The sequence below is a fragment of the Salvia splendens genome, chromosome 15 (genome assembly GCF_004379255.2).
Source record: "Salvia splendens isolate huo1 chromosome 15, SspV2, whole genome shotgun sequence".
NCBI lineage: Eukaryota > Viridiplantae > Streptophyta > Magnoliopsida > Lamiales > Lamiaceae > Salvia > Salvia splendens.
In genome coordinates, this window is record NC_056046.1 from 27,132,460 (window position 1) to 27,204,548 (window position 72,089).

Here is a 72,089-nt window from a genome sequence, read left to right on the forward strand (position 1 = left end):
AATGGCCCAAAACTTATAAGCCCAAGTTTAATCTTCTCCAACAATTTTTCAATTTCACAGAATCAACAGCGACGACGGCGGATTCCTTGGAGACTGGACGGTTGGAGTGTGGGGCTTAATCTGGGGCGGAATTCGGTTGGAAAACGGAGGTATAAGGCGGGGTCGGGGTCCGGTACCGGCCAAGCCCTTGGCTGGCACGGGGGCTTGGCCCTACGTAGTTCCGTCGCCGAGAGAAAATGTAGGATAGAGGATAAAGTTGAAAGAGATAGTGTTGGTTTTTTGATACTCCCTCCGTTTTTTAAAAATAGGGATGTTTGAAACGGCAAAGGTTTTAATGCACAATTTGTAAAGTAAGAGAGAGTGGAAAAAAATTGATAAAGTAAGCGAGAGAGAAAAAAGTAATAGAATTAATGTTAGTGGTACAGTGGTAAATAAATTGATGTATATGAGTGTAAAGATTTCCTAAAATAAAATGTTTGAAAGTTGCTATTTTTAAAGAACGGATTACAATGGAAAGAATTGCTATTTTTAAAAAACGGAGAGAGTATAAAAGAAAATGTAAGCCTCGTTTATATTGGGATAGAAGGAGTATATAATCTACCTTGAGAATTAAAGAAATAATAGTATTATATATTTATCTCAAAATAAAAATCCCAATCTCACGTTAAAAAAACCTAGCCTCTTGTTGGGAGACTTCACTTGAAATTTCGTAAGAAATCGGTGCTATTCCGTGTGATAGGATGATAGGTCAACCACATTAATTAATTTCATGCCTTTGCGAGTGAAGCACCGAACAGGTTCATCATTTATATCCATCCCAACTCAAATCAGCCCGACCTGCTAGCATCAGTCAGTCAGCACCATTCACCTCACAATACGCCAAATTTCTATTCGTTTATTGAATGGTCGCAAACTGGAGTGCAAAAGGAATCCACCATCGATGTTGAGCTGCAAAAAGAGATGACAACAAAAAGTATTTCTTATAGACTGAACTACATGTTTAGTCGTTAGGTCTTTGGTTCTCACACCACGCACCCCTAACAAAAAGTATCGTCGTTCACCCCTAACATTTGCTCCCTCCGTCCACATTTGACATGACACAGGATTTAAGAAATGAGTAGAAAGTGGGTGGAAAAATGTTAGTGGAAATTGTGTCCTATTTAATATATTACTACCTCATTTATAATGATGTGAGTGGGATAAAATTATTGAAATGTTGGGTCCATTAACAAAAGTAGTACAAAGCAAATAAGGCATTTGTTGGATAAATGAGACATTTATTGGTGGATGGAGGGAGTAACTACTCACGAGTTAGGTCTTTTTGGGTCTAAACACCCCCCCCCCCTTGGCATTTTTGGCAATCACTATTTTCATTGTTTCAGTTTTTGTTCAATTTTTCTTTTGCTTAGATACCTAAATGATTTTTCTTACTCGATTGTCGATCCATGTATTACTAATATACCCTTTACTCCAATTTAAATTTATTGTGAAAGTTATACAATTTATTTTAATTAATAATACTTCTGAGAATAATTAAGTTTGTCAAATAATAAGTCTCTATGCCTGAAGTTAGAACGGAAAATTTTATAAAATATATATATATATAGGGTCTTGTTAGGTTGAGATTTTTTTAGCTTAATTGAGAATTGAGATGCATTTTCAGCCACTCATTTTGAAATGTCAACTGCAAGTAGATTATGTCAACTAAGGGGTATTATCGTCATTTCATTTCAATAGCCAGAATATCAAATGTCAACAACTCGTATTAAAATGTCAACAACTAAAAAAAATTTAATTTTTTTAATTTTTTTAATTTTTTTAATTTTTTTTAATTTTTTTTAATCTTTTTTAAATTTTTTTTAAATTTTCGCGCGATGTCAACTACTGAGACATTATGTCAACTACGATGTGTAGTCTGCACATCAAATGTCAATAGCTCTGCACATCAAATGTCAACAGCTTATAATTGACATTATATATGTGTAGTTGACATGAATTGTATATGTAGTTGACATTATATGTGTGTAGTTGACATGAATTGTATATGTAGTTGACATTACATGTGTGTAGTTGACATGAATTGTATATGTAGTTGACAAAAAAAAAATAAATAAATAAAATAAATTAAAAAATAAAAAATTGAAAAAAAAATAATTTTTTAAAAAAAAAATAAAAAAAATATTTATTAAATAAAATATATGATGAAATTACAAATATGCCCTTTCACAATTAATTAATGTAAAAATATTTTCCATGTGGCAAATTCTGGACCACTCATTTAATAAAAATGAGTGGCTTATAATGCATCTCAATTCTCAATTAGGGTAAAAAATCTCAATTGATCACAACCCTATATATATATATATATATATATTCTATTTTTTATTTTATTAATTTTAGAATTCAGAATATAGTCTTATTCATTTAAAATTTAAGATTAGTATTTCAGAATATGTTATAAAATAAAAATGGTATTTGCATACTTGTATTTCTTTATTATTAAGTGTTGTAAAACGACTGATTAATAATTAAATATTGTAATTAGAATTATGAGATAATTAAGTTTAATAAACCTGTAGAGATAATTGAAAACTGAAAACAATGTACTAAAGTACCCTTCAAGATCTGGAGGCGTTTTGGTCCGAAAAATGGCCAAAAAAATCTCATTCGTGTTAAAGTTAAATGCTAGGGGTGTATGATGATATTTTTATCTATTGTTTGTTTAATTTATTTTTGTATAATCTAAATTTTAATTTTTATTTTTAATTTATTTTATGTATTCTTTAAGATAGATTACAAAACTTTGGGATATGGTTTTTTGATAATTTCAACTAGTTTCATAATTATATCATACCAATTGTAATACTAATTAAAATTAGAAAAGTTCTATAAGCAAAAATAAAAATATTGTCCTATACCTAGAATTGAACTATATATTTAGTCATAAATTTTTATCATGACAAAGTATAAATACATTAGTTTACACGACAAATATGTGTTCACCTAGTTCTTACGACGCTTCGTCAAATTGTAGATCATGTGGACAAGTATGAGGCCTTGATAGGTGAGCTTATGGCAGGACTGTGAGTTAATGGCCATCTGAAAAGACCATCTTTCAGATGTTCTCCTTCATTCTCTTTATCTTTTTGTTTATCGTTGTGGATTGCTCGGGTTGGATTGTCAAACTTATCCGGCTGGCCACTTTTGCGCCTTATACCTGCAAATGCTGGTGAATGGATCCAGTGGAAGCTCAGACTGCTCAACTTGACTTAGTCTGACTTGAGTGAAATGAATGGAGGAACTAAAACTGTTTTTAAAACCTTAACCCACAATACTATTAACTAGTATAGGGAAGTAAGGATCGATCCCACAAAAATGATGTGTTTTATATTTGTTGTTGGACACGAAATGGGAATGGTTGCGGCTACGCTTTCCAGGGGTGGGTTAAGTTAACTACTTGACTTGAGAGACTAAACTAACTAAACTGATCCACTTGCTAAGCTTAACTAAATCAATCAACTCAACCAAAACTTTCCCGAAATGGACAAACAGAATAAAATGGACAACTGTCAGTCGCCTGCAAAGCGTACTGTAAAGTAAAACTTTTCTAACAACTTCATCGTTTTCACAAAATCAACATGAAAAGCAGAGTAAAAGCAAATCTGAACAATTACGAACAACGAAACACCACAACAACTTAAATCTACTCCTAAGATCTAGACTACGACTACGTAAACAAGAAGCTAAACCATGATCATGCAGAAATAGAAACACATCTATGAGATCTAAACACCCTAAGGTAACTCATCCATAATTTCTTCGCTATTAGACAGAGACATAACTCGAAAACTCAGATCTGACTAAATCAAAAGATAACCAAACACTTTGAGCTAAGACATGCATCATAAAACGGAAATCAAAAGTAAATCAGAGCATTTATGCATGGTAAACAAATATTCCAACAAAGATCCAAATCATAACACTAGATTTACTAAATTAAAAACATCAAAAGTCGATAACATCAAAAGTAAACTGAAAATAAGCAAACAAAAATAAGAAATTGTTTCATCGCTTCTTCTCGAAGCGGAATAACAGACCAAAACGATTAAAATGCAAAAAACCAACACCAAACCACAACTAACTAAACTAAAGCAAGAACCAAGTGTGCATTCTACGGAATTCGGGAGCGTGGAGTGTTGGGAGCTCCCATTTCAGCTCTGGAGCGTCAAGGGTTAGAAGCTGCCTTCTCTATTTCCATTTATAGGAAGGCGTGAGGTCTTGATCCTTAGGGCATTTTTCTCTGAAAAAGTCTCCTTTACCCTTTGCCCTTGGGGATTTTTCTTGTGTGACATGTCAGTCTTCTAGTTGGGAGCTCCTGCTGCATGCTATTTGGTTCAACTTGATCCGTTTGCGCAACAAATTTGACTCCTCCTTTGGATTCATTCGTCTGCCTAGTTGATCAACTCGTTTTCTGAAAATGGCAGACTTTCATACACACCTTGCTCAAAATTAGACGTTAGTTCACAGAATTTGATGTAGTTTTATGATAGAACACATGCGTGAAACGACCCTCATCAAACTGATCACACCTAACACATACTTGTCCTCAAGTATGAAAGAAAAGAAAAGGAGAAGAGGCAAGTTTCAAAGCATGGTTCTTATTTAAAACAACATAAAACAAACGCAAATATGTAAAAAACCTAGAAAGGAAAACACATAAGTAAACTAAACACATTGACAAGTAAAGAGAAAAGATAGGAAAGACAGAACGGGTTTATGTTGTTTGGCAATCATCGCCACAAGCTTAAGGTCAATTCAATCGTCTACAGTCTCAGATTCCTTTCCCTATTCTCTTCTACCTAATCATGCTTGTCCGTTTATCAAGATAGCTTCTATCTTCCCAACTGTTGGATTAACTCAGTCACTCAATCCCCACCAGAATTAAAATGCAAAAAACCAACACCAAACCACAACTAACTAAACTAAAGCAAGAACCAAGTGTGCATTCTACGGAATTCGGGAGCGTGGAGTGTTGGGAGCTCCCATTTCAGCTCTGGAGCGTCAAGGGTTAGAAGCTGCCTTCTCTATTTCCATTTATAGGAAGGCGTGAGGTCTTGATCCTTAGGGCATTTTTCTCTGATAAAGTCTCCTTTACCCTTTGCCCTTGGGGATTTTTCTTGTGTGACATGTCAGTCTTCTAGTTGGGAGCTCCTGCTGCATGCTATTTGGTTCAACTTGATCCGTTTGAGCAACAAATTTGACTCCTCCTTTGGATTCATTCGTCTGCCTAGTTGATCAACTCGTTTTCTGAAAATGGCAGACTTTCATACACACCTTGCTCAAAATTAGACGTTAGTTCACAGAATTTGATGTAGTTTTATGATAGAACACATGCGTGAAACGACCCTCATCAAACTGATCACACCTAACACATACTTGTCCTCAAGTATGAAAGAAAAGAAAAGGAGAAGAGGCAAGTTTCAAAGCATGGTTCTTATTTAAAACAACATAAAACAAACGCAAATATGTAAAAAACCTAGAAAGGAAAACACATAAGTAAACTAAACACATTGACAAGTAAAGAGAAAAGATAGGAAAGACAGAACGGGTTTATGTTGTTTGGCAATCATCGCCACAAGCTTAAGGTCAATTCAATCGTCTACAGTCTCAGATTCCTTTCCCTATTCTCTTCTACCTAATCATGCTTGTCCGTTTATCAAGATAGCTTCTATCTTCCCAACTGTTGGATTAACTCAGTCACTCAATCCCCACCAGAATTAAAATGCAAAAAACCAACACCAAACCACAACTAACTAAACTAAAGCAAGAACCAAGTGTGCATTCTACGGAATTCGGGAGCGTGGAGTGTTGGGAGCTCCCATTTCAGCTCTGGAGCGTCAAGGGTTAGAAGCTGCCTTCTCTATTTCCATTTATAGGAAGGCGTGAGGTCTTGATCCTTAGGGCATTTTTCTCTGATAAAGTCTCCTTTACCCTTTGCCCTTGGGGATTTTTCTTGTGTGACATGTCAGTCTTCTAGTTGGGAGCTCCTGCTGCATGCTATTTGGTTCAACTTGATCCGTTTGAGCAACAAATTTGACTCCTCCTTTGGATTCATTCGTCTGCCTAGTTGATCAACTCGTTTTCTGAAAATGGCAGACTTTCATACACACCTTGCTCAAAATTAGACGTTAGTTCACAGAATTTGATGTAGTTTTATGATAGAACACATGCGTGAAACGACCCTCATCAAACTGATCACACCTAACACATACCTGTCCTCAAGTATGAAAGAAAAGAAAAGGAGAAGAGGCAAGTTTCAAAGCATGGTTCTTATTTAAAACAACATAAAACAAACGCAAATATGTAAAAAACCTAGAAAGGAAAACACATAAGTAAACTAAACACATTGACAAGTAAAGAGAAAAGATAGGAAAGACAGAACGGGTTTATGTTGTTTGGCAATCATCCCCACAAGCTTAAGGTCAATTCAATCGTCTACAGTCTCAGATTCCTTTCCCTCTTCTCTTCTACCTAATCATGCTTGTCCGTTTATCAAGATAGCTTCTATCTTCCCAACTGTTGGATTAACTCAGTCACTCAATCCCCACCAGAATTAAAATGCAAAAAACCAACACCAAACCACAACTAACTAAACTAAAGCAAGAACCAAGTGTGCATTCTACGGAATTCGGGAGCGTGGAGTGTTGGGAGCTCCCATTTCAGCTCTGGAGCGTCAAGGGTTAGAAGCTGCCTTCTCTATTTCCATTTATAGGAAGGCGTGAGGTCTTGATCCTTAGGGCATTTTTCTCTGAAAAAGTCTCCTTTACCCTTTGCCCTTGAGGATTTTTCTTGTGTGACATGTCAGTCTTCTAGTTGGGAGCTCCTGCTGCATGCTATTTGGTTCAACTTGATCCGTTTGTGCAACAAATTTGACTCCTCCTTTGGATTCATTCGTCTGCCTAGTTGATCAACTCGTTTTCTGAAAATGGCAGACTTTCATACACACCTTGCTCAAAATTAGACGTTAGTTCACAGAATTTGATGTAGTTTTATGATAGAACACATGCGTGAAACGACCCTCATCAAACTGATCACACCTAACACATACCTGTCCTCAAGTATGAAAGAAAAGAAAAGGAGAAGAGGCAAGTTTCAAAGCATGGTTCTTATTTAAAACAACATAAAACAAATGCAAATATGTAAAAAACCTAGAAAGGAAAACACATAAGTAAACTAAACACATTGACAAGTAAAGAGAAAAGATAGGAAAGACAGAACGGGTTTATGTTGTTTGGCAATCATCCTCACAAGCTTAAGGTCAATTCAATCGTCTACAGTCTCAGATTCCTTTCCCTCTTCTCTTCTACCTAATCATGCTTGTCCGTTTGTCAAGATAGCTTCTATCTTCCCAACTGTTGGATTAACTCAGTCACTCAATCCCCACCAGAATTGTTAGGACCATTTTCTCATTCATTTTGTCATACCATTGATGCTCGAGTTTTATTGACAGAAGCTAACTCCTTAAGGTCTTTATTTAGGTTGTAATAGGGTAAGGGTTGTAATGTATAAAGGTGGGGGTCATATGGGTTCTAAGTTCATAATGTATGTAGAATTATGAAGAACATGTGAACTTAGGGACAAAACTAGAACAACCTCCCTTTGTACAGTTTGAGTCTTTTTCAACCATGGAACTACCCTTGGCCATTTTAGCCTTATTTTTCTAACTTTTCTCGGGGCCAGGTTACATCATTTCATGCCCTACTATTTTCTATTTTTGTCTCTTTTTGTGGGTCAGGTTATACATTCTTCCTGCCCATTTTCTAACTCTTTTTTTTTTCTGGGTCAGGTTACAATGTTTCCTGTCCGTTTCTTTCTAACTTTCTGTTTTGTACTCCCCTGTTTCACAACCTATTTCCTATCCCGAATGGTGAATTACCCCAGTTTATCCCCTTATTCACATGACATGAAAGCTGAAGGTTTCAAAAAGAAGGGATAATTGCAATTCAAGCTCAAGGTGTGTTACTAGGGGGTGTCCTTACAATGAGACAGGTTCATCTGGTTCGAAAGAATTAGGCTCAAATGGTCATTCCTATTGCCTTTAGTCCTCACTAGGTTATGTCATTTCCCTCTAAGCATCAATGACAGCCTCTCTATTTTTTTAGTTTAGTATAAAGTGTTCTACTTTGGCTTCTAACTCACATTTTAGAAGGCTTCACAGATGGGTAAGATTAAAGCTACTTCTATCTTTCTCACATCCTCCAAACAGATTTTGGTTTATTAAAGGAGTGAATCTCACAAATCAACATGCATCCTTTCTTCAATCGCTTTTGCTAAGGGAAACTTGCCTTTATTTTCTTAAACCAGTCCTTGTCTAAAAACACATAAAGCAAAACAACTAACAGAAGATTCCCAACTAACTCAAGCTTACACATGTTGACATTAACTACACCAACTGTTCTCCCCTCCCAATTCATTATAGCTTGTCCTCAAGTGACTTGATAAAGTGGAAAAAAGGGTTGTTACTGTCAAAACAGAGAAACAAACTTCTCACACTTAGACCAAGCAGTGGGCTAAGTGGGAGAAGACCAAAACATATCAAACTTGAAACACGAACAATTAAAATAGAAAAAATAGAGAAACTTCTCACACTTAGACCAAGAAATGGGCTAAGTGTGAGAAGAACAGACAGAAAACCAAAACTACACAAAACATACTTTTAACAAAAACTTCTCACACTTAGACCATGCAATGGGCTAAGTGTGGAAAAAACACAGAACATACACAAACATATTAGCTAGGAAAACAAATAAACTTCCCACACATAGACCAGGCGCTGGGCTAAGTGGGAGAAGAACACATAAATCATAAACCACATATATATACAGGCAAAAAGGAGCATGCTCAAGCTGAAAAGAATTAAATATGAACCAGAAACTTAAAATTTACTTGGTTCTGCTAGTTTAGTTCATTTTCTGGCTCCCTTGGGAGCCTGCTCTTCTCCAGCTTGGTCCTCTTGGCCTCAGATAAGATTGGTATATATAGACGGTGGTTGGCTGGTGGTGGTGGTTAGCTTTCTCTTCCTTGAGGTTCCCGCAAGATCGGTATTTGGAGCATTCTGTGGAGGTTCATTTTGGCCTGCTGCTGAGACCGTCGGTGAGGGTTGGTTGGAGGATAGAGTCTCCCTGTCCATCCAGGAGATTACTCTGTCCACCAGGTTGACCATCTTGGTCATTTGCGCTCTTTGAGCTTTCAGCATCGCGTTTTGTTCCGTGACATCCGTGTCTTGGGAGAGGTATATTTAGAGAGAGGAAGGTGAAACGACTTCCGTGACATCAGCGACTGCTCGCCTTCCTGTGCTAAAATTCAAATTTCGAGAATTTATGATATTCCTTTTTATTTTTTTTTTTTAGATTTCTCCTTGTTAAAAGACAAAAATTGCATAGTAACTTTCTTTTTCACTTATTTGCTAAAACCATGCTTAAAATAAAGTGGAAAAATGAAAGGATTTGTGAAACACTAGTAGAAAATCTTCAAGGCTGAATTCCTTCCAGACGTCCAAAACTCTAAAAATATTTTTTTTGTTATTTTCTAAAATATAAATTACTTTGAGATTTTCTTGAAATAAAGGAAGAGACAAAAATAAAAACTTTTATTTAAAGTCGTGGGCAATTCTCGAAGTCCATCAGAGTAAATGAATTTCCGAGAATTGTCCAACAAACACTTATTTACTTGATCAGGCTAAGCATGCATTGTGAGATTTCTCTGGCTACACATACTGCCGATTTATTTAGCATTTTATCTTTTAGGTGGAAGAATGAGAAGAAGTTAAAGAACAGGATACTCCCTTCAAACTTTGCAATTCCCAAGAGGTGGTGGATGGGTTGAGTTGCAATTTGATCAATTCTCTCCTGAATTTGACTTGCTTCGATCCCTACCAAAACTTGAGGAGTGTTACTTTCTGCCCAGTTATTCATCTTTGCACCTCTGCACTTATGGGTTAGAAGCTTCCTTTTCTCCTCACAGTCATCTATCATCTGGTTTCCGTTTCCACTCTTGCAATCAACTGGATCAAGTGGTTTCGTGTTCTTTTCCAACTTGATCAGTTCAGAAGTAGGCAAACCTATATGAGAATGATCATCGACTGGAGATCCTGAATTAACTTTTCCTCTTTCCATCCACCGATTTTTCTGAGGGTATACCATCATCATGGTATCCCGCTTTTTCTTGTGATTCTTGTAAGTCCCTTGGATCTTCTTCTTCTCCTTGGGACGCAATTTAGGGTCAGGAGATTTCTCCAACTCGAGCGGTTCAGGCCATGGTTGTAGCTGCACCTAGTAGGTATATCTTGCAGCTTTTCTTTTGGGTCTCTCTTCCTTCAGCTTTGGCTCACCTTCTTCATAGTAACACCCATCAGGCTTGTCGATCACTGGAGGTGGTCTCTCTGCCGGTGCATTTTCTCCTTCCACTGCAGGTGTCAATCCTTCCACCTTCTCATCAAGTGCATGCACCGTTCTTGTCTGGAGGTAGAATAGTTTATTGCCGAATTCCACACCACGCTTGACGGCCCCGTCTTCTTTCTCTTGAGGTTCATCCTTTGCTTCCTCTTGAATTTCCTGTGACATTTCGTTATCACAGGGTGTGTCTATCGGTTCTTCTTCAGCTTGGGACCCCTCCTTTGCTGGTTCAGCCTCAACATCTCCTATCTCTCCCTGCTTTTCCAGTGGTGCCTCTGACTTATTCTCCGCATTTGATGGTTCCTTTTCCTCGGGCTCACTCACATCTCCTTCATCTATCCGATTCTCATTCACTCCAGGCCTTGTTCTATCCTTTTGCATTTCCTTCAGGATGTCAGCTAATAGGGATGTTTGCTTGATCATTTCATCCATGCTGGATTTCTGCTCATCATATGTGTGTTGTATCCCCATCGCTAGTTCATCATTTGACCTCATGTAGCTCCTCATGTTCTGCTGTGAAGCGTTCCACCCCTCACTCTTCTCCTCTGCAAAATTTGCATAATGATTTTTGTCCAAGGGTGGTTCAGAATCCTGTTGAGGCTGAGGTTGATGTTGATCCAGACAAGCTTGATTTTAATAATAATGAGGATCTTGAGTTGGCCAATCCTCATTTGACCATGTCGGGAAGTGATCCCCTTGCATCGGGAGGGTAGGTCTGATAAGGATGACTTGGGAATGAAGGGTAATGACTGGAATAGTCAGGTTGGTATGTCGGTGGGCTGAGCTCATGCCTTTGAAATTCAGGGTGAAGTTGGTAGTGTGGATATCCCATTTTTCAAGTGGGCATTTGGGTGGTAGTCGGATAGGGTTCTGTATGGTCTGGGAAAGGTGGATATTCTTCTGTCCAGCTCCATTGAGATGGAGCTCTTCCGTTCTCCCATTCTCCCCCGTGTAGGTATTCATATTGACGCACCTCTGCTTGCCTTCCATGATTCCAATTCCTATTCAAGCTCCAGGTCTCACCCGTATTCTGGCGACGACTCTCCTGATAATTCTGGATGTGGGTTTGGATTGGAAAGTCAAGAGCCTGGCCTAACTCAACCACTGACCAGAGTGTTTCCTCTAGCTTGTCAATTCGGCTCTTCAGCAAATTATCAAGGTCTTTTGTGGGAGTACTCATCACATTCCCTTGTGATGGGGTGACCGATGTATCATCGTACTCTCTTTTTGCGTTTAGAAGCCTTTCCATGACAATCGTAGCCTTACTCAGCCTTAGCTTGTAGAAACTTCCACCGCTTGATGAGTTCACTAGGTTTTTTCTCTTTGCATCCATTCCATCGCAGAACCTTGAGTAGACCTCCACTTCCAACATATTGTGGTTTGGGCACGCATCTAGAAGACCTCTGTACTTGTGCCTATATTTGCTCAAGCTCTCATCACACCCTTGGGTCGCCTCTCTGATTTCCCTTTGAAGTGCATTTGTTTTCGTTGCTGGAACTACGGGTGTCGAAACGGGTAGCGGGTAACGGGTAATCCCGAACCTGACCCGTTACCGGCAGGGTATCGGGTACCCTTTACCCGACGGAATCGGGAAACGGGGCGGGGTCGGGTATAATAATTTTGGGTTTTGCGGGTATCGGGTATCCCGAAACCCGACCGGGTAATTCCGATAGTCCCGAAAATACCCGATATATATATATTGATATTTTATAATTTTTAATTTTTTATTTTAATACTTGCTCTTCATGATGTAATTTTTTTAAGATTTTAATATTTTAAAAATCATAATGTAATTTTTTATTAGTAATATATTATAAAATGTATTTTTTAAGTTTATAACTTTTAACTAGGGTTAGGGTTAAGAATCTTAAGAGTTAAGATCACATATCTTTTTTCCGTCTTTTCTCTTACTCTTCAACTCCTTGGCTTGATCTCAATTCTCAACAAAATTAAATAATAATAAAAAGTTTCAAGTGAGACTATTACATTCATCAAGTAGTATTTTTAAAAAACATCGAAAATATACAAATAATATTTAAAAAAAAGATTTCAAAAAAACAATGTTTCGGGTCGGGTACCCGCGGTGTCGGGTGCGGATACCCGACTCGGGTATCGGGTAATACCCAACTAAATGCGGGACGGGTATCGGGACTAACTTTTCGGCCAAAATCGGGTGCAGGTACCCGCGGGTACCCTTTTTGACACCCCTAGCTGGAACAAGCTTGTTTAGGAACTCCCCTTTGAAATCTGACCATGTCTTGATGTTGTTGGGCTCCAATCCTCTAAACCAAGCATCTGTTTCGCCCTTCAAAGAGAGGGAAACGACACTTAGCTTGAAACCCTCCTCACTTGACCCCCTTGGCCTTTTCTGCACTCTGCAGATTTTCCTGAACTCATGGAGGAATTCAACTAGGCTGTCATTACTGGCTCCCAAAAATACAGGTAAGATAGTCAGCAAATCTGGTTTAACATATATAGCTTCGCGTTCTCCAGTGGTGGAGATGGCAGGTGGTGGTTCATTATCCAAGTGGGCACAGAGTGAACCTATCTCCAGATCTTCTTCCGGGCCATAAACCATGGAGGTCTCCTTCTTGTCTGGGGTGGCTATTTATTCAAGCGGACTCACGAGGGTGATGTCCTCACTTTCTTTGCTGTTGGCATCCGAGTTGATTAGTGGAGTGGGAGGTGATTCGTCTTGGACAATGTTTGGCTCCACTCCCCCTCTGTTTGTCTCCTGAACTCGGTGCCTTCGAACTGGGGAAAACAGAAAACAACAAAAAGTTTATTTATAAAATTTACACTAAGTTTCTTAAATAAAACCTGAGACGCTCCGCCATCTATGTGTTCTCTTGCTCCAGTTGTTCCCTTGGTTCACACCAGCAGGTTAAGCAGTCGATCCACATAGATAAGGTCATTGATTCTTCACTGTTGTCTCCTTGAGCTGTCTCTAAGCTGCAATCAAAAGAAAGAAATAGAAAAATATTAACAATATTCACACCAAAGTGTCTTACAACAAATGTATGATAAACGCCATCATCCCCGGCAACGGCGCCATTTGAAAAGACCATCTTTTAGATGTTCTCCTTCATTCTCTTTTATCTTTTTGTTTATCATTCTGGATTGCTCAGGTTGGATTGTCAAACTGATCCGGCTGGCCACTTGTGCGCCTTATACCTGCAAATGTTGGTGAATGGATCCAGTGGAAGCTCAGACTGCTCAACTTGACTCAGTCCGACTTAAGTGAGATGAATGGAGGAACTAAAAGTGTTTTCAAAACCTTAACCTACTATACTATTAACTAGTATAGGGAAGTAAGGATCGATTTGATTTGTTTTACATTTGTTGTTGGACACAAAATGAGAATGGATGCGGCCACGCTTTCCAGGCGTGAGGTCTTGATCCTTAGGGCATTTGTTCTCTGAAAAAGTCTCCTTTACCCTTTGCCCTTGGGGATTTTTCTTGTGTGACGCATCAGTCTTCTAGTTGGGTGCTCCTGCTGCATGCTATTTGATTCAACTTGATCCGTTTGCGCAACAAGTTTGACTCCTCCTCTTGTTCCATTCATCCGCCCAGTTAATCAACTCGTTTTCTGAAAATGGCGGACTTTCATACACACCTGGCTCAAAAGTATTCGTTAGTTCATAGAATTTGATGTAGTTTTATGATAGAACACATGCGTGAAACGAGCCTCATCACCCTCCTCCTTGGTAGGCCAATGTGTAACCCTGATTGAACACTCCTTATAATGTTGTCGAGCCAAGATGTGGAAGGCCCTTGGAGTTGGGGTTTCAACCTTTTGACTGTTTTTGCGATGATATGAAAGATTAATCGAAATTGATTAATACCATGCACCACACTTATATCTTTCCCGAGAAAGCTTGTGCAATTATGGAATTAGTAGTTACATTACATTCAATATTTGCAAGGGAAGCTATTAAATTTCAGCCGTTGGGGGCATGACGAGGCCCCCACCCTTTTTGGTAATATTTGTGTTGTTTTGTTAATAATTGGCTGCCCACTAATCCATATGGCTATATCCCATTAATATGGCACAATCCTCGTAAAGAATTCGGTATTCAGTTTTAGCAGCTAATTTACTCATTAATTATCTCCATACATTCACCCCTAACACGACGCTATTAATTAGAAATAATTAAACTTTATCACACGCAAAATCGTAACTCGTGCTTCATCTACCTATATCACTATTAACCTCGAGCATGATGACATCAAGTATCATAGTAGAGCATATATTATAATACTAGTACTCATTCAAATTTACAATATAGTACATCTCTGACTATTTCGAAATAATACCCTTTAAAAAGTACTTCCTCGATCTCATTGAAGATGATCCACTTTTCTTTTTAGTTTGTCTCAATTAAGATGACTCATTACTAAAAATAGAAACACGTTTATCTCTACTTTATTCCTTCTCACCACTTAACACAGTTGCATAACTCTGTGCCGCTCAAGTAATGGGTCATCTTCCTTGGGACGGAGGAGAGGGAGTATCATAGTAGAGTAGGTATAATATACCAATACTCATTTAAATTAACAATATAGTACATCTTTGACTATTTTGAAATAATATCATTTAGTTCTGCTTTAATTGAAGCATTTCTTTTTATTATATAAATTTTAAAAATTATATTTATTATATTATATGAAAAGATAATAAAATAAGATAAATAAAATAAAATAAAAGAGATAATAAAATGACACAATTATAGTGGAACGAGTGGAGTATTACTTTTGCCTCTTTTTAATCATTGTCAACACATTGTTTAAAATTTTATAGTATGAAAATTAGGTTTTGGGCATTAGTCCCTAAAATTAAAAATTTAGATTGAAATTTGATATTGTCTACAAACTTAACGCTTAGTCACAAAAATCATGAATTTATATAATACTACAAATTTGATAGTATTAAATAATCTGCTTTTGATCTAATTAAAAGTGAAATGATTGTAATAACAACTTAGAACAAATTGATATATCACATTATTATAATTTCTTCACGTGTACAACGACAAGTGAATATGTTACATAGTAATAGAGTCATTTTGATATATTTCATATTAATAGAGTCATTTCCTTTTTTAGTAAAAGTCAATATATTTTTCCCATGTATTTTACTCTCTCTTACTTTATTCTCTCTACCTTTTTTTCATTTCCTACTTTATTCTTCATTTACTTAACTCACGTAACACAATTTTTAAAAAATCACGTGCCAAAAAGAACGCTTCCACTACTGTAAAACGGAGGGAGTAATTACTAGTATATTTTTACTACAGCTTTAATTTGATCAAAACACAAAAATATGTGTTTACTAGATAGTTAAAACAACATACGTCATCCTTTATTTTAATCGTTAAGATTGTGTTTTGAGATTTTAAAGATTAGTGACAATTTCTTTTATATTGGCTAATTTTATATATGCAGAATTGGAGTAATGAAGAATAAATTTTAGCCTAAATTTGTTATGTTATCAATGATGAAAAATAAACATGCAATATTCAAACAAAATTTAGAAATAATATAAATAAATGTGGTGTTGTTACATTCCATCTTTTAAATCCTCCCGCGGTAATAAAACTCCAACAGCTGTAAGAATATATTTAGGCAGCTAATATCGAAGCAACTGTGCTCCACCAACAATCGCTCAAGTCAGGTCCACGGCGCATGTTAGCAGCTTGCCAAGATCCACCAGTCTCCGGAGATGCCCGTGCGCTTAAAGTCTATACCAATTACCAACGGTTGTCGATGAATTTCGACAATCATTAAATTAAATGCGAAAGGACACCCACTCTCATTCATTCATTTCTGTAAAGGTTAAGGTATCATCAACTTTAATTTTCTTTATTTTAGGTACAAATTCAGTAATTCACTTGAAATAATTAAAAAAAATGGACGGAAACTGAAGATTTCTTCTCTTCTCTTCTCTTCTCTTCTGTTGAGAGGTGTTGACTTTAATCAGACTGCTTCTATTTGCTAAGTTTTACAACTGAATTAACTTCTATTTGATTTTTTTTTTGGTGTTTATGAATTATGATGCTCTGCATATTTTGTTGAAATTATACTAGTTTTAGTATGTTTGTGCTATCTCTCTCTCTCTCTGTGTGTGTGTTTGGGGTTGGTTATTACTGCTATTTATTTAATTATTTTGGTTATCGCAATTTTCAATGCCTAGGGTTTGTATCTTAGATATTGTAAATCTGTTCGAAATAAATGAAAAATGTGACATAGATTTTGGTATATGTTTCTGCATTTGGGAGCTAAGATTCATGACAAACATAGGTTGCTTCTTTGGCGATTTTGCTTTTCAAATGGCATAGTTCAAGCTTGTAGTTTGTTTATTTATATGTGAAATGATACTAATTTCGTTTTTATGTGTTGTAGACTTGGTAGTTTCAATTGCTCGGTTAATTAAAATCTTGGAAGTTAATTTTGTACTATATTTAAGTCAAATGTCAAATATTAGATGTGGTAATTAATAGCCCTATTTCTGTTTGATGAACTGAAAAAACAGAGGTACAATGTGTATGTTTCTTCCCCAGATGCTTAAATTACATGGATATTGGTAACATTTCTTGCGTAATCGTTGCAGCCTCGAATGAACTATAGAATGGTTACGAATGGCATGGCGGATTTTACATCTGATATCGCTGATCCAGTCGTGCAAAAGTTCTTGCACAGAGGCCTCCCGAACACACCTGAAGATGACGGGGCATTTCAGAATGCCATGATGGTGTCGTCTGAAGTGGATGCGAGCTTAGCATACTCTTCGGAGAAGTTAGCAAACTTGGAGAATCTTCTACTGCGTGTCTTAGCTGCGGAAGTTGACATCGGTGATGTCAATTTCCAGGATGATAACATCTCTGCGGAATTCGTTGAAAAGGCTTTCACATTTGATCTGCTTTATGCCATACTGAATTTTGAACTGAGAGGGCTTGACCATGTAATGGCCGGTCTTCAAGATCTCACCGTTGACGCCCTTAATAAGATGTCTTCTAGCGAACATTCAGCGGAAGTGGCAGGAAAATTGCACGGTTCTGAGAATGTACTAAAACGATTCCAAGATCGTGTTCTGCGGATCAAGATTCAATTAGCTAAGTTGCAGTTGACATCGTTCGTTTTCAACAAAAGCGAATGTAAGTCTCACCAAATTTTGACTTGTTTATGTTGTGTTTTTTCGGTTTTGAGTAATGAATTGTTGTTTAACAGATAAGCATGACTGGGATTTGGGTGTCAAGGAAGAACTTCATCTTGCAACGGCCGAATGGAAGCCTCAAATGCGGATTGTTGAACAGAGGCGTGTTCTCAGAATGCTGGAAATCTCTCTTGCGAGAGAGGTGGAGCTCGAAAAGAAGCTGATGGAGGTCAGACAAAACGAAGAAGATTTCAAATCGAAGATATGCTTAAGAGAGCAAGTTGCTGTCGCGATGGAGGAGGCAGCAGAGGCCGCTTGGGGCAGCTTCTTGGAGGCGGATAACAGAGCTGAAGTGCTGATGGGAATTTCAAAAGAAATGATGTTGAAACTTCAATTTTTCGATCCAAATATTTCCAACACGAACAAGAGAGAAGAAGAACTGAAACTGAAGCTGCAAGACTGCGTTAAGCAGTTGAACGAAAAGGGGGCTTTGATTCTAAAGCTAAATTCTAGCAATGCACGGCATGCAGCTGATAATGCCGAAGTGACAGCTCTTAGAGAAAGAGTTCAAACGCTCGAGGGAAAGCTGAGGCAAACTGAATCCCGACTTGCAGAAGCTAACCTTTCGAGCGAAAGGATTCAGCAGGAACTCAAAATAAGGGACGATGAAATCGAGTCTGTTAAGGAAAACATATATGCTGCAGAAAGTAGGGCTGAAAGTGCAGAGGAAAAAGTTTCTCAATTAACGGACTCGAATCTGGAGTTGACAGAAGAGGTCGACTTTCTCAAAGGTAGCAATGGTAGCAACACGAAGAAGATTAGCTTACTCGAGAAGCAGTTAAGGGATTTAGATATCCAACTGCAGCATGCTAGGGCATCCTCAGAAGCAAGCCAAGAACAGCAGAACATGTTATATACTGCTATCTGGGATATGGAAACATTAATCGACGAGCTGAAACAAAAGGTCACAGAAGCTGAAAGTAAGACTATGATTTCTGAGGAGCAGCGTGTCATTCTGTCTGAAGTGAATTCGGACCTGAACAAAGAACTAGACTTTCGACGATCTAAATTGGGATTCATGGAGGCATCTTTGGACAAAGCTGCTCTTCAGAAAAGATCGATCGCTAAAGACATCAGCATCAAAAGTAGTGTAATCATGGATATGGTTATGCAGTTACCAGTAGAGAGGGAACGTATACAGAAACAGGTCCAGTTTTTCTTTGCTTGTTATTGTTTCTCCTTAACTTGTCTTTCTGTTTCTGATAGTGAATATGAATAAACGAAACACTGAATCGCGTAATCTAATGCAGTTAGCCTCCTTGATGAAGGAAAACAAATTGTTGAGAGGAACACTACGGAATCAAGCAAAGATCGCACCTCTTATCCTGCAATACGAAAAAAGTTATGATGATCAAGAATCGCTGTCTTCGGGGCTTGATTCGGGTAATGTAGAATCTGCAGAGAATTCTCGGGATAAGGCCACAGAGACTACATTAGAAAATTTTGAGGCAAGTTCTCTTTTTTTGCAGATTATAATCTTATTGAAATCAAAACATTACCTCATTGATTTATACTCCCTCCGACCTTAAAAGTTTGAACATTTAATTCGGCACGAGTTTTAATTGGTAAAGTAAGAGAGAGATAGAATGAAAAAGTAATTAAAGTATCGTTGGTAAAGAATGGGTCCTACCTCATTAGAGACAATAGAGTTTCCAAAATTAAAAAAAAATATATTTTTCAGGGATGGATTAAAAAGGGAAATAGTTCATACTTTTCTTTCGTGAAGGTGTTCCCATTTTGTTACTAGTGATTATAATGTGCCTTTTTAAATCCAGGTGGAAAAGGCAAACACGAGTTCTTCTTCCCTTGATGAGAGTGGGACGGGGTTGTCCAGTTTGGCTGACGAAAGCACAAGTTCAGTTCTCGACATGGAGGCTGAGAGCTTGGTTTCGAAACATAGATCTCGAAAAGTGTATCTAGTCATGGCAACTCTTGTTGTGTTGGTACCCAGTTTGGCGGCGCTTTTGTTCCATGAATGACTTGTTTCCATCGGACCCATTGACTGTTGATTCTTCGAGCTGTGAGATGATGCGCTCGGATGCTCGGGACTTTTTGTGATACTGCTAAACTTGGATCCCATCAGATGTAGGCATGATTGTATTATGAATATGGAAAGTGAGTGTGAATATGCAAACTAATTCTAGCCTCAATCAACTGCAATTCTTTCATTGTATTTCTTTTTAGGTAGGTTCAAACAGAGATCCTTTTATTTCTTATCGTAGTGCAACATGTGTGGGTTTGATGCATGAAACTTTTGGTTCAAAGTCATTTTTACTAACGAAGTGGGAGGTTTTATGTTAGTTATGAAGTGAGCAAGCTCAATATCTACTTTGCAAAAAGCACATCCTTGATATGCCCTGTGGTCAGAATTAGGGGTGAGTAGGTTCGGTATACATTACCGAAAGTATGCAAAAAAATCATAACTTTAACTTACCAAAATTTTCGGGGTACCGAACTTCGGTATACCTTATTTTCGGTATGGCGAATTTTCATACCAATATCGTACCTCATTTTCGGTATATTGTACCAAAATTCGGTATATCTTACACTTATGGTATACGTGACTTGCAACATCAATGAAAATAGAATATTTGGTTTAAACAATATTATATATATTTTATAATTCAAAAAATATATTAAATATATTTTATATATAATTATATTTTATATATAGTTATATTTATATTTTACTGTATATATCGAATTTCGGCATGGCGCGGTATATGAAAATTCATACTGTTACCTTACCTGAAATCTTTCGGTAAGGTATCACACCGTACCGAAAATCACGGTATACCAAAAATTTGATATTTTCAATATTTTTTTCGATATGATAAGTCCGGTATTTTGATTTTTTTTTCCCAGCCCTAGTTAGAATGACTCAAACCAAACACAGGTCCGTGTTTATGTGTATAAATTAGAAAGTAATGCTAAGTTTGATCGAATGTGATATAATAATGCGTCATGGACTTAACTTCTAAAATGTTACAGAATGTGATACAACAATGGGTGATGGGCTTAACTACATGGTATAACTGTGATTTCTTGGAGAGGGAACAGTGCATTAGCCTTGCATTTGCACTTGGACCGAGTGATTTCAATATCTATTTCTTTATCCTTTTTAGTCAGTTTCACCATTATTCTTAGCATATTCAAATTCACGGTTGTCATCGTTAACATGGGATTTGATTATAGACACAATATCAAAACTATATAATTTTTGTTAATGCGAGAGAGAATATTTTCTAGAAATGGAAGTATGACAACTTTAGTAGGATAAATTAAAAAAATAAAGTGAGACAATATTTTAGTTTATTAGTTCTTGACATGGTTTTGGATTGAAGTCACTTTTGAGTTTGGATCATGCTTAAGAATGATATATTTTTTATTCTATTTACGGATTGGGAGTATGCCTAAACCCACCGCCCAAAATGAGCTTTTTTTATTATTAAAAAAATTCAAGACACCACAAAAGAATAGGACACCTCTAATAACTTAAAACTGTTGTATACTAAAAGTTGATGATGAAACCCTTGCTTGATCTTTAGTTTAAAATCAGCGAGTCTTTTTACTTAACCACGCCATTGAATTAAGCGCTATTATTCGTAAACTGCAAAATGCAGTATTAGTGGGTTGCTTTCAGTTCACTAATTAAATACATAATTCGATGATAAATTATGATATAATGTTCGAAATTTGAATTCCAAAAAAAACTAAAAGAGTAAATTGGCCTCTTTATATATTATACGGGTTGCTTTTCAGTTCACTCATTATAATTGTGGAAGTATTTGGGAAAGAAAAGGATGGGCACGAGTAGAATAATTGGATAAAGCAAAATGATGATGACTAACAACTAAAATTGTCTAGTGAAAGGCGTAGATTACGTATTCTAATACCAAAAAAATCTTAATAGATTCTCATTGAAGTATATATTTGTTGAGGAGAATATAATGGCAATATAATTTTGGAATATAAGATTTCTCCAAGGTCAAAATGGTCCCATCAAAACGGCAAGATTTGGTCATGAGCTAAACATTTTTATTAGTACTAGTATTAATAACTTAAAATAAAATAATTTTCCAATTATTTGAATAAGGGAAGTACATCACTGGGCTACCTAGCTAGGTACGAACGAAGAAAATTGGTACATGGCCTTTCGTAGATCCACTAATGTTCAACTAATTAAATTTTACATCCTGATCACAATATAAATTAATGCTATATAAAAATATTCTATTTATGCACTTAGTTAGTATGGCTACTTGTACAAGAATGAGTTTGTTGGAGAAGACTAGTTTTCATAACTCAACTATCAAAATAAGTTATAACTCATTTGCTACCAAAAGAATATGATAATATAATTGAAGACCAAAAATGAATTTATTAGGACATGTCCATGTCTTTTACTTTGGTTATTAATAATGTTCCTTATTCATAATATGCTCCCTATTATTGCACGTTTCTATCATTCATTCATCAGACACTAATGCTATTTCTTCTATACTTATTTCAATATCTTTTAGATCCCATCATTAATAATTATTATTGCTCATCTAAGGTTCATTACCTAATGATGGTCCCAAAAGTGTGACATGTATTATTTTTTTTAAATAGTAATAAAATTATGAGATAGACCACATGTTATACTCGGATCCACAACCACATCAATACTGCAATATTTATGGTGAATTTATATTAGGAAATAAAAAAACGTGATCAAGCAATTATTTCAACAATAAGAGCATCGGCAGCGGTGCTCGCGCCGACGGACGACGTCCGTGCCGCTGGCGCGGCACCGCCCTACTCGCAGCTGCGCTCTTGCCGTTGGCACGGCGCTGCTCGATTCATCGAGCACGTCCGTGCCAGCGAGCAGCTGACGTGGCGTTTCCTGATTGGCCAACGGCAATGCCGTTAGCAATTTCATTTTTTCTGTTTTTTAAAAAAATTGAAAATAATACCAAAAATAAAAAATAAAAAATTTCAGATTCCCAAAAATATGGTCGTTTTATTACCGTTTTTTGAATTTTTTTTGATTTTTTTATAATTTTTATTCCCAAAATCATCTATAAATACACACATTCATCATCCATTTTTCACATCAAATCATCTCTCATTCATATTTTTTCATACAACTCATCTACATCTTCCTCTCACTCAAACCCTCTCTAAAAATGGATTTCTTCACCACTCTTCAATGATGTTTTGAATGGTGTAGCACCGGCGATCGACTTCACCGTCAATGGAAATGCATACCACATGGGTTACTATCTCGCCGATGGTATCTACCCAAGGTGATCGACTTTCGTGAAGACGTTCAGCAATCCGCAAGACCCGAGATGGGTTTTTTCGCGCAGCGTCAAGAGTCTGCTAGAAAAGACGTCGAAAGAGCTTTCGGGGTCCTTCAAGGCCGATTCAACATTGTGAAGGCCCCGTCTCGGATGTGGTACGTTAACAATATCGCCGACATCATGTACACGTGTATTATCTTGCACAACATGATTATAGCTGACGAAGGACCGAGGGCGCCCAACTTTTACGACGGTGATGAAGCTGGAAGCTCAACCGCGAGGTCTCCCCCACGCCGAGGTGTGCATACGACGGTGGGGGAGAGGATTGAAACAAGACACACAATGCGCGATACCCGAACCCACAATGAGCTACAAGAAGACCTAATCAAACACATTTGGGCAAAATTTGGCCACGAGTAGTGGGTTTTTTTAATTTATGAATTTAATTATATAATTTTAAATTTTTAGGATTTTAATTATGTGATTTTTAATTTTTAGGATTTGAATTATGTAATTTTTAAGTTTTTAGTAATTTGTAATAGTATTCCGGGTATTTTTAATGCATTCTAATATTGTGGAAATGTTTTTATTTAAATTGAATAATAGAATGGTGGGACCCTTGAGCATGTCCTTGCGGAAGAGCATGGATGTGGGTGTTGTGCTCTTGCCTAAGAGCACGAATGGATATGCTCTAATAAAAAGTAGAAAACATATATTTGGACCCACACCTGGGCATGTCCTCGATATAAGACAATGTTTGACTTGTATTATTCCCTTATATCTTAGGGCACAATTATTTCAACAATTACTGTTCAACATCAATTATTCCCTTATATCTTAGGGCACAATTAGGATATCCACAGTAATATCCTGAAAATCAGTCTCATTTTCAGCTATAATCTATTTTTTTTCTTATTATATTACTAGTATTTTTAATTTCAAACACAATACTTGCAATAAGATAATCTCATTTTTAGTGAGTACTTTATTTCACGATTTTTCATATTTTTTTAAATTTACAATTTAGAAAATAAATAACATAAATTAAAATATCAATAAGATTTAAACAAATCATTACAATAAAAATGACATTAATTAACTTAAATTCTTAAATTTAAATTTTATTGAATAAAATTAGTGTTTGTTACCCCTAAATCTAGGGCGGGAAAATATACCGCACTTACCGTACCGAAAAAATACTGAAAATACAGGTTTTTTCGTATACCGCAATTTTCGGTACGGTATGATACTATACCGAAATATTTCGGTATGGTAACGGTATCCATTTTCCTATACATCGGTATACTGTGGTATACCGTACATTCAGTATAATGTCGTATACCAAATCCTCGGCGCATAACGAAAAATCGGTATATGTTGAAATACTATATAAATATTATATTGAAGTTAATATAATCATATATAAAATAGATTAAAAAGAAAAAATCTCCGAAAATCCTACTTTTAAGTTTGTGTATAACATAGATTTTTTTTAAAAAAAAAACGGTGTTGCGGTATACCACACCGTACTTCGGTATACCGTAAAAGTGCGGTATAAAGGTAGCAGTATCAAAAATTAACCATACCGAATTTTTGGTATACCAGATTGTGGTGTACCGAAAATTCGGTATGGTATCGGTATGATATTTTGTCATACCGTAGTTTTCGGTACAGTATGCTGTATGACGTTCTTGATACGGTATATCGTAACGATCCACTCCTACCTAAATCCAATAGATGTTTTAGTTACTTGATTTATACACTCCACTAAATATGGGTACAATGAATCTCATTAAGAATTAATTATAATAATAATAATAATAATAAACTTATTTTTATATCTATAAAATTGATTTATAATAATTTATTTTATAGTAATTTTAAAATATATTTTCTAAACGATATATGATCATATTTGCTTAACTTTAGTACTTACATACAAAACGCGTTGTATTTTTACTTATTACAAATGGTAATAATTTTAGAGTGCAAAAAATAAAAAATTTAGTTATAGTATTTATTTAATATTAATGATGAATATCTATATTTTCTTTTGAAAATATGAATTAATTATATAATTAAAATTTGATTATATTTAAATTTATGGTAACTTGAATCCCCTAAGTTGAAATATTCCTAGGTAATTCATCACTAAGATCCATCTGAGAAATCAAAATATGTCAAAATAGTTGAAATACAAACTGATGTTAATACTTCCTCTGTCCCATGTTACTAGCAATTTTCATTTTGACCGTGTAAATTTAAACATGGGTAATTATTGTAATTAAATTAGAATTTTAAGTGTAATAAAACAACACTTAATTGGGGACACACTAACTAACTCTAATATCTTAATTAAATACCATAATTTTCTTTCTTAAAATAGAAATAGTGCAAATAGTCTAGGACAGTCCGAAAATAAATTGTGCAAATAGCATGGGACAGAGGGAGTATTATACTACAATATAAATAAAAATAAAATAGTAAAAAAATAAAAATAAGAATACATAATACATTATAAATTAGTACTAATAAACTGAATAATGAATGATTATAAAAACAGAAACCTAAAAATCAAATAAAAGAGTTAAAAAAGAAACTACAATTAAGTAGAACGGATAGGAGTGCAAAATTATTTAAACAATAAATGAGACAATTAACCATTAATATTTTCATAACTTCTGTATTTAGTAAAGTTTTGAGATACCATGATTTATAATACAATATAAAATTAATGTATGACGTAATGGTAGCTACAATTTTAGGTCATATTATAAAGTATCTTCAACAATGTAAGTTTAAATTCTTTTCCAAATCACAATTGAGAGTATGGGCAATGCGGCTTGAACGGGGTAGCCTTAACATGGCTGGATAGTGGCGCCAGGGGGGCACGCCTGCATCCGAGCGGTCCCGATTACCACCGCGGGAGGGGCGGGCAATCAGACGTTGAGGCAGTTTCAGTGCTATTTGGCAGCACCATTATGGCATTGTTGATGACTTTGGTAATTTTTTTATTTTGTACTCTCTGTCTAAATAAATATGAAACATTTGGTTTACGACATGAGATTATGTACTATTGTTTTGTTAGTTAATGGAGAGAGAGTAATGTAAAAAGCAAAAAAATAGAGATAATGCTATTTACATTTTAAAAAATATTTCATTTTTAATATGATAATTTTTAATGAGAAAGTATTTAATTTCAATCCTAACGTTTACCTATTGGTTGGTCAAATCTTGATTTTTGAATTTTTCTTGCAAAACTAGAATGTGATTTATCACTTTGAAGTCTAAAAGGTAAAAACATTCTCACATTCTGCTCAATTTTCTTTCTATGTTGTTGGCAATGAGTTGTTGGTGGTCAAATTATGTCATTTGGGAGGTTAAATCATACTCATCCGCTCTCGTAAAATTTATGACACTTTGATCCAATACAAGTTTTAAGAAAATGTAATGAAAAGTGTCTTGAAAAATGTTAGTATTTCCTCCGTCCCATAATAGATGACATAGTTGAAGAATGACACATGATTTTAGGAGATGTTGTTTTGTGGGTTAGGTTGAGAGAGAAAATAGTATATTTATATTAATGTGAGAGAAAATTTTTTCTAAAAAAGAAAATGTGACATCTTTTGTGAGACAAAATAAAAAGGAAAGTGTGACATCTATTATAGGACGGAGGGAGTAGTACGTTATCTTACTTTTATATACTCCATCCGTCCCCTAATAATTGTCCACTTTGATTCTGGCAAGAGTTTTAAGAAAGGTAATAGAAAGTAGGTTGAAAAAGTTAGTGGAGTATAAGTCTCACTTGTATAAATTAGTTTTATAATAAAATGTAAGTGAAATGAGTTAGTGGAAGGTGAAACCCTACTTACCATCTATGTTAAAAAGTGAAATTGGACAACTAATGAGGAACAGACAAAAATAACAAAAGTGGACAATTAACGAGGGATATCAGGAGTATTAGTTTATAGTAAAATGTGAGTGAGAATCAATTAGTGGAATGTGAGGTCTTTTGGCAAATATAGTAAAGATGAAATGTGACAAACTTTTGTGGGATAGACGAAAATGGAAATAAATGTCACACTTTCCGTGACTAAGGATGTGTTTAGGAGGTTAAATTCTTTAATTTATGAATTTTAGTTATGAAAATTTTAAAATTCATTTTGCGTTTATAATTATCGGGGATTTTGATAAATATTTTTACTCAAATGGATTGCTCCCACTAAAGAAACTATAGCTATATGATAACTGAAAAATGAAGTTTTACCTGATAAGGCTGGATTTAAGTCTATGGATGCAAGAGAAAAAAGAAAAATACTCCTTATATTAATGTTTGAATTTTATTTTTAAATTTAAAATAAACAAGTCCAAATATTTTTTTTTTCAAATTTACTACTCTCTAAAGCTATTGTAATTTGTAAACAATCTTGTAGAATAAAAGAGAAAAAAGAAAATGAGAAAAAGTGATGGTAATAACTTAAAATGGAATATGATTATATTTGTAAAGTACTCCTTGATTATTGAGGAATTAATGTTATTTTTCTGCAATTGGAAAAAGGTGTTTATGCTATTTGATTAGGTACTTTCGTGAGTACCGAAGATGGACCCACCTTCTCAACTTTCGAGCCAATGAAAGGGCTCGGGTGCACCTGTGAGGATGCACACGGAATCATTTCCCTGCCTTCAGAGTTTAACAAAGAAAGAACAAGGCTCAAGTGAGAAACTGGTTTGCTGCAATGAAAGTCTAATTTAACTCTGATTTTTATTCTTTTCCTACAAATTGAGAACCGAAGGAATGGTATCGTTTCTGCACCTCATTTCTCTCTGTCATTTTTCCAAAGCTAGGTTAACTTTCTTTTCTGTATTCATTCTTACATTTATGTGCCTGCATTTACATTTTATGTGACTGAATCTTTAAATTGAATTCTATTGTAATGTGGGTTTTCTTTGTTTTCATGAAATCTGCCCCAAGATTGAAACTTTAATGGCTTTATGTGGGAAAAAAATTGAACCTTTAAGAGGAAATACATTTCTTGGGTTTAATTTGTTGCTAGGAGCTTCCCATGAAAGAGAATATCTCTGAATTCTCTGTTTAAGGTTTAATGTGGTAATTCAGTTTAGCATTTTGAAGTTGATGAGTTTTCATTGTTTGTTTATCTCCTCTGACATGGTTGTTCACACTGGAATAATTGTTTTGTTATGCAACTTCTTTTTTTTGTTTTTATTTTTTGTTCACCTGAAACTGTTGTCTTCTCATTTAGACTTCTATGGCAGATTATAATTGCTTCTTTTTATTGTTTTCCAAACTCTAGCTGTTATTTGCTTTTCTACAGTCAAATGTGACCCTGAACTTATTTCTTGACCAACCTCTTATGTTTGAATCATCGACATTTTGTCATTGGACTAAATGAGGATGAAATATAGAATTTATTTTAATAGAAGTACAAACTTTCTTAAGTCATTAATGAAGTATTGGCTCTGGTAAAATAAAATGTGTGCAGCTAGGAAGATGCATTAGATGATCGATCCACTTACCAAAATGAGCCTGAAGTAATATCTTATCACACGCCTTTCTTACTAACATTTTTCGAACAAGTTACTGTTGTAGAATTAGAAAAGGCTACACTGTTGTTTGTTTGTTCTAGCCATTTGGAGATACGCCCTCCGTCCTCACTTACTTTTGAAGCCTAGGCAAAAATGCTAAAAATCTTCATGACCTCTTCATGTTTTCTGAACACCGATCTTTCTATTTATAATAAAATGAATATTAGATGAATATGGTATGAAAAACTCCAAAAGCTAAAACCAAAGTATCAACAAATGCAGTGGAAATGAGTTACTTCTACCCATTATGTGTTCCTACGAATGAACTAAAAAAGTAACTTTATCTACGTGTGCATCTGGAGAGACACGTGTAAGGCATGCTTTGGAGGCACATATCTAGTTGTCATATTAATCATTTTTGTGTGATTTTTCTTTATCTGCTTCGATAATCTAGGGAATCTCGTTGCACCCCTCGTCGTTCCTCTAGAAGGAATTATTTGATGGATTCTGTCTTTCAAGATCCCCAGAGGTCCATAAATGATGATGCATGTCTTGTTTTTTCTCTATACATGGTGGCAGCACTAGTTTCTGAATCGTAAATTTATTGGATAATGATGGTTCCTTTTGGGACGTAACCTTATCTTTGCGGCTCTAGCTTTTTAATACCATGACGGAAAAACAATGTATTGTATGTAATAAGTACATATAAACTGCTGCTTTGTCTTGCAACGGCTTCGTGACACATCATTACTTAGGAATGTGCTACCTTTCCATGTTTCTGAATGATTAAGATGAATCCTCTGAGAAAACTTTTTATCTAGACACTTGGTTTTTAGTGCTATTATGCAACATTCTTTCTTACGTGTAATTTTATTCATTTTACATCTTTTATGTATTATGATGGAGTGAAATTTTTGACCATGTTGATTGGTCCTCTACATAATGAACATAAAGAATCTTGCTCAAATTTAAGATGCAGTTTGTTTAGCTTATGTTTTGGATTTTTTTTCCTGTTTCGTTTTTCATTCATGAGTTAACCTTTTTTTTTGAAGGAGTTCCTACATTGAAGTTTAACAGATGGTTATTCGTGCTACATATCGTGGGTAATCAACCTGATCTTTTAAGGGACTGAGTTGTAGCTAAGGAATTTCGTTGTTTGAAGAACACCATTTGTTGCAGTTACACTGGACATGAGTATGATTGATAGGACATGCTTGAGCCAAGGGAAACCGATATACCGGCTTTGTTTCTCGTCTTTGTTCTCCTTCCCCTGGTTACCTATTTCATACTAGGAAAATGTAGTGAGACATCCAGAAGAAAGGAGAGGATAAGTTTGATTGCTAGTGGAGCAGCTGAGGAAGCTCTGCAAGTCGGCCGTATGGCTGTTGGTAGTATTATGGCTGCAGTACATATGCCAAACAGTGTGATTCATCAATGTGCAAGATGCTTCGGCCCAGCTGGGACCCGTTGCTCACAATGCAAGTCTGTTTGGTATTGGTATGCAATTTCTCGACTGCAACATGAATTCATGAATACTACTAGAAGTTTTCAACAATTTTGCTTATAATATTAACTTATTCATCAAAAAAATTCAAAAGCTGCGGGGAGTCTCAGGGACACTTTTATTTTACATCAATAGTCAGCTGGATTATCACTATGCCGTTACTAACTCAAATGTCTCTGCAGTTCTGGAAGGTGTCAGATCGTTCATTGGAGGAATGTTCACAAGCTTGAGTGCCAGCAATTGGGAAAAGACTGTCTTAGATCATCCCTTAAGTGTGGTGCGGAGGAATTATCTCGTGCGAGGGTGTTGTTTGGTGAAACTACCGAACAATGTGCCTCCCAATACAAAGTCCCGCTTCCTAGCATTAATGGTGCCTCTTCAAAGGACTTTGTGCTGCATCCTCAAACCGCACTGGCTCCTCCAACTACTTCAGGCATGGGACTAAGAGTATCTGAGAAATCTATCATTAATCAACGATCTGAAGTAATTGGCACGTTTCATACTGGCCAGATAGACTACTCGAAAACAGGAGGCGGCGGGGAAGTCTGTGGCAGTAGTTTCACTCTCCCTATTTTTTCTCAGCCATCAGAAGATCCTTATGTAAGAAGCTTTACTCCGTCTTTTCTGATACTTGTGTGTGTGCATATCTTTGTGTACATATAGACTGGAAATCAGATGCGATATGTTGGAACACTTATTATCTGAAAAGTTCGATAACTGTTTGTTGCAGCTGAGAGAAGGTAACTTTTCCCTCTCAGAATGTCATGCTAACGGTCCCCGTGCACCCAAGGATGGAGCTGATAGGGTAGAAATAGAATGTGGAAATGCATTAGATGGTGGGATAGTGAACTCGTCAACCGTAGCAATTAGTGGCACAAAGACTCGTGAGACTCAAGCTCAAATGACCTTGAGACAAGATAAATACCCATCTCAGAGAAGGATCCCCTGCACTGATGAGACCAAAGGCTTGAATTGCTCTTCTGAAAGGACTACAATGAAAAGGAGTTGCAAATCTAAAGTAGTTTCACATTCTAACGGAATCGAGCAGCTTAAATATCAGAAATCAAGAATGACTGTATCGAAAGAACAACTGTCTTCAGATGCAGAACCAAAAACTCAAACTGCAAGGGAGTCAGGTAGGTTGATATACTATTCTCGTCACAGGCACCATTTGCTCTTCCCTTTTACCATGGTGTTTTTGACGCAGGAGCTACCACTACAAAGGACAACTTCCCCTTGCAGGAAAATAACCGGGTAGCAAAAATGGATTTGACGAGGACAAAGGGTATGAAGAAGTCAACAAAAGTTGACAATCATCAACAATTAGAAGATAGTACGACTAAGAAAACAAAAGTTAAGGTGAGTTCACCTAAAAGTTTTTTGCTAGAATTATAAGGCAACTGTTCACTAAGGTTCGATATGGTATTGATTCTGTTTGATCCCAGCTGCCTTTATTAATGAAAGATGTATCATATATAGACGTTGACAAATAATTTTTTCATGTCGGGATTCTCTTAATTTCCAGATGATTTTCCCCTATGAAGAATTTGTGAAGTGCTTTCAGTATGAAACGTTCAACGTGAGTCCTAGAGGACTTCTAAATTGTGGGAATAGGTGAAATATACGTTTTGAGCTCTCCTACAAAATGAACACTTGGAAAATACTAATATGTGAAAGCGAGTGCTACGAACTGATAGTCATCTTTATTCTTCTGCAGCTGTTATGCGAATGCTGTATTGCAGTGTCTAACATTCACAAAGCCACTTATCATTTACCTTCTTCATCAAACACATTCCAGAGCAGGTAAGTATTTTCTTTATCATGAAGTTGCTAAATGAGACTCTTTTGTAATAATCTGTTGATGTCCTTTCCGCATGTCAGGATGTGCCAAAGATTGGTGTCTCACCTGTGAGCTTGAGCGGCTCGTAATGATGCTGAGACAAAATGGGGGTCCTCTATTGCCCGTAAATATTCTTATGTATATTAGAAGTCTTAATGCCCAGATTGGTGATGGAAGTCAGGAAGACGCTCATGAATTTTTAAGGTCTTTTATCATTTAACTAAAATTCTAGTATATCCTAACTGCTATAGGTATTTCAATTAAACAACTTTCGCTGTGAAAGAAAAACTTGTGCATTTCCTTTAAAGCCATCTTCTCAATGCTGTGCATACTCAGGCTTCTCGTGGCCTCGATGCAAACAATAAGTCTCGAGGGCTTTGGTGGAGAAAAGGCGGTTGATCCCCGGTTGCAGGATACAACTTTCATACAACATACATTTGGTGGAAGTCTCAGATCGAAGGTGCTTTGTCTCGCTTACATACTAGCAGGAATTTATTTCTCTAGATGCCCCTTTCCCGTTCGATAACTTAGCATCCCTTACAAAATAGGTAAAATGTTTGAGATGTCAACATGAATCTGAGAGGTACGAGAATATGATGGATCTTACGCTGGAGATATTTGGTTGGGTCAAGTCGTTGGAGGATGCACTAACGCAGTATACCAGCTCAGAAGATCTTGATGGGGACAATATGTATAGATGTGCAAGGTATACTTATTTCATCATCACATTTTTTAGAATATACAAATTTTATGATGATGCATCTTACGTGTTATTGTTCCTATAATTGAATAAAAGGTGTGCTACGTACGTTCACGCTCAGAAGCAACTACACATAAAAGAGGCTCCAAATATCCTCACTATAGTATTGAAGAGATTTCAGGTATCGTTTATGACCATTGTGCTGGTGTGCATGCACTAAATTTATTCGTTGTATGTTGTTCTAAACTTGATTTTTTCAAAAAATATAGGAAGGGAACTATGGCAAGATAAATAAGTGCATAACTTTTCCTGAAATGCTGGATATGATTCCATTCATGACCGGCACGGATGACATTCCTCCACTCTACATGCTCTATGCCGTCGTTGTCCACCTGGACACATCCAACGCATCGTTCTCTGGTCACTACATCTCGTACGTGAAAGATCTGCAGGGTAACTGGTTCAGGGTTGACGACACTGAGGTAGAAATCAACCCTCATTCACTCAACATCTGTTCGTCTTCACCACCCTTTGTCACAATCGTTGTCTCTCTATACGTAGGTTCAACCAGTCGAACTGAGTCATGTCATGTCTGAAGGAGCATATATTCTGTTCTACATGAGGTAAGCATTGAAAAGAACGATGATTTCTGAGATTGTGATAAAGAAACAGATACGATACCACATTTTTGTGCAGATCGTATCCGCGCCCTGCTAGAAGTGGCAAGTCCAGCCAGCACCAGGCGGCTTGCAATGGCCTGTCGAAGGGCCCACCAAACAACCTCGTTGGAAGGGAGGCAAATGGGGATAGCAGCAAGGGGGTTCTGATAAGAGAAATCAGAAGCAGGGCGTCGAGTCTGAATAACTACATGGAGTTCTCAGATGCTACGTCGAGCGACTGGTCCGTGTTCACGAGCTCCGACGACTCGTCGTTCACAACGGAGAGCACAAGGGACTCGGTAGACCACGGGGACGTGGTGTTCTCATCCATCTTCCAGTCAATGTACCCAGTGGATTTGCCATCGAGGAGGACCGTCTCGTGCAGCATGTTCCCGGGCAGCAATGCCCTTTCAAGTGTAAATTATGGTAGTGAGGAGTGGAAAGGAGGAGTGCCTCAAACTTCTTCTGCTGATTGTAGGATATGGTGATGAAGAAGATTCATAGGATTTCTCATAATCTTCTGAATTTGCTAAAAGTAGCTAGTTTGACAGGATGGATGCCTCATATTTTTGGTTTCCAATATTGGCATGGGGCAGAGGCAGGATTAGATTAATTATCAATTAATTCTAACCATGGACATGCAAATTATTTATTTTTATGGGCAAAACTTCTTGTGCCTATACACCTGAACAAAATGGGGTAGCTGAAAGGAAAAATAGAACAATCCTAGAAATAACCCGAGCCCTGATGATTCAAAGTTCCAAAATATTTCTAGCCCAAAGCCGTTGCCACTTCTATTTACCTTATAAACCGTCTTCCTACTAAAATCCTTCACATGAAATACTCTGTCCAAAAAGGCCAAAATCCCTGACCACCTAAACTTTTCACCAAAAATCTTCGGTTGTGCGGTTTACGTCCATATCCCGAAACATGAAAGAACCAAACTATCACCCTGTGCAACTAAATGTGTCTTCGTTGGGCATGGGTTGAACCAAAAAGGCTATCGATGTTTTGATCCTCACACTAAAAAGGTGATCACCACTATGAACTGCAAGTTCTTGGAAACTGAATTCTTCTACCAAACCCGCCTTAGTAGTCAGTGGGAGAGTGATCTAGGTAGCCCTAAGGACTACCTAAGTTGGGTTGTGCCATTGCCAAGCTCTTCGATTGAGGGTCGAACAGAACCAGTTGTTACTGCCGCCGAGCAAGTCTCACCACAAGAGTCATCTCATCCACTACCTCAAGATCCCCCTCCGACAATATTCGAGGTAATCTCTGAACCAGGTCCTAATTCTATGTTTGTTCCCACTGACCCTATTGGCACAAAATCTCTAGAGGAGGAGAATGTCATTGATGGGACACTGGGCAGTATATACTTCCTTCCCGGAGTACAAGGAGAATACCGGCAAAAAGATACTCCTCTGAGAGAATAGGGAAGAAAAGCCGTTATGGGTGGCAAATTTCGTGCAAGGGAATTTGACCAAAATGGCACGATCTATTGAGGCTGTATTGTATGAGGAAGAAGAGATTCCACTGTCAGCCGAGGAAGCAATGAAGCATAAACACTGGAGAGAAGCTATCTCCAAACTATGTTTACTGAAATGAAGGCACTAATGAAGAATAACACATGGGTAAAAGGCAAGCTACCTGAAGGAGTGAAGACTGTTGGATGCAAATGGGTGTTCACCATCAAAAGAAGGCTAGATGGCACAATAGATAGATATAAGGCTCGACTTGTCGCAAAAGGATATACTCAGACATATGGAGTAGATTATGCTGAGACTTTCTCCCCACTAGCCAAGATTAACACTTTGAGAGTGTTGTTTTCAATTGCTGCCAATAAGCATTGGCCACTTCCAGTGGCGGACACGGAAAATTTTGTTTGTAGGGGCTGTACTATACTACTCGTTTTGTACTTTAAAAAAAGTCTCTTTTAGCTATTTTGGTTCGTCGAACAAAACTAGTTCAGTTTGATATTAACACGTGTAACACTCCCAAAATCTCTATTTTTAAGAGATGAAAAAAAGTACTCCCTTCGTCGCACTCACAGACATTCTTGAGTGACACGAAATTTTAGGAAGTGTTATTAGGTGGAGTAAGTAATGAGAAAAAGGTAGTTGAACATTTTAATGAGATGAGAGAGAGAGAGAGAGAGATTTATTTAAATATAGAAAGTGGACATCTTGAGTGTGACAAACTAAAAAGGAAAGGTGGACATATTGAATGAGACGAATGGAGTATAAGTTTATAATATCTCCGGTGCCCATTAAATATCACATATTTCCTTATTTTGGATGGACGCACAATAAATGTCTTTTACTTTACCATTTACCATAAATGAATCTTACATTTCGCTAACTCATTCTACTATTATAAAACTCAACTACTAAAATAATACTATCATACAAACAAATTATAAAACATCAACTATTATAAACTAATAGTTCAATACTTGTAAAATTATTAAATTTATTAGATTATATTAAAAGGAAATTAAAATTCTACCCTATATTTTGCAAATGATGATTTATTCTTGAAAACCTATCATTTATTGAAATTTTGCGTCCTAACTCCCTAAATACAAAATAATCCACGACACATACAAAATAAAGAAACATTTATTTTAAGCAAAAAGATTTAGCATATAAAAAGTAAAGCAGTTTAAAACAAGAACCAATAAATGAACAACGCCTAATTTCAAGCGGTCAGTGTTTTCACTATTCACACATAAGTATTAAAATAGTACTATTAGGGGTTGTTCGGTTTGCAAGATTGTATCCGAAATTAAATTTATAGTGTGTTTGGTTCATGAGATTCAATCTCACAACTCAATTATAGATAGATAATCATAGGATAATTAGTCTTAGCTAACACCCTATTACTAAAATAATCTCACAACTCAATTCTAGATTATATCTTGATACTCCCTCCGTCCCATAATAGATGTCACACATTCCTTTTTAGTTTGTCCCATAAAAGATGTCACATTTCCTTTTTTAGAAAAAACTCTCTCTCACATTAATATAATGATACTATTTTCTCTCTCTATCTAACACACAAAATAACACCTCCTAAAATTCTATGTCAATTCCCAAGTGTGACATCTACTTTGGGACGGAGGGAGTATTATTTTATCTTGGCAACTAAACACCACCTTATAATACTAATATAATATACACGTTGGTTTTTAAAAAACGGGTTTTCGTCTTCCTCAACCATATACATCCATTTTTGCTCCATTTTATCGCTGTATTTTTTTTGTTTTTTTTTATTCAATTAAACCCTTTTTACATTTCAAATTCAGATCATTTAGTCGTCTGCTGCAATAACTTAGTAATGGCTGGATATCATTTTTGAAATTTTCAGAAATTTTAGAAGTAGAAAAATTAAGAAAATGAAATTTTAGGTGAGGGCTTAAGCCCTCCCCTCATTTCACGTGTGTCCGCCCCTGGCCACTTCATCGGATCGATGTGACTAACGTCTTCCTCCATGGAGAATTGCCAAAACCAGTCTTCATGGATCCTCCACCGGGTTCACTGAAGAATTTCAAGAGGGGGAGGTCTGTCAACTAAAGAAGACACTATACAGACTAAAACAGTCCCTCTTCTCCTTTTCATAGGGGAAGATTTTCTCTCCTACTCCGTGAGGGATTTCTGTCTTCTTTATTTAAGTCCTAGTATCTCTCCTACACTGATATCGGAATACAGTTCGGGAACCAGTCAGAAGATCCGTGGTCTAGTACTCGACGCATTCACGTGGAGAAGTAGTGAGCCATCGACAATTCTTTGGAGAATCAAGAAGGTATGATTCCTACATCGTAGAAAAGCATGTTTTAGGTTTCAATTAATCTTAAAGCATGTTTTAATTCAAGTTATGAGCATGATACATGTGATAATTACGCGAATAGATTTTGTCTGAATAATCTGCTGAATATATCAAATTATTATGTGATTTATTTGTATGCGCTTCCCCTGCCAAACCCTTCAGGAAGGAGATAGACACTTCATAAAGGAGAACATCGAAGCAAAGGTAGTTGGGATGTTGTTTGTCTAGTCTGAAGACCAACTGGCTAGCATTCTGACGAAGGCCGTAAACTCAAAGTCATTTCAAGAAGTATTGGCAAGTTGAGTATCGGGAACCCCATTACTTAACTTGAGGGGGAGTGTTGGAAAGAAATCACATGAGATCAGGAGTATGATACGTGATTGATATGGAATTATATTATACCATAGATAGAATATCAATTAATGTAAATCAGGTTACCACATGTAGAGAATGTCTAGCCTCTATAAGATCTGTAATTCCTGTACATTTTTATCAGTGAATAGAAGAATAAATATTCCACCGATCTTTAACAAAAGAATAGCAAATACTCCATCTGTCCTACAAGAATATGCACTCTTTCATTTTTAGTTCGTCCAACAAAAATATGCACTTTCTAATTTTGGAAACTCTTTTCTCTTTAATGAGGTGAGACTCATTCTCCACTAAAAATAACTTAAATTATGTTTCCTTTACATTAAAATCTGTGCTGAATCCAAATTGCATATTCTTCGAGAATGGGGGAGTATATTATTAACATAGCAACTTTTTCTTTTACATAAACTCTAGCCTCTAGTTGCAAGTACAAAGAACATTTTCAAAAAAGCTTTGTCTTATCCTGCGAAATATTGTCACTAACAAATATTTTTCTAACAAGATCATACAGAAATTATCTATATCTCAACTTTTCGCAACTTATTTCTGCACATTCATAGTTCACCAATAATATTCATTGACAGTTGGCTAGTATTAATAGTCTCTTAAACATTAACACAAATGTTAAAATTATTCACCTCATAAGTAAGCAAGTCCGTTACTTTTCTACTCATTCCTCATGCACGGAAAGTAGGTTTTTTTTTCCCCTTTAATCTTATTCATGTTTTCTCCTTTTCGATAGATTTGTTCCTTTTTTTCCTGAATCTTGTACTTCCTCTTTTATTTTTCTTCTTTCTTGTGTTTTGGTTTATTCCTTTTAATTCCAAAATGATGGATTAATAGTTGTCAGTATGAATAAGGCAAATTTCTATGAGAATTAAAAAAAATATAGTACTCCATAAAACTAGCACTAATGGATCTATATAATTCGGAGAACAAAAAGTGATTAAATTATATTCTATCCATTCAATAAGAATATGCACTCTTTCATTTTTAATCTGTTCCACAAGAATATGCAATTTCTAAATTTAGAGACTTTTTTTTTTCTTTGATGTGTTGAGACTCGTTCTCTACCAATATTAATACTTTAATTACTTTTTTTATCTAACTCTCTCTTAATTTACTAATTGTGTATTAAAACTTGTGTTCAACCAAAATGACATATTTTTGTGTGACAGAGAGAGTAACTAAGATTATGGCTTATTTTACGATTAAAATTTAATTAAATTCTAAATATAATTTAATGTAATAGTGAACTATATTTTTCGTAATTATACTTTGGATTGGTACCAAACGCGCTACACACCTTAAAAATATGAGCACATGTATGTCCATACACTTTGATTTAATATCGCTAGATGGACTTTTAAACTTTTTCTAGTCCAAGATACGCTTCACCCATTAAGCGGCATTTTACTCTATTAATTAAAGAGAAATTCAAATAAAATTTTTAACAAATATATTTTCAATTTTTAAAATAAAATTCAAATAAATCACATTATCCTAATATTACATAATTGATGTATTGCACAAAATTTTTATTCTAGATCTTTACAAATTCAATAAAGGAAATGGTGGCAAGATGAAATGATGATATTATACCAGCCAGCTGCAATTAAAGAAGGCTGTAGGTTGCTATGAATGAAGAATTGATTTCATAGTAGTAATTAAGTTTTTGATTTATTCTTCCTAGAGTAGACCATTCCCCGGATGCCATCCGGGTCGGCTACAAACCCGAGCGGGCGGTAAAACCCGAGGACCCGAGGCTCCGAATACAAGGCGATGTTGGTAATCCCCTTGTCTAACAGGGCTGTGAGGATCCTCTCCATCACAGCCTTTCCGAGGCCGAAGCCTTGGAAGCTGGGGTCCACCACCACGTCCCATATGATCGCGTTGAACACGCCGTCGCCGGTCGCTCTCGCGAACGCCACCGGCCTCTTCGTCTTCTCGTACTCCACCCACACCAGCGGCTCCGTGTGCTCCAGCGCCACCCGGATCTTTTCCGGGTCGCGACGCGGGAATCCCACGGCGGCGAACACGGAGTTCAGCTGCTCAAGGTTCAGATTCTCTGCGCTGCGGTGGAACGTGAACCCGCGGGAGGAAAGCGACTCGTCCGACAACGAGAAGCTGCCCGTTGTCGCTGCCCGACGGCCGTTGCGGTTGCGGCTGCTCGGCAGCCGGAGTGGTAGGATGTGATTGTGGAGGAGCATTTCTTCTTCTAAACTTTTGATAGATAAGGTAGATGGATACTATATGTTGATAAATGAGATTTCTATCTTGTGGTTTTTATATTGCCACCTCTCTTTCTAAACTTTTGCATTATTACAAAAAAGCTTATGATAATATTCAAATACATTAATTCAATTATGGAACTATAAAAAATGTCAGAATAAAATGTCAGTAAAAATAAAATTCATCGATCATTATATTGTACATCACTTTGTATTACTTTACTCGATTTTTATACTATTACTTTGGGTGTTTACTCAATTTTATACTACTTCACCCTGTCCAACAAATATAGATTTCATGGTGAATGACACGTTTTTTAATGCAAAATTGGAAGGTAATTATAGTATCATTAGTGAGATTGGGACTCACCCTATAAAAAGAAATAACGTACCAAATGTAAAAAGTGGCTAATTTTGTGGAATAGAGCAAATGAAAAGGGAGACTATTTTATGAGGCGGAGAGAGTATGATAATATTACTCCTATTTGAACAACTGTCATGCAACAACAATGTCTTAAGTATATTGAAATCATGGACATCCTAAAGTATCCTTCATTAGTCTCATATAATTAAAGTCATTCATTTGATGTTTCTCACAAAAATCAACATAGGAAAAACATGTTTTCACTTCTCAATATATTTCTCGCATAACACAAAAATGTAGGGGAAAATCACGCATTAAACATTGCCCCTCTCCTAAGAGTAAAGGTGTAAGGTGGTGTGTTTATTAGGGGAGGGGCAAATAAATTTTTTTAAATGTAAAGGGGCAAATAGTGCGAATTTATAAATATTAAAAAAATATATTTCCTCCGTTCCCTCATAGTTGGGTCGTTTTTCTATTTTGGAAAGTTCCCTCATAGTTGAGTCATTTCCATATATAATATTATTTTCTCATTCTTACTTTACTCTCTCTTACTTAATTCTCTCTACTTTATTCACTAATGACTTTACTCTCTCTACTTTTTCTCTCTCTTACTTTTTATCTATTTATTTAACACACTCAACATCATTTTTTTAAACTTTGTACGGAAAAGTTTTGCCTTAACTATGAGAGAACAGAGTGAGTAATATAGATGCTTATATAACTATGAAAAATTGAGGTGGGGCATTTGCCCCTTCTCATTCTACACTAGCTCCGTCTCTGGTTGCAACCCCTAAGGTGTTAGAAGATTTTGGTTTCTTATCCCGTTAGACTTTTCATGCACATCCAAACATAAAAAGTTGAGCTGACTATTTTTGACACGACACGACAACCTAATACGAACACACACGAAAGTAATGAGTTTTGGTCAAACATTATTTGGTTCGTGCCCTTTATCGGATCAACCCATTAGAAACCTGATAATTTTGAGTTTGGTTTGATTAGATTGAGTTCTAGTAAGTCATTAAAATAATATTATTATTTTAATTATATTTTTTTAAAAAAATATCTTTAGCTTTATTCTTTTGGTGCGTGTAAATAAAGTTATAATCGTGTAAATCAAGTTTAGATATTATGTTTAATCATATAAATTAAGTTCTTTAGGTGCATGTAAATAAAGTTATAATCGTATAAATCAAGTTTAGATATTATGTTTAATCATATAAATTAAGTTTGTGATGCTTTCGTGTCGTGTAAACCAATACTCCTTCCGTTAATCGAATACATTAAATAACATTGTATAGTAAAAAGTAAAGAAAATGCTTATTTAGGACATGAGAAGCAATATAAACGCCATTGGTTCATTGTCGTAATTTATATAAGTTGTACTTCCTCCGTCCCAAGGAAGATTATCGTAATTTACATAAATTGTTCTTCCTTCGTCCCAAGGTGATTCCTTTCTTATGTGACACGGTACAACTTTATTTTGTACTCCCTCCGTTCCATAATAAACTCCAAGTATTATATTAGATAAAGAGATGTAGTATTTTTTTAATTACATTAGAAATAAACTCTTATAGAAAGGAGGAAAATTACAAGTGATTCTATAGGAAAATTACAAGTGATATCAAGAGGGTTCGAACTCAGCACCTCATACAATAATGTTTAAACTCCTTGCTGCTAGGACAAAGACTCTGAACTATATTAGATGAAGAGAATCAAAGTAAGAGAGTTTGCTATAATATAGAAATATTATGCACTTTTAATTTTAATAATATCTTATCTTAGATTTAGACAAACTAAAAAAAATAGGTTATTTTCGGGACTAGGACACTTCAATACTTGCCGTTTGTAGTATTTGGCTTGCAACCGTTCCAAATTATGTACCGAAAAAGAGCTATTGGAAATTTCCTTTTTTTTGTTTTGTTTATTCTGTTCCCCAAAATTCTTCAGGGCCACTTCTGAACTAAATTAATAAAATACGTATATCAGCACTTGAATTTCTTATTGTAAGATGCCGCGTGACAGAGGAGACCCAAGTCAATCATTACTCTGTTTTCAACTCATACAAAAATCTTTTTTTTTTGCAATCCACCAAATAAGCCGCCACCAAAACTTGCTTCTTTACCAAGAACTGTGATAACATAGTTATCCAGAACTTTAAGAAACTTCTTTTTTGGACCATAATTATGTAAATTGAAGCGTTTTAGAAAAATGGGTTTTCTTGAAATTGCGAGTTCCATGGACTGGGAGCACGAATCCTACCCTCAATATGAAGACTTCATCGGTCTCCCTCTTTTTGCTGTCTTTTTCCCAATTCTGAGGTTTTTACTGGACAGATTTGTATTTGAGGTATTTCTTTTCCTTTATATTATGATCATACACATTTTAATCTTTTTGTATCTGTGTTTTTTTTTTATGTTTTTCTCGATGATCCTTGTTGGAATTTAGTGCTTTTCGGATTGTTTCATGTCACTGTAACTGGTTCAAGCTGGAACTTTTCAATAATTTCTGTTAAGATCGTCGACTTAAATGATATTATCCACTGGGATAAAGCCCACACGGATTTGGAATTTCTGATAGGATCGCGACTGCACATTAGTTTGATATTATCTGTGTGGGTGAAGTAACTTCGAATTTCTGTTAGGATCGTCGGCTGTACATTAGTTTGACATTATCCGCTGGGGTGAAGCAACTTCGAATTTCTATTACAATCGTCGACTGCACATTAGTTTGATATTATCCGCTGGGATGATGCTGCTTCCCTTACTCATCTGATGTGCGATGGGTTTGTACCCAATAAACGCTTGATCCAAAGCCACCTGGGCGACCCTAACCGGGGCTCATCCAGGCCTGGCCCACTTGTTAGGATCGTTGACTGCACGTTAGTTTGATATTGTCCGCTTTGGGTCAAGCCCCCGCACGGATTTGTTTTTGGGTCACTTCCTAAAGGCCTCAAACTAATTGGGATTGGACAACACTTATATACTGCTTACAATGTTTATACCAAACAATTTCATCCCAACATTATTAAATATGCTTATTTGGTAGCAAGGATTGAGTTGTGAATCTCAAAATCTGGAAGCTGAAAGTGATGGCTATGGAGTTTTCACTATTGGATTTGAGTTTGAATTTGGTGTGATACGAAATTGATTATTGTTACATGTCTGAAGCAAAAATTATGCTAAAAAAGTATGATCAGGTTTTGCTTCACTGATGCAGTTATTGTAGGCAAGATGCTACTTTTGTGATTGGAGCAAAAATCCTATACTCAAAACTGATGCTTCATTTTGTACCTGATCTCATTTGCTTCAATTTGATGTGTTATACAGCATATGAGTGATCTTTCTAAGTATTTTGTTGCTTAGTGCCTTCGTTTATACGGTGCAGTGGGTGGGCAGACGATTGGTATTTGGGAAGGGAATGGAAGTGGTGGAAAACGAAAGCAATGAGCGAAAAAAGAAGATACGGAAGTTCAAGGAGTCAGCATGGAAATGTGTATATTTTCTTTCAGCTGAGATCTTGGCACTTTCTGTGACCTACAACGAGCCGTGGTTCACAAAGACAAAGCACTTTTGGGAAGGACCCGGAAATCAGACCTGGCCCAAACAAAAGTATAAGTAAGGCTCCATCCTTTTCACCATTCTAGTTTTGATTGGAGGTAGTTATAGATTTGTATTACGCTCGACAGGTTGAAATTGAAAGGCCTTTATATGTACACTGGCGGCTTCTATGTTTACTCTATATTCGCTTTGATACTTTGGGAGATGCGACGCTCTGATTTTTGGGTTTCTATGGGTCACCATGTCGTATCCTCCACACTCATCATATTATCTTATATATTGAGGTATGTTTTTCTTAGAAGCTAAGCATGAGTAGTTATTGTAGATTCGCAATAGCATTTTTCGGATATTCTTTCTGCAGGTTTGGGCGAGTTGGTTCGATGGTTTTAGCTCTTCATGATGCCACCGATGTTTTCTTGGAAATAGGCAAGATGTCCAAATACAGTGGTGCAGAAGCACTAGCAAGCTGCTCGTTCGTTATGTTTGTCCTTCTCTGGATCATTCTTCGTCTCATTTACTATCCCTTCTGGATTCTGTGGAGCACAAGGTCACTCTCTCTAAATGATTGTGTTTTGCTTTTCTTCGTCTCGACAGTTCTGCATTTTGATGTTGTTGGTGATGATATCGTGGCAGTTATGAACTTATCGAGTACTTAGATAAGGAGACTCTAAGAGTGGAAGGGCCAATCTATTACTACGTCTTCAATACGCTTCTTTTCTACCTTCTCGTCCTTCATGTCTACTGGTGGGTTCTGATGTTTCGGATGCTGGTCGCCCAAATCAAAGCAGGCGGTGCAGTGAGCGATGATGTTCGATCTGGTAAACTTATCTTGACAACCACTTATCCCGTCCCAGTTTTCTGGTTTTGTCGATTTCTCAAATGATCACACAAGCACGGGGTGTCTTGTCTCGTTGTGCAGATTCGGAGGATGAAGATCCACACGAGGACTGAAGTCGAGAAAGTCAGAGACCGATATACAATGGAAGTAGGCACTCTCTTTTCAACTGCTTCTGCTATTGCTAGAAGCTGGCTTTTGTTCTTGTCCATTGATTCAAGAATCCAGTGGTATAAAATGAGCACTAGTTGAAAGAGGAAGCTGATATGATTCACTAGTTGTGAATTTTGGATTGTGTGTTTCTACATGTATAATACTACATGTATACAGTAAATTTAAATTTTCACCATTTTATACACTAAATTTGGTTAATTACAGGGAGTTTCAGTTTGTAAATGGAGGTAAAAACTCCCTCCTTTTTTGGGTCAAGTCAGTAAAACACATTATGTAGCAATGGAAACAGAAATCCCCTCCTTTTAATTTTATTAAATTAATTAATCTGACTTCAGTTAATCAGAAACTATAAATTTCAAATATATTTACATATAAAATGCATATTAGAAAAATGTTCCATTTTACAAAATTCAAAGTCGCTATCACACTCCATTAATACACATTCAAATTAATTACCTCAAAATAATCTGAATTGATTATAACCTTTCTCTAAACTCAAATCCATTTCGAAGAAGAAAAAAATGTGTGCATTCGCAAAATATATAAATTCCTCTTTTAAAAAAAGTCATTTGGAAAATAAATTGAAAATTGAGGGCAATGGTACTCCCTCCATTCCACCATAAGCGAGCCACTTCTTTTGGCATAAGATTTAAGAAATAATATTTAAAAAGTTAAAGTAGAGAAAATAAAGTATGAGAGAGAAAAGTAGAGGATGAGAAATAAAGTAAGAGAGATGATTTTTTTACTTAAGATGGAAATGACTCATTTATAGTGGAACATCCCAAAAAGGATTCTGACTTGCTTATGGTAGGACGAATGGAGTATAAAAGTTGGGATCTTCAAACGCAACGGTTGGCGCTATCCCATTCAACGCTTTTCTCTTTTCTTCCCCAGCTAAACAATTTCGAGCTTTGAAGCTTTAGTCTTCCGCAATTTTGAGCTTCCCACATTTCATCACCAGAGGTACATTTCCTTTTTAAGGTTAATTTCTTTGTAATTTGCCTCAAGAATCAATATTCATTTAAATCTGGTATTATTTTTACTATATTTATTTGACATATTTACAAACTTATTTCACTCAGAATTTAAATTTGAAATGAATATATCAAAATAAAATTCATATTCCACTAACGTTTTTCGCATACACCAGAATTATTAAAGTTTGTACTGCACAATAATAAGTACTCCAATTACCAGCCCTACATAGCATGATGTCTAGCGCAGCCACCAATTATCCTTATTTCCCGACGATCCAACGTGTGTGAAACCCGAAAGCACGATTTCCCGACGAGTGTCGTCATTTCCCGGTATATTGGTGAGGTAATTCCGGCATAGCGGACAGGTCCAACTCCCACATCCGATCCACCGGTCGAAGCAGGCCGCGTGGAACACATGGCTGCACCTCAGCCGTCGGATTTGGTCTCCGGCCTCAATCCCACACAGACACACCGCACATTCAGCGTCGCGATCGGGATCGGAGAAGCACACAGTATCCCTCACAGTGTGTGAGTCGATGAGGCGCAGCTGGTGCGGCTGGACAAGGACATCTTGAACCTCTTTCACGTGTGCGATTATGAAATCAAACCATTTCATAGTGATAGATATCATATTTAATAATTTCACAACTTCAATTCATAGTACTCTCCTTATATACTTACGGATAAGGCCAGCCACTCTATTTTACTATACATATTATGTTGACAACTTTGGGAAAGTTCATGCTTCAATCGCATATTTATTCAACAGTGATGTTCCACAATAATTATTAAATGTCTATACAATATTGATTAAATAGTTGCACGTGGAAACTTCTCATGTGAATTTTGAAGGAAAACATTTTTAGAAAACTTTGTGTCCGACACCACCAGGGACGGAACCAGAAAATTGAATAAGCCGGTGCTGAAATTATAAAAATAATATATTTATATATTTATTTTAATATGACATTTCAATATTCTTGCCTTTTTTATTTATTTTACAAATTTATAAAATGATAACAACTTAAATACATAATGATTTTTGAATACAAAATTTAACATATTTTTATATGAGATAATAGTCATTCAAATTGCAAAATTTAGTAAAATTTTAGTTAATCTTATAACATTTGAAATCATAATATTAAATCACAAACTTTTAAAAAAAATTCAATTATCACATCTGATTAATGTTGTTTTTTGGTGATATTTAAAACAATAGTGTTTTATTAAAATATAAAAAAAACTATATTTTAATAAAAAAATCATAATTTAATATATAATTTCAAATAAATTAATTAGAATTATACAAAATTTTTATTATTTAAATGCTACGTACTAGTACTGTTAAATAGACACATATAAATTGTGAATTTTGCAGATATGCAAAATAATATACTGTATAAAATATAAATTAAGTATTAAACTATAAATGCAAAAACATTAGAACACGTGTTATTCTATGCAAATTCGATTATATATTATGCAATGTATTCCCAAAGAGTCTGCAAATCTGATTATATTTATATAATGTATTCCCTGAAACATACAAATGTGTATACGTATTCCCAAATAACTTAAGCAAAAAAAAGTAATGTAAATCAAAAGTGGACCCCAACACAGCTGTAAATGACAAAATTCAATGCTCTTTAATCGGAAATAATTTCTAATTCTCCCTTTTCCCCCTTCCTCCATTCTTAGTAAAAAAACGTAGGACACTGGACACAGATTGGGGCGGCCATGGTGGGGGTACTGGCACCGGAACCGGCCAAGCCCCCACTGGAGCGGCGGCTTGGACACCACCAAGGTGGTTTGTGTATACGATCAGCGATGGAGTTCTGATTCATAATTTGGAAGGCAGAGGAGGTGCAACAGACGTTTTTAATGCAACATTAGTTTGATATTATCCGCTTTAGGTCAAACCACACACGAATTTATTTTTGGGCCACTCTCAAAAAGTCTCAAACTAATTAGGGATTGATAGCACTTATATACTAATTCAATTCCCCTCACTCATCCGATGTGAGATGGATTTGTAGCCCAACAATTAGCAATGTATGGCGGACAAACAATAGGAGTGAACCTTATAACTTCGAATGGTTGGGGCCAATGACGGATCCGGAAATTCAAAAAGTCGATGCTGAGTTTTTTCAAAAAATAATAATATTAAAGCATATCTCATAATCTATTTTCTAAAAAATAGTTCTCACCTTGTACGTACTAAATTATTAATCGTCCATTTGTCACCCATTTTAAAATAGGGGATGATTTCTTGATCTCTTTTGTTATAAAAATATTGACTAGTTGAATGATTATTATTCGTCCATCTGTCACCCATTTTAAATTAGAGGATGATTTCTTGATCACTTTTGTTAAAAAAATATTCACTGGTGAATGTATAGGAAAAACTTATTTCCATATTTTAGTAATATATCCAAATTTACGAAATGAATTTAAGCTAATCTGTACTTATATCAAGCGTATTTTTTGCTATTACATAAGGCTCCCACATTGAATGCAGAAATTAAAATAACCTGTAAACTAAATTTTGGTTGCAATTACTAATTAATATCCTTGTCCCCTAATATGTGTTCTACTTTATTCGACACGAGTTTTAAAAAACTTATGTAAAGTGAGTTGAAGAAGTATGTGATTAAAATGAGTTAATGGAATATGAAGTTGATTATTAAAAGTAGTAGGTGGAGGGAGGGATAATTAGAATGTACTATAATATTGTATATTATAAATACATAAAGCAATGCAAGAAAGGAAAGAGTAACTTCAGATGTATTTTAAACGCTAACTAATAAACAAAGGCTACACTAAACACGGCAGACGGATTAACCTGTAATCTCCGGGTCAAGCACTGGCCAACTTCCCAATACAGAGACAGCTTGGCCTATGGTTGTTAAATCCAATGGTGGAACCTAGGCGTGCACAAACCGAACCGGCCCGGCGGTTAACCGCCGGTTCGGGCCTGCCGGTTCATGAACCGGGACCGGAACCGGCGGTTTGAACCGTCCGGCGGATTGCCGGTTCCAACGGGCCGGTTCAGGGTCGAAGGATGCGTGAACCGTGAACCGGCGGTTCAACGGTTAAAACCGCCGGTTCAGGGTTGAACCGCCGGTTCAACCGATTTTTTTTAAAAAAAATTATTTATAAAAATTGATTTTTATATTTAAAATCAATTTTTACAAACAAATGAATTCAAGAAATTCGTAATAGCCCATATATATTTGATGGGCTTGCGAATTTATGAAACCATTCTTGGTTGTTTCTCTTTTATAGGGACATCCTTGAATGTTTTATGTTCCACTTTCGATGTGGGACAAACTCATTCTTGGTTGTTTCTCTTTTATAGAGACATCCTTGAATGTTTTATGTTCCACTTTCGATGTGGGACAAAATCATTCTTGGTTGTTTCAGAGAAATCCTTGAATGTTTTATGTTTCACTTTCGATGTGGGACAAAATCATTCTTGGTTGTTTCTCTTTTATAGAGACATCCTAGAATGTTTTATGTTCCACTTTCGATGTGGGACAAAATCATTCTTGGTTGTTTCTCTTTTATAGAGACATCCTTGAATGTTTAATGTTCCACTTTCGATGTGGGACAAAATATGTTGAAGTACTTTCTTTTATAACTACATGTTTAGAGCATTCATTCATCTTTTTCCAATATGGGATACAAAACTTTCTTTTGTCTTCTACTTTTCATCATGTTTTGTATGATATATAAACAAAATTATTATTCAAATATATTCTTGATTGATAAAAATAAAGAATTATTGAGAAATATGATTTGTATATAGAAAATATTTATTTGTATAATAATTATTATTAGGTTTATACAATTTGTATAAGAATTATTCTTTCAATGTGTGTAATATTATTTATTAGTTAACATATACATAAATTTATAAACATAAGCAAATCATTAATGATAAATAAAATATTAAGTAGTGTTTATTAATTTTTGTAAATAAAATATATTCATTATAAGTTGAAATACACTCTCTATAATTCAATACACTCTCTATAATTCAAGTAGTGTTTTCCCTATAATTCAATACACTCTCTTCCAATTAAAATGATCAAGTCCAATATTAGGGCACCCGCAACGCTGTGCCGTTGCGGTTCCTATGCCGTTCCGGCGGAACGGTTCCGCGGCGGCACGCGTTGCAGCCTACGTTCCGTCGCCATTCCGTGCCGCCCCCATTCCTATGCCGTGCCGCGTTCCGTTCCGGAGGAACGCGGAACGAAACGTTCCGCCACGCGCCTAGGCGACGTGGCGGCCTCCCATTCGACGCGTGAAGCCCACTCGCTGCCCCGCGAGTGGGCTTCGTCCCGGTGACGCAATAATTCAATTTTTTTTAAAAAAATACGAATTTAATAAAATTTTTTTTTTGCAACGTTAATGTGACCGTTTTTTTATATCCGTTTTATATATATTTTTTATTTTTATTTATTTATTTACTCTATAAATACTCCTATTTCATACTCATTTCAATCACAAACACACATCTATTCATACTCATTTCAATCACAAACACATGTATACGTGCATAATCTTGCACAACATGATTGTCCAAGACGAAGGACCCGAGGCGGGAAATTGGTTCGACGACGAATCCCCCGGAAGCTCAACCGCAAGTAGTCCGCCTCGAAGTGGAGCGCATCCGTCTATACAAGAACGGTTATCTATTCGTGCAAGGACACGCGACTCTAGTGCCCACACCCAACTCCAACAGGATCTAATTGAGCACATTTGGGCAAATTTTGGCTGATGAAATTATTAAAATTGTGTACTTTTATTTTTTTAGGATTTTAATTGTGTGCTTTTTATTTTTTTAAGTTTAAGTTGTAATTTTTTTTAATGTTGTGTGTTTTTTAATGTTGTGTGTTTATTTAAATTGAATTGGGTTGGAAATAAAAAAAATGAAATTGAATGAATAGTAATTTAAGGAACGGTTAAGGAACGAAGGGTTGCAGGTTTCGTTCCTTAGTTAAGGAATGGAGTAAAAAAGTACAGTGGGGCCATCAAATAGTGGTTTAAGGAACGGTATAGGAACGGTATAGGAACAACGTTGTGGATGGCCTTAAGTATTGATATTTTAAAAATCAAAAGGTTTAACTTTAAGTATGTTTATTAATTTTTGTAAATAAAATATATTCATTATAAGTTGTAATTTTTAGTCTAATTCAAATTTATTATCAATAAAATTATAAATTTCACCTTATTGTTTGAAATTTATTTAAGCACATTTTATACATAATAAAGACTAAAAAGACAAAAAAAATTACTCCATACTTAAAGTTGGATTTGATTTTTAAAATGCCAATACTTGGATGAGTGTATATTGGATTTTATTTAATTTAGAAGATAGTATATTGAATTATTCTCTTTCTCTTTTTAAAAGAAAGTTTTGTATCCTACATTGGAAAAAGATGAATGAATGCTCTAAACATGTAGTTATAAAAGAAAATACTTCAACATATTTTGTCCCACGTTGAAAGTAAAACATAAAACATTCAAGGATGTCTCTATAAAAGAGAAACAACCAAGAATGATTTTGTCCCACATTGAAAGTGAAACATAAAACATTCAAGGATGTCTCTATAAAAGAGAAACAACCAAGAATGATTTTGTCCCACATCGAAAGTGAAACATAAAACATTCAAGGATGTCTCTATAAAAGAGAAACAATCAAAAATGGTTTCATAAATTCACAAGCCCATCAAATATCTATGGGCTATTATGAATTTCTTGTATACATTTATTTGTAAAAATTGTTTTTAAGTATAAAATAAATTTTTATAAATAAAAAGTTTTTTTTTTTAATTTTCGGTTGAACCGCCGGTTCAAACCGGCGAACCGCCGGTTCATGCCAAAAATCGGCGGTTTTGAACCGCCTCGTGAACCGGCGGTTTTTTGAACCGGAACCGCTGGGACCCTTGGCGGGCCGGTTCCTGTTCATGCATATGTTGAACCGTGAACCGCCGGTTCATGAACCGGAACCGGCGGTTCGGAACCGTTGTGCATGCATAGTGGAACCTCATGGAATTGATAAGGGGCTTACTCAATTAAAAAATATATTATTTTCATTGATATAATATCATTAAATTTTACTAGTATTTCCTGTTAATTATTATACAAGAGTTTCTATCAATCATGTTAAATATTAATATGTAATTACTACCCCCTCCATCCCATTTTAAGAGTCCTGATTTACCATTTTTAGGTGTCCCACTTTAGAAGTCTCGATTGAAATATTCCATAAATGGTATTAGGTCCCACATTCCACTAACCTTTTTCCACTCACATTTTAGGTCTCTGGTGGGGTGGTACATAAACAGGATTTTGGTTTTGGGATTGTTGGTTCCTTCCTGACCAACTGAACTGGTGGTCCGGGTTTGCTGGTCCACGGTTGGGGTTTTGGTTTTGGTGGGGGATATATTGGTTCTGACCTTGACCTTGGTTTTGATTTTGGTTCCCTTCTCCCCATCGAAAGTTTGGGTGATCCCTCCATGGTGCGTCCCGTTGTCTCCCCTGGATCCAATTCCCATTTGAGTTAAAATACCCGGCAGCATTAGCCTGTTCCATACTGACCAAGCTGTTTGGCTGATCATAGCTCGGTCCTTGGTTTCTCTGTTCTGCACCCTTGCAGTTCCCAACTGGGGAAACCGGCGGTGTATTCTTCTCGATTGCGCTCAGGAGTGACTTCTTCAGCTCATCCATCTTCAAATCCATCTTCTGTTCAAGCTTCTGCTCCTGGTAAGTAGACGAGGCACTTGCAACCCTTTCTCGGTTGTATCCATCCCTTGAATGGTCATACTCCTTCTTCGCACTCAGTAGCTTCCTTAGGACCCTCTTTGCTTCGCTGACCCGTAGCTGTGTGAAGCTTCCTCCCGACGACGAATTGGCCAGGTCCTTGGTTGTTATGTTCATCCCCTCATAGAAAGTATGATGTATCTTAATGTCCGCCATGCGATGATTGGGACATGCATCTAAAAGGCTCATATACCTCGCCCAATAATCGCTCAAGGGTTCATCGTACCCTTGCTTCACACTAGTTATTTCCCTCTTCAACGCGCTCGTCTTGGATGACGGGAAAACTCGCCTAGGAATACTGACTTGAAATCGGCCCAACTCTCAATGGAGTCGGGGGGCAGGCGCATGAACCAGGTGTTTGCCTCCCCTTTCAAAATGAACAGCAAAGCCTTCAATCTGTAATCATCCTCGGTCGCCCCTGCTGGCCTCCTCTGCGCCCTACAAATCTTACAAAACTCATGAAGGAACTCGTAAGGCCCTTCGTAACTCTTCCCGCAGTATGTAGGTAGAATTGCGATCACATGAGGCTTCACATCACAGGCAGTTTGCTCTGGGGTCACAACTATGGCTTGAGGTGGTTATCCCTCGGTATGTGCGTTCAGCGTCCCGATCTCAGGATCTTCTTCTCCTTGAGCGGCTATCCTTCTCGGGTTTCCCTCTATCCTTGGTATCTCTCCCGGTATTGGTCCTTCTATGGTGTATTGCTCCTCGTCACTACTCGAACCTAAGTCAGACAAAGCCGTCGACAAGCCGGATCGAGTGCTTATGAGTATAGATCCTCGCTGAAGTATCTTCGGCCTACACTGGTCAGGAGCCAAGCTGCTGCTCATAAACTGAAACGAAAAGAAAAGAGAAAAATTATGAACAATATATACGCCAAAATATCACTCTCAATAACAGCTAATAACGCCATTCATCCCCGGCAACGGCGCCATTTGAAAGCGCAGGTTTGCGTAGGTGTCTTTCAAGCAAGGACGTATCCTACTGATCAGGATGACAATTCCCTGCTAAGCCTAAAACCTGGTATCAATAATTCCTCAACCCTCTTCTACTGGGTAGTATAGTGAAGGTAGGGGTCGAATCCCACAGAGATGGTGACGGTTGGAGTGATTGTGGTGATATTCTGGAGAGTTTTGGTTAGCTACCACGCTTGGGTTGAGTCTCTACCAAGGCAAGAAATTTAAGGTGGTATCCTACTGGCTAGGAAGTGTGAGAGGATTCTGATATGCAGCTATGTACGTGGACATGGTGAAACAGAAAATATTCGAAAAGTACTGGGTTTCTATTTTGGGCTAAACAAAATATTAGAAGGTAGTGGTAGTTGTGGTGACTAGGCTGACAGGTCTGCAGGGTACCAGCTGAAAAGGTAGAAAAAGTAAAGGACAAAAGCAAAAGTAACTAAAAAGTAAAAGTGGTCCCAAACTTGGATGTGGATGTTTTCTTCTTCAACAAACACAAACTAAAGTCAGAAAACAAACCAGATTCAGCACCATTAAAACACAGATTAATAACTCATGAACTCAGATCTACAATTAAAACTTCGAATCAAAAGATCGAATACTGAAACTGCAATTATGCTTACGGGTCAACATGCAGGGTGGCAGAAATCACGTAAACTGGGTTTTCACACTTAACTAGTTCAGATCTAAAATCTAACAGCTATCTAGACTTGCAAACTCAGAGAGATCAACTACAGAAGTTAAAACATGCGATTCCACACTGGAAATTACCGTAACAGCTAGATCTAAGCTATCTAGGCAGAAAGAAGTGAAAACAAACATGAACCGATGCTGGAAAACAACTTCATAGCATTTAGAAAACGTTTGGATCACAACCAAGGCTTCAAAATAAGCAAAATACTGGAAATGCGAAAGATCCAACGTAGAGAAAAACAAACAAGATTAACTAGAAAGCAAATAAAGATTGTTTTTGCCACTCCGGGCGATGGAACTGCTAACTACGATCGTGCTGACTGAAACGAGAGAATGGAACTCCGGCGAACTGATGATCTTCAAGTGACTATGGCTGTGGCGAGGAACGAGGTTCTGGACTGGGCTGAAGGACTGAACTACCGAGAGAATTCTACCTAAGAGTGATGATGATGAATTCCTTTCTTCTCTAAGTGGCTTCCTTTTATAGGGAGGCTTACCCTTGATTTTAGGGTAAAACCTTGTGGCGAGATGACTTCTTTGCCCTTAATTGTGGTTGATTAGTCCCAACTATCCTTCTTCTCCATCTCGAGCCATTTTTGCATGTATACTGGTCAGTACGTAATCGTTCTGACGCCCTTTTCACCTGAAGTATTTGGAGCTTTGCCTACTGGCTAGAACACTCAACCTGCACACTTTGAGCAACTGTTTTGCAGATATAATCAATTATGCACATCATACTGACCAGTAACCAAGGCCTAGAATACGACTTATCAGGTTCCCTGCATTTGGTGCGTTCTCCATGATCTAAATCTGAAAATTACACAAAATTCTTGGGAGAAAAAATCCGATTAGAGTTAGAGAAAGGTGGGTAATGCGAGAGAGAATTTGGGGATTTTTTTAGAGTGAGAGAGAGTTTAGTTTGGGAAATAAAGAATAAAGAAGGAAAAGAAGTAATTTAGGTATGGATGGGAACGGTTTGCAGGCGGTTGCAGGCATGATGTAAGCAACCGTACGCCTTCCCGTAAAGTGAAAATTTGAATTTCAAAACTTTACCACTTCCCTCCCAAACTAAAATCTCTCTGCCCCATGTAAACGCTACCTTCCGCAATACCACACTTAGGAAAAAACAACAAAAATGAAACGTCAGACTCCTAGGTCAAGGATTCAAAGGTGACAAAACAATTTCCCTAAAGAAATCTGGCATTCGGAAAGTATTTTTGGAAGATTAAAATTTTTTATTTGTTTCGGTTTTTCTTTACTTTTATAAAACAACTAAATATTTACCCTTTCAATTTAGTACTCTCGAGATCCCCTGGTTCAGTATATAGAATAAAAATGCATTCCTATTTACCTGACCCAGGAATTCATCGAGAGCACTCCTCACTAGACCAATCAGGTGATAATAGAGGGTGCGCGTAGTGGCACTTCCTCCACCACACACGACTTAGAATTATCCCTAAAAACCTTCACCCGATGACCATTAACAAGGAAAGGAGTAGAGTTCAAGGCACTTCCCTGGATTTCTACAGCTCCGTTTGCTCGAAGACCGACAACAGTGTACGGCCCTATCCACTTGGACTTCAGCTTCCCAGGCATCAGCTTGAGCCGGGATTGGAAAATGAAGACCTTCTGACCCACTTGTAGTTCCTTGACCCGGAGGTTCTTGTCATGCCAGAGTCTTGTCTTCTCCTTGTACCACATTGCAGACTCATATGACTCCAGTCTTAGCTCCTCCAACTCTTGAAGTTTCAATTTCGCTCTTCCTCGTAGGATTGAGGTCTCATGTTGATCTCCTTGACCGCCCAATATGCTCGATGTTCTATTCCACGGGCAAGTGGCACATCTTGCCAAACACTAACCTGTAAGGCGACATCCAATAGGTTTTATACGCTGTCCTTCCTTGACGGATTCACCGTCTTCTCCAGTATCGCCTTTATCTCCCTGTTGGAGATCTTTGTCTGCCCATTAGACTGAGGATGGTACGGGGTGGAAAGTCTGAGTGTTCGGTTACGGAAATGCGTCCCTTGGTCAGATATAATTGCTCAGGGCACGCCGTATCTGTTTAAAATGTTAGCCCTAAGAAACTTAGCCACCTCCTTGGCTTCACAAGACGTGGTAGCATTGCTTTCTATCCATTTTGAAACATAATCTACAGCCACAAGTATGTATGTATTCCTGTATGAAGATGGAAATGGACCCATGAAATCCATCCCCTAGACATCGAAGATCTCACAGACAATCACTAGGACTTGCGACATTTCATCTCTTTTAGAAATTCCCCCTATTTGCTGGCATCTCTCACATTTCTAACAGAATTCAAAAGCGCCCTTGTGTAACGTAGGCAAATAAAATCCACTGTCTAGGACTTTTCTCGTTGTCTTCCTCGGTCCAAAATGACCTCCACACGCCAATTCATGGCAATGATTAAGCACGTCCCTCTGTTCCTATTCGGGGATACATCTCCTGATCACCTGATCAGCTCCCATTCTCCACAAGTAAGGATCGTCCCAGAAGTAATACTTGGCCTCGCTCTTGAGTTTCATCTTCTGGTCTCGGGAAATTTCTTGTGAACTAGGAACCTCTCTTGTGACCAAATAATTTGCCAGGTCTGCGAACCATGGCTCAGTGTTCAGATGACATTTCTCTTTCTCAGAATCTCCTGGACTTGTTACCGCCATTATCATATCCCAACTGATAGGTCTAGGAAATTTTCCTAAATGGTACAGATGCTCCTCCGGGAATGCATCAGGTATAGCTTCGTCCGTTTCCCCCTGAAAAATCTGACTCAGATGGTCAGCCACTTTATTCTCTGTCCCTTTTTTGTCTCTGACTTCCCAATCGAATTCCTGCAAAAGCAACACCCAACGCATTAACCTTGGCTTGGATTCTTTCTTCGCCAGCAAGTACTTGATAGCTGTGTGGTCGGTGAAAACTATCACTCTCGACCCTAGTAAGTATGGGCGAAATTTCTCAAATGAATACACGACTGCCAGCATTTCCTTTTCCGTGGTGTCATAGTTTCTCTGGGCCTGGTTGAGTGTCTTCGATGCATAGAAGATCACGTAATTTTTTCCATCAATCCTTTGACCTAGCACCGCCCCTACTGCGAAGTCGCTCGCATCATACATTATCTCAAACGGCTGACTCCAGTCGGGTGCCCTAATGATAGGGGCAGATACTAGCTTATCCTTCAATAGCTGAAAAGTTTTCTTACACTCTTCATCGAAGATGAAATCAACATCATGATGCAAAAGATGGGTAAGTGGCTGAGCAATCTTTGCGAAGTCGTTAATGAATCTCCTATAAAACCCTGCATGCCCTAGGAATCCCCTGACTTCTTTCTGATTCGTAGGGTAAGGTAATTTTGAAATCACATCGATCTTTGCTTGGTCCACCTGTATGCCCTTCTCTGAGACTACATGCCCCAGGACAATTCCCTCGGGTACCATGAAGTGACATTTTTCGAAGTTAAGGACCAAATTCTTCTCCTAGCACCTCCTCAATACTACGTCTAGGCAAGCTAAACAGGAATGGAACGAGTCCCCATATACGATGAAATCATCCATGAAAATCTCGATACAATCCTCTAGTAGATCTAGAAGATACTTATCATGCAACGTTGAAAAGTGCCTGGCGCATTGGACAGTCCAAACGGCATTCTTCTGTAAGCATACGTGCCAAAAGGGCAAGTAAACGTAGTCTTCTCTTGATCCTCAGGGTCTACATAGATCTGGAAGTATCCACTATACCCATCAAGGAAACAAAAATATTGCTTCCCAGCCAACCTCTCTAGCATTTGATCAATGAAGGGTAAACGAAAATGATCTTTCTTGCTTGCTTCATTCAGTTTCCTGTAATCGATGCACATTCTCCATCCAGTGACAAGTCGGGTAGGCACCAATTCATTCTTATCATTCTTAACTACCTAAATTCCTGACTTTTTAGGTACCATGTGAACGGGGCTGACCCAATCACTATCTGGAATAGAGTAGATGATTCCCGGCGAAAGCAACTTCAAAACTTCCTTCAAAACTTCATCTCTCATATTTGGATTCAGCTTGCATTGCGGGTCTCTACAGGACTTCGCACCTTCCTCCAGCCTGATGTGGTGCATGCAAAGATCAGGACTGATCCCGACTAGGTCTGAGAGAGTCCATCCTATTGCCTTCTTGTTCTTTCTGATTATCTCCAGTAGCCCCCTTTCCTGTTCCTCAGTAAAATCGCTGTTGATGATTACTGGGAAGGTCTCGTTCTCTTCTAGGTAGGCATACTTGAGTCCTGGCGGAAGCATTTTCAACTCCTTCTTGGGGGTACTTGTTTCCTGTGGCAAGTGATCTTTTTCCTTCACATCAGCTATCATTCCCTTTCCAGACCTGGAAGAATTTTCCATACTAGCTACATGAGCTAATCCCCTTGACCTGACTGACTCTGGATTCGTACAAAATTCCAAAATAGTTTCGCCTAGCTCTTCATCTGATAATTCCCTTGTATTCATTGCCTCGCACCATCCAGCTACTTCTCTGTCAATAGAGTGACTTAATTCTAAATTATCAATCTGCTCCTGCAACAACTCAGTCTCAAGATGTTCCTGGACCAGGAGGTTAATAACATCGATAGTATGCATATTCTCAAATCTAATGGTTTCTTCATTGCTTCATATATGCTAAATGTATATTTTTCCCCATTATAATCCAGGCATATGGTTCCATCAAAAACATCAATTACGGTCTTGGCAGTACGGAGAAAAGGTCTCCCTAAAAGTACGCCGCTAGACTCAGCAGACTCATTGTCACTCATTTTGATAACATGGAAATCGACAGGATACAGAAAATAATGCACTTTGACGATAACATTTTCAAAGACTCCCTCTGGACAAATGCATGACCTATCCGCCAATTGGATTACCACCTTTGTATCTACCATCCCTACTCCTACCAGCTTCTTGTAAATGGAAAGCGGTAAAACATTTATCGATGCTCCTAAATCACACATGGCATGCTCAATTTTGACATCACCGATTGAAATGGGTAAGGTGAACATACTTGGGTCAGTGCATTTCGAGGGCATCATCACTTCTGAATCACCGCGGAAACATTTTCTTCAATCAGAATCTTCTCACTGGGCCTTGTCTTCCCAGCTATAAACTCCTTGATGAATTTGCTGAAGACCGGTAATTTCAAAGCTTGTAAGAATGGTAAGTTGATCTCCAACCTTCCAAAGATATCCATAAAATCCACCGGTTCATCATTCTTCCTCTTTGCCTCTCCTCGGTGCGGGAACGGTTTCAATTGTTTCTCCGCACTTGTAGATCCTTCAGCTGAAAACTCACCGGTTTCTTTCCTCACTACCTCATTTTCCACTTCTGGCTCTAGGTCTAGGAAAAATGGTTCAGCCATACTCGGTAATGGTTTCCTCAAATCACCTTCCCGAAGGTCATCTCTTCTCTCGGAACTTCCTGCTCCAAAATTTTCAGACTCAGGAACTAGATCCTTTCCTTCCTTGCCCTTTACTGGAGTTGTTTCTTCATCCTTCCTCATCGTTGGACCTCCATATCCTCGCCCAGATCTCAAAGTGATTTGACTGATATTTTCCCTATCCGGCGGCCATACTGAGGCAGGAATCTTTCCTTCGTTTCCTCGTATCTCGCTCAAGGAAGTTGTGATCTGAGACAATTGCTTTGCCAGCATATCCATTGCTGTCTTCTGCTCCAGCTGAGCGTCTTGAAGCTTATGCACCACGTCATTGTTGGACTGCAAGTTGTTCTGCATATGCTGTTGAGAACTAACTAGATCATGCACCATGTCATCTAGATTCCTTGGTATCTTAGAACTAGACTGTCCTGAACTTGGTCCTGGACCCAGATGTGGTCCACTTCCTTGATTCTGGCCAAAGTTCCCCTGACCTCCTGAACTGTTGGTGTACTGATTTCCTGGCCCTTGGTTTCCCTGGTAAATGGGTTGGGTATTCTGATAATTTCCGGGGTAGTTCCTTTGGTGTGGCGGTACATAAGAGTTCTCCTGGTGGTTTTGATTCATGTTCCCCCAATTAGAGTGATCTCCCTGGTTCCGGTTGTTCCAATTGTACTGCCCCTCCTGACTTCTCCCAGACTAGTTAGTCTGTCTTTCTGGTTGATGCGTCAACTGGGCGTTCTGTTGTGGAGGTGGCTGGTTCGGATCGTTGTCAGACCATCTGAAATTGGGATGGTTTCTCCATGGTGCATCTCTCTGTCTCCCTGGATTCCAACTTCCATCTAGGTTCCAACTCCCCATCGCATTAACTTGGGTCTGGTAATCTTCTTCTTGAGGACCATAATAATGCTGGGGTGAAATTTGTCTTGGCCCTGGAGGCTTTTCTTTTTCTTGTGAGACTGGTGGATTAGTCTTCTCGATTGCATTCAAGAGTGCTTTCTCAAGCCTATCTATTCTCGCCTCGACCCTCTCGTCATCCTGCTCTCTCAGCGCATTTGCTGACCCCCTCCTCATAACATTCCTCGGGCTGTCATACGCCTTATTGGCCTCTATCAACTTTCCCAAGATCTCTCTCGCTTCACTTTCCTTTTTCTTCGTGAAATTTCCCCCGCTCAAGGAGTTCATCAAATCCTTTGACTCAGGGTTTGCTCCTTCATAGAACAGATAGTAAATCTCTGCCTCGATCATTCTATGATTTTGGTCGAGCTCTCAGGTCTAGAGAATCCCCTAGATCACAAGGTCTAGGAACTCAGAGGATCTTGGAAGTCTCGGTCGTCGGACACACAAACCCCCCGCGCTTTCAAAAACCCTCAACCAGCTATACTATGGATTAGTATAGGGAAGCAGTGGTCGATTCCACGAAGATGGATGCGTAAGAAAGCATTTAGGAGACTCTGGGCAAGTTGTTGGCTACTACCACGCAATTTTGGGTTGAGGTTTAACTACTACTAGACCTAAGAACGAAAATCAGACACTGGACCTAGGAAACTGAAAGCATCATGCTGACGCCGAACATCCTTATAACCACGAGATCTCAAACTAATTTCCTAGACCAAGTAAAGAACTTCCTAATATAGCTAGACAGAAAGCGAGTAAACAGTGGGGACCATTTTCCAGAAACAGAAAGTACGGAGGAAAAGCTGCAACTAACAAACTAAGAATTTAACTAACAATGACGTGCATATCATTACCTTAATCAAATGAGAACATGAAGAAAACAGAGCACAAATCCAAATTCAAACAAAATGTAAAAGTTCGGACGTCGGAAACTTGCAATTAGCTGGAAATATAACAGATCTACATATATTAGACGGAATGAAACGAAAAAACGAAAACCAGGCATCGACCACGACCAACTCTGTTTCCGATCCAGACGTCGGATGCTTAATCCACTTCGAATCCAAGCATTCCAAACCAAACAACCAACAAAATCAACTCCATAACTTCCGATTCAACATATCTGCCCGATCTACACAAGCTTCCAACAATTCTACTCAAACTCAATAAACCAACGCGAGAAACAAACATCCAGTTCAGCAACTACGTCAAACTCAAAACAATTTGCATCCATAATCGAAATCAACAGCAGTAAAGTAAATACGGAAACAAAAAATGCATAGATAACGAGAATTCAACAGAAAACAGGGCCGAGCTTTGAACAGCGAAGCTCGGTGAAATTCAAGATGACAAATAAAACGAAAGCAAATAATTGTATCTTCTCCCTACACAAGGACGGTGTTACCCAACATCAAAAAGCAAATGAAATGACCCAAACCCCTACAAATTCCCGAACAGTCCCCCCAAGTGTGTGGAAGTGAGTGAGCTAAGAGAGCCAAGAGCAAAGTGCCCAAATAAAAGTCCCCCCTAGATTGTATGCTCTCTTCCTTATATAGGTGCGGGTTTGATCTTCTAGAAGCTTTCGCAGAAATCTCCATTCTGCCCTTCAGCTTCGTGATCTTCTCCGTCTAGTCATTTTTCTCCACAATGCTCACTTATTCGCCAGATTCCTTGGGTCATGCAATTGTCCTCTCTTCTTCCTGGACCTGGCGAACTTTCTACACACCTAGCTTAAAAAGATGTGTTAGACCCCGTAAATGCACGAATTCAACCCTTTAATCAATGTATGAAATTAGCCTTATCAAAAACGCTCTCGAGTCCTTCCATTCACCTCACCTAATTCGGATCTAAGTCAAGTTAACCAGCCTGAGTCCCCACTGGAACCACTCACTGGCATTTTCCAGGTAGAAGACACACATACGTCAGCTGGATCAGTTTGACGATTCAACTTGAGCAGTTCACAATGATACAAGGAGGAGAAAGAAGACGAAAGACAAGAGAAGTCGACACTTTTCAAGTATAAATACCCCCTTTTCCAAAAACAAGTACACGTATATTCTGCCATTCCACTTTTACAATTAACAAACCAACCCCAAATTATATACATATTCTAAAATAAAGAGTAAAAAGTGTGATTTTATGTGATTTCCTATTGATCTAGATTAAATTGCATGAAATTGGAATCGAATACATAATCATCTAAATAGGCAAGGATATGTTTGTTTTCTGTGTCTTTCGTTGTGGTAACCCCAACATAAACTAGACGGGAACTGAACTGAGACTATACATATAATGACCAGTACGTAACTGAATGCTTCCTATTTTGGAATGTATACGTGAATGGATGAACTGGACTGCTAGTGTTCACGTGAAAAGCGAAAATTTACTATAAATGGATAGACAAAAGCAAAAGAGAATAACAGACTGCGCTGACCAAATAACTACCCAGATATGCAGAAAAAGATGAAAAAGAAAAAGGAAAAAGGTAAAAGATGGCCAAAAGTGTAAAGATGTTCCCATACTCGATTGTGACATTGTCTTCTTCATCAAGAAACAATTACCAGGTAAATAAAAAACTCCATGGGCTAAAGCTTGAAATTGTAATCATAAATCCAGATCTAGACTCGACAATAGATTACGAACACCAAATCATGTAGAAATCCATGATTTCGAAACTGACCAACATACAAGGTGGCAAAAATGAAATAAACACAGATCTCATGCATTTTCGAAAATACACCGATCAAAACTGGTAATCACTTGAGAAATTACTAGATCTAGTTAGGCATATTCGAACATGCAAACAAATGAAATCAACGTAACAACTCTAGATTTATCTAACTAGGCAGAAGGAAATCAAGCGAAAACTGGAACATGAAATAAAACCAAAATAAACTTCATTTCGTTAACTAAGATCAACTACGAATGCAAGCGGTAATCAAAGTACTTAAAATAAGAATTCATAAGAGAAGCAGATAAAGATTGTTTTTTGCTCCGAAGAGCGATGGAACTGAAGAACTTCTAACTACAGGGGCAACAGGTTGGAATGGAACGGTGAACTCCCCCTTCGGCAGGTGGCCGAAGGCTTCAAGCGAAATCTGGACTAGAGAGTGAGCTATGAGAGTGGAATAGAACTAGTCTCTAAGTGTGTCTCCATCTTCTTTATTTTGATCTTCTATTTATAGGGCGGCATTCCCCAAGCCCTAGGGCTTCCTTTCTTCTGAAATGACAATGCTTCCCTTCCCAATAGTTGATCGTTTCCTAGCAATTCCCTTCCTTCTCATGCTCAAGCTCTGTGGCATGCATCCTGGTCAATATTTCACCATTTCTGGCATCCTCCTCACTCGACTCATATTCGACCCCTTTCTTCCTAACTTGTTCCCTAACATGCACACTTTAGTAACTTTCTTGCACATAGTATCCGATTAAGCACATCATCCTGACCAGTAATCAAGGCCTAGAACACGACTTATCAAATACCTCTCAAATTTTTTCCTTATTTGCAGACATGATTTTGCTACCTTGATAAGATTCATCGTACTAAAAATATCTTGATCTTTCTTTTGTAGCACTTGAGAGAGTTCATGTGTGATTCCCAAGATTTGCTAACAAAAAGACAAACTGAAAACGATTTATAATTTCTAACACATCATCAGCCTTTTGTGAATTCTCATGACCATTCTCCCCAACATACTCAAGAACATCAACAATAGACGAAAATAAATGTATCAAGTTGACAAGAGTACCATAATGCGAACTCCAACGAGTATCTCCAGGTCACTTCAATGACATTTCTAGAGTTAGTCCTCTCCTCGTGTTTATTTCATCACTTGCAATCTCTTTAATGATATTCTCTCTTTGTTCCTCTCTGATACGCTCGGATTTTGCACTGTTTGAAGGCCTTTATTTGGTTCGTTTTGAGTGCCAAAGTTAAATGACATGTCCATTATTTACATATTTTATCTATTTTGGTATTTTGAGGTGTTTTGTGAGAAATGTGCAAAATAGAGCCTAAAAAGATAGTAAAAAGTCGAAGATGAAAATCTGGAGTATTCGAGCCAGCTAGCGACTGCTGGCCACCATCGACCGCTGCCCCTGTAGTGGTCCACTTCTGAAAGTAGAGTTGAAAAGAAGAACACGCCCAACGACCGCTGGGAAGTGCACTGTGACCGATGATTTAGATCCAGTAGCTAGGAGTGATTGCCAGCGACCACTGAAACAAGTGCAGCGACCGGTGATCGAGAGCCAGAAGCTACGAGATGATTTGCAGCGACTGCTGAACAAAGTGCAGCGGCCCCTAGAAAAAACGCGGCGCGCAGGATTTGCCCTATTTTCTATCCAAGACTTACCATACTATGCTGAAGATTTACCATATCAAGGCACACAACTTGGTGGCTATAAATACCCCCTCAAGCTTCATCAAAGGAACCTTTTTTGCTGCATAATTTTCAGAGCATAATACTTGAGAGTTCCTTCCACTGTTCATCAAAATCCAGGGTGTTTGAAGTTTGGATTCAAGAGAAGATCTAGACTCTAAGATTCAACCTTTGGGTTTTATTGCTTTAGTTTTTATGTTTTCTTTGTTTTCCCTACAAACTATGTGTTTAGATTATTTCATCATATGTAAATGAACTTATAAAATTCTAGGGATGTGTTAGTAACGACTTTGGTTTATATAATTCCTATTTATTTAATACAACCTCTGTCCCATAAAAATATGTGCACTTTCCATTTTCGTCCGTCCCATAAAAATATGTGCATTCCATTTTTGGAAAGTTATATTAATTTAATAATGTAGGTCACACTATTCACTAACACTACTTTAACTACCATTCTCATCCTCTTTCTTACTTTACCATACCATTCTGCTCATCTCTCTTACTTTACCAATTTTGTCTTAATTCCTGTACCGTACTCATTGCCCATATTTTTATGGGACAGAGGGAGTATCCGTTTTGTTTGTTACTTTACTTCTATTCAAAGTGTGGGATATTGCCTCATGTTTGAGTGACACATTCTGTGATGATCTATTGACGTGCAACATAATCGTGAGATGAGGTTTGCATGTTAGAAGAGCTTAGTTGACATTACAATCAATTAATTCCCCTTAAAACGACTGTTAATTGAGAGCGAGAACATTAAGAGTTACAAATCTAGGATTGACACCCCTAGTGTCTGTAATTTACTTTGTGTCGTATGGACAATATTTATGTGATTTGTTCTGGTAAAGTATGAACTGTGCTAGGGTGTTGTAGTTGGAACTTGTATAAACCATAACTGTGAAAGCACATCCATGGAATTCCCGTATCTCATCGGTTATATCTCTGTGATTTTTCTGTAATTGTTTACTTGCTTTCGTTATTTTACTTTTCAAAAATCAAAAATCTTTATTTTAGTAGAAGAAAACCAATCTGTGATAGTTTTCCACGTGATCGATATCCGGTACTGACCTTTAGCTATACTATATATATTCTGTATACTAGCAGGTTTATTTAGTGTTGATAAAAAGTGCATCACTCTCGATGTATATCTCTGCCACTGGCGGATGTGGGATCCAATATATTGGTAACAATTTCAGGGTATTTTTTATGTCAGCGTATTGCTACAAAGATGCGCACTAGATGATTAAAGATATAGATAATTAAATATTATGAAAACTCGAGATATGTAATGAAGTACTCCCTCTGTCCCAAAGAAGATGACCCCTTCTTTCGGCGGCACAAGATTTTATGCGGCTTTATTTTGTGTGTTAAGTGGAAAGAGTAAAGTAAGAAAGAGAGAAAAAAGTTGAGATAAAGGTGTTTCCAAGTTTAGTAATGGGTCATCCTAAATTGGAAACCAAAAAGAAAAATGGATCATCTTCTGTGGAACGAAGGGAGTACATAACATGAATTTTTTTTGTGTATAATAGTTGTAGAAAAAAATTATCAATTATGAATAAATTTTGAAATAAGTTAATTAATGAATTACTATAAAATATAAAATATTTTTATGAATAATAGCTGTAAGAAAAATAAAAGACATCACAAAAAATTATAAAATGAAAATTTAAATAATTACAAAACCAACTAAGCTTGATGGGAATCAAACTCTCACACTCAGGGGCGGACGCAAAAAATTGTCATTGTAGGGGCTATATATTCAAATTTTGGATGGGACGATAATTTTCTTTTACTTATCATTTTGGTACGGGCTTTTGCACATTAATTCACACAAAATAATAACAAAATTTTAAAATTATTCAACTAAAAAATATAATAATAATAATAATAATAATAATAATAATTTGGGAAGGGCTTAAGCCCTCCCTCATGCTTATGTGTGTCCGCCAGTGCTCGAGCTGTGAGGTTGCTAGTCCTAGCGGGTGACCACTTACACAACTAAGTGGATACATTATTAAAACAAATATATAAAATATTTAGAAATTGTATGGGTCTGTCACTGTTCTCTGCGCTTATAAGAACCTCCAACAATATTACACAGACGAGAGATAGTATTATTAAAAGACCCGCTAATTTTATGTTTTTTTAGCAACAACTACAATTGTGAGTTTAAGCTGATGAGCAAAGTGAAGGGGTTGGCAGCGGAAGTGTGCATCAGATTGATCACATAATATCTTGATCTATTTAGCAGATTATTTAGACAAATTCTATTCGCGTAGTTCTCACATGTATCATGTTCAAAACTTGAATTTAATCATGTTCTAGTGTAATTAAAACCTAAAACATGCTTACTACGGAGTTAGCCAATTTACCTAGTTGATTCTCCAAAGAATCGAAGATAGCTAGCGCCTTCTCCACGTGAAGATCTTGAGTACAAACCACAGATCTTCTGACTAGTTCCTGGACTGTACGCTGATATCAGTGTGGGCTGATCTCACCAGAGTACTAGGACTTAAATAAAGAAGACGGAAACTGCCCACGGAGGGAGTTGAAAATTGTCCCTCTTGAAGAAAGAGAGGGGGACGAAAATTATGATGATTATTAATCTCTCTTTCTTTCTCCCTTATTCTCCTATTTATATTAAGTCACATATTGGGTCCGGTCAGGGTTCTATGGAAGAATTTGGATATGGCCTCCCCCAATTAGCTTTACTAATATAAGCTTATATTGGAATATTACGAGTATCCACTACAAAAGTAAAATTGCACTGTCCATCCAAATCCGAAATTACAAGTATTCCAGATTTCCATTTGTTTGTCGTTCATTTCCCGTGCTTAAGATAGAAACGTCCATTAATTAATTAATGTCTGCTATGAACTTAATTAATTAACATATTATTAACTCCAACAGTGGACTTAGCAAGAAACGCTTATTTATTATTCATAGAGTAATCAAACTCCAACTAGCTAGGTTCCGAATAATAAAACCTTGTTTCGAGCTCCTCTTGTGGACGTTATCAAACGAGACTCACCTCGCGCACGATTCAATATAATAGCAATCCTAGCACCGCTAGATATTAATCACCACTACCCAATATACCAGGATTCTTGGGTTGCGAAAAACCCTCACCTTTTGGTAAGTCAAAGCAGTGCATAATCAATACCGTATGCTCAATGCTAACATACATTGATTAAAAAATTAATTATCAAGACCTCGTCTTTCAGTAGATAGCATAAAGACTCGTCTTGCTGTTAGATCCAATTTTGTGCTATATCATACCAATGTCATCTTATTTCAGTAAGGCTTAGAAATATGCGGACTGACATTGCAACCTTTCACGATAGGTAGTCTAGGCCTATCTAGGTTGTGAAATTCTTATTTTTCTTTATTCAGAACTGACCGTGTTACCTTAAAGTGGATGACGCCCACAACCGGTCTACTAAAACAAAGACTTAGACTTTGTTACATTACTTATACATTTAAATATGCAATAAACATTCATTAAATGTAAAACATAACAACATTATGACAAAAATAATCTGTTGCATCCTTTGGAAAATAAAATATAGAGTTTTACAGTATTCAATCACTCGAAAGGTGATTTCTAGTATACAAACTCTAACACAAAGCAATATACATAATAAGCACTGGAATTTCTTGAGTATCAAACTTTTCAACCCATTGAAATCTCCTCTCATGTTGCTTGTGTCATCATATCCTTGATCTCAAACTAGATATATTTAAATCATAGGTGGATAACAAAGAATCAAATTCCTTCTCAAGTGAGGTTGAAGTTGTGTCACTAACATGTACAAGACCAAGAAAACGTTCTATAACACATCCATTCTTGTCCACTGATCGTACCACAATACTCATTTCTCTTTGATAGATACATCCCGACACTCATCAACTAGTATGGAGAAAAATTCATTTCACCTATCATGTACAATGCTTTTGTTGTCTCAACAACAGTTGCATTTATAGTATCTTTCTGAATATTTGGTGATGTAAGTTTGAGATTATCAGGAGCATTTTTTAGCACAACACTAGCTATCTCTTCATTGCAAGAAGAAATAACTCAAGAAAATAACCCTGATTTAATGATTCTTCTGACTCATCGTATCCGCGAAAACACAATCCTTGCATTATAAGATAACGAAGAGAAACAATCATTGCATTTAATCATTGGCGGTAATCGAGCTTAGACTGTGTTGACTATTTTGCTAAAGAGACCTCAATGTGTGGGCTTGATTAATCAAAACTTCACATGCTAATCTACACCTATTATGAGCAGTTTTATGATCTCCAACATGATCTCTTAATCTTTCTTTTTTGCGCCAGACTATAAATTCTCCATATATAAAAGCATTTTGTCCTTTTCCGTGGAGTCTTGAAAAATGATAGCAATATAAGCAAAAAAAACAACTTCCTTCGTAGTACTATACTCCAACCAATTCTTAAATTCATCAAACCAATGTCAGATAAATTTACGTGTTCGATTTTCATCTACTGTACGACGAAAATCATGATTACGTGGTTGACACGAACCTTTAAGTAAGTAAGCTCTATGAACTTGTTCTATTAAATTCGGTGGATTACTCATTATATTAGGTCATTTTTCCTGGATCACTGGGAGATTCTCTAACTCAACCTTATTTTTATGTTCATTGGATAATTCTTGACGTTGAAGAAGTGGAGGTTCATCAGCTGACGAAGAATCAACGAAAGAAAGTTTCTTGAAATAGCTATCATTATACCTTAAAAAGTTACTAGTCAAAATTGATTAAGCTAATATTAGAAAAATATAAATGATACACAATAAATCCTATAAGGATAAAAGTTCATCTTATACTTCATAACTAAAAGAATAAAAAATAAAGATCAACCAAAATATACAATGTCACGCCCGCATTTTCTAAGGATAGAAAACACGGTTGATCACGACTAGGGGAGGATTAAAGAAGCGGGGAAGAAAAGGGAAAACAACACAAATCGACCATAGCTCGAAACAAATGAGAATAACTCGAATAAAATCAGAGTATCTCAACAATCAACAACTCAAAAATGAATATTATCTCGGGGATACAAGAACTCAAAAGAAACAACACTCAGCGGAAGCATTTGAGAGAAGGAATATGCCACGTGTGAAGACATGACACACTCTAGACACTTAGATTTCTTCAACGACCTTGCTCAACACCCACCGCGCCCGTCACGCTCAACCTGCAAATTTTTTTAAAAGAAATGCAGGGCTAAGTACTTGATGTACCCAGTGAACACATGCCAAAATAATTTTCATAAAATATTGTGTCAGCATTTAAAAGTGAACTCGGGGTTTTATAAAAGACCAAGTCACCCAAAACATTTTCTCGCTCAAAAGTATGGCCGCGCAGCCCATTTTTCTCTCTCCTCGTACCATATCTGAACCTCATATGTGAAACGAGAACGTGGCCACATTCTCGATCACCGGACCGGCCAACTCGAAAGCTAGCGCACGATCCCCTCTGTGTACACTAGCTTGAATAGGGACTCGCTCCCTAGATAAACCCGAATTCGATTAAACTCATAACTTCTAGTAGGGACTCGCTCCCCGCTAGGCGATCAGATAGGCACATCCTCAAAACAAAATATTGCATGACACAATATATTTCACATAAAAAAATATACTTAGGGCATTGCCCTTATTTAAAAAGAAAGCCCACCTCAAATGCTTAACTCCTCAATCACTTTTTGCTTCAACCACAAACGACGTGCAAAGTTCACCCTTTTTTTTTTAAAATAATATGATATGCTAAAATTAGACTTTGCAAAATAACTTTATTTAAAACGATGCATGCATCCTACGTGCGTGTGCTCAAATTATTCCTCGTTCTTTTACGGAGATGAACATACATATTCTCGCACAATCAGTCCAACGCCTACTCAAGATTATTTAATTAGCCAAGCAGAAGTTACTAAACGCAAGCTAGCTACAAAGCAATTAAACAGGACCCTCCAAACCATTGATTTAATCTAAGAGGCCCAACTCATGAAATTTAAGTGGCTTAAAACATAAAAGAAACTTAACAAAAGAAAAAGAAGGCCAAGCAATTAAAAAGGCTAAAGCTATACTCCCTGCCATACGCGTATTTATTTAACTAAAGGCCCAAAACTTGTAAGAGAACTAAAATATACTCCCAGCCGCCACCGCTGTATCTTTCTCTCAACTATCCCAAATTGGGAATATAGCAAAGTTCGTCTCTCTCCCTCGCCATTTTTCTCAAATCTTCACACTCTTTGACTCTCTAAAACTTATGCTCTCTCACTGTCCACCATTCTTCTACAACTCTCACAAATGAACACAAAACTCACTCTCAATTTCTCGTCTCTTCCTCTCTACTCTCTCTCTCTCTCTCTCTCTCGATTTCTCTCTGTCGTCGCTGCCCCTCCGTCGCCACCGCTGTTCGCCCGGTCAGGCGGTCAGCCCCTCCGTCAGCTTCGGCAGCTCCGTTTCCACCCCCGAAACAACTCCGATTAACTCCGCAGATGAGTTTTTAATTTGATTCTATGGATTAAAGTCCGATTCTTTAATTCAGTTCGCATTGATTTATTCGATTCAGAGGTCGGTTTTCAACTTTCATGAGATGTAAAAATTTGAGGCAATTTCAGAGGGGAAAAGATGTTGGGTATGTGGTATACTAATGCATATGGAACTTGTGAAATCAATACTATGGAACTTGAGACCTTGGGGTTTACCTTATGTAGTGAAGAATCTGCCTTTGCTTCTCTATCCCTCTTGGATCTCTTCTCAGACTGAAAATTCTCTACTCTACTTTTCCTCAAATTTATGAAAGGCGGAAACGGGCGGGGATAGTTATATAATAAATTATGTGGGGACTTGGTTTGTTGGAGAGATTTTAGGGAGTGGAGATATGAGAGAAACCGTATCATATTTTGATAATTTGGATTTGTTTGATATTTATTTGCAGATCACGGAGGAGGAAAATCTTTGTAGAATCTTTAATTATGGAATAATTGGTGACCAAGTCAACTAGGAAAAGATTTAATTTGATTAATTTGATTTGATTTTTTTTTTCTCTCCTTTATTTTTCGGGGTATTACATACAATCTGCTCAAATCTAAAAAAATTGGTGTTGCAAACAATAAGCAATAATCTATCCATCCTATAAAAATATGCATTTTCTAAGATGAGACCAGTATCCACTGACTCGACTTATTTTAACACGAGTGATACCCGCAAGTGTACGGGGCTAGTGTAGCAATTAGTAAGCAAGAGTATCGTATCCCACAGAGACAATTTTGTATCAACTTAACTACCACGAACAATGATCAACTACTATCTAGACAATTAAGAAAAGTTTGGTTTGTTCTAACAACTA

At 37.1% G+C, this 72,089-nt stretch overlaps 4 protein-coding genes across 9 annotated transcripts; 3 read left to right on the top strand and 1 right to left on the bottom strand.

Moving 5' to 3' along the window:
* Nucleotides 1-16,066: 16,066 nt before the first annotated feature.
* Nucleotides 16,067-19,918, top strand: LOC121769280 (WPP domain-interacting tail-anchored protein 2-like). Of its 3 annotated transcripts, none has more exons than XM_042166025.1 (5): nt 16,067-16,294; nt 17,065-17,608; nt 17,682-18,814; nt 18,918-19,115; nt 19,443-19,918. In XM_042166025.1, the coding sequence occupies exons 1-5, from the start codon at nt 16,247-16,249 to the stop codon at nt 19,644-19,646; spliced, it is 2,127 nt and encodes a 708-aa protein (XP_042021959.1). In that variant the 5' UTR covers nt 16,067-16,246; the 3' UTR covers nt 19,647-19,918. The 3 variants fall into 3 exon arrangements, with proteins under 3 accessions (XP_042021959.1, XP_042021961.1, XP_042021962.1); XM_042166027.1 differs by having other exon boundaries at nt 16,067-16,288; XM_042166028.1 differs by lacking the exon at nt 16,067-16,294 and adding an exon at nt 16,318-16,417.
* Nucleotides 19,919-27,631: 7,713 nt separating this feature from the next.
* Nucleotides 27,632-33,850, top strand: LOC121768874 (ubiquitin carboxyl-terminal hydrolase 15-like). Of its 4 annotated transcripts, none has more exons than XM_042165469.1 (15): nt 27,632-27,800; nt 29,552-29,602; nt 29,679-29,996; nt 30,186-30,603; nt 30,734-31,139; nt 31,211-31,362; nt 31,529-31,617; nt 31,721-31,806; nt 31,885-32,047; nt 32,180-32,303; nt 32,392-32,549; nt 32,640-32,724; nt 32,813-33,025; nt 33,105-33,166; nt 33,240-33,850. In XM_042165469.1, the coding sequence occupies exons 3-15, from the start codon at nt 29,710-29,712 to the stop codon at nt 33,688-33,690; spliced, it is 2,694 nt and encodes an 897-aa protein (XP_042021403.1). In that variant the 5' UTR covers nt 27,632-27,800; nt 29,552-29,602; nt 29,679-29,709; the 3' UTR covers nt 33,691-33,850. The 4 variants fall into 4 exon arrangements, with proteins under 4 accessions (XP_042021403.1, XP_042021404.1, XP_042021402.1 ...); XM_042165470.1 differs by having other exon boundaries at nt 27,632-27,753; XM_042165468.1 differs by having other exon boundaries at nt 29,552-29,996.
* Nucleotides 33,851-38,861: 5,011 nt separating this feature from the next.
* Nucleotides 38,862-39,675, bottom strand: LOC121767538 (serotonin N-acetyltransferase 2, chloroplastic-like). The gene has a single exon (XM_042163824.1). The coding sequence runs from the start codon at nt 39,607-39,609 to the stop codon at nt 39,067-39,069; it is 543 nt and encodes a 180-aa protein (XP_042019758.1). The 5' UTR covers nt 39,610-39,675; the 3' UTR covers nt 38,862-39,066.
* Nucleotides 39,676-42,010: 2,335 nt separating this feature from the next.
* LOC121769156 (ASC1-like protein) lies at nt 42,011-44,761 on the top strand. The gene is made up of 6 exons (XM_042165867.1): nt 42,011-42,343; nt 43,382-43,611; nt 43,683-43,838; nt 43,916-44,101; nt 44,188-44,372; nt 44,474-44,761. Exons 1-6 carry the CDS (start codon nt 42,206-42,208, stop codon nt 44,503-44,505), a joined length of 927 nt encoding a protein of 308 aa, XP_042021801.1. The 5' UTR covers nt 42,011-42,205; the 3' UTR covers nt 44,506-44,761.
* The last annotated feature ends 27,328 nt before the right edge of the window (nt 44,762-72,089 follow it).

Coding starts and splice junctions, on each gene's coding strand:
- LOC121769280 (XM_042166025.1), top strand. CDS start 16,247: ATGCGAAAGGACACCCACTCTCATTCATTCATTTCTGTAAAGGTTAAG. Junction 16,295..17,064: donor TCATTTCTGTAAAGGTTAAG/GTATCATCAACT, acceptor TAATCGTTGCAG/CCTCGAATGAACTATAGAAT. Junction 17,609..17,681: donor CGTTTTCAACAAAAGCGAAT/GTAAGTCTCACC, acceptor GTTGTTTAACAG/ATAAGCATGACTGGGATTTG.
- LOC121768874 (XM_042165468.1), top strand. CDS start 29,710: ATGCTTGAGCCAAGGGAAACCGATATACCGGCTTTGTTTCTCGTCTTT. Junction 31,140..31,210: donor TCAAACTGCAAGGGAGTCAG/GTAGGTTGATAT, acceptor TTTTTGACGCAG/GAGCTACCACTACAAAGGAC. Junction 31,807..31,884: donor TCAAACACATTCCAGAGCAG/GTAAGTATTTTC, acceptor TCCGCATGTCAG/GATGTGCCAAAGATTGGTGT.
- LOC121767538 (XM_042163824.1), bottom strand. CDS start 39,609: ATGCTCCTCCACAATCACATCCTACCACTCCGGCTGCCGAGCAGCCGC.
- LOC121769156 (XM_042165867.1), top strand. CDS start 42,206: ATGGGTTTTCTTGAAATTGCGAGTTCCATGGACTGGGAGCACGAATCC. Junction 44,102..44,187: donor TGGATTCTGTGGAGCACAAG/GTCACTCTCTCT, acceptor ATATCGTGGCAG/TTATGAACTTATCGAGTACT. Junction 44,373..44,473: donor GAGCGATGATGTTCGATCTG/GTAAACTTATCT, acceptor CTCGTTGTGCAG/ATTCGGAGGATGAAGATCCA.